The sequence below is a fragment of the Electrophorus electricus genome, chromosome 15 (assembly GCF_041902795.1).
Source record: "Electrophorus electricus isolate QZ-2024a chromosome 15, ASM4190279v1, whole genome shotgun sequence".
Lineage (NCBI taxonomy): Eukaryota > Metazoa > Chordata > Actinopteri > Gymnotiformes > Gymnotidae > Electrophorus > Electrophorus electricus.
Genome location: NC_137511.1, coordinates 16,356,887 through 16,428,537, shown reverse-complemented (window position 1 = coordinate 16,428,537; position 71,651 = coordinate 16,356,887). Strand labels below are relative to the sequence as shown.

Sequence of the window (71,651 nt, the reverse complement as noted above, 5' to 3'; positions counted from 1 at the left end):
ACATCAGCACATGTCACAGGGGTAAAACATGCAGGAAAGATAAAGGGAAGCAAACAAATTTAATGTAAGGAAAAATGGAGAGGTGTATGGAGTAGGGTGGAAAGGGGTAGTGGGCCGGGACTAGGTGGGGTAGGGGGGAAGTTCCAGGAAGTTCCTGGAAGTTCCAAGGTCTAAGTGAAACACACCCCTGAAGGTCGTGGAGAATGACTGAGCTAAGATGCTTTGGGACGTCCAGATCTAGATTGACAAAATGGTAATGCCTAACCAACCGGACGTAGTAGTGATGGACGAAGAGCAGAAGAGGTGATATATGTGGCAATCTCAAGTGATAGCAACATCAGGACCAAGAAACATGAAATGCTCAAAAAATACCAAGGGGTGAGAGAGTAGCTGGAAAAGATGTGGATGGTGAAGGCAACAGTGTTTCCTGTGGTAATCTGAGCACTAGAGGCTGTGACCCCCAAACTGGGAAAATGGCTCCAGGAGATTCCAGGAACAACATCTGAGATCTCCATCCAGAAGAGTGAAGTCCTGGGAATAGCCAAGATACTACACAGGACCCTCAAGCTCCCAGGCCTCTGGAAGAGGGGCAGAGTTTTAATTACTCTATATATAGTATTACTAAAGAGATACATACTGACTTATATGGATTATACAGCATGTATCCAGTCATCTGAATGGATTATTCATCTGAATCCATTCGTGTACTGTGGAATTGTTGTGTAAGACCTGGCTGGAACACACAATGTACTGGCCTGGTTTGTGTAATACACTGTCAGATGGGACCTGGACACATTGCAAATGTCTTGTGTTGGTTTACAGAAAAACAATATCTTCAGCAAGGAATTTTCTCAGCATTCTTACCAGTTATGTGTTTTCATCCATTCAGTCTCATAAATTAAATCAGTTCTTTATATTGTCATTATGAGAAGCAGACTCTGTAACTCTAATATCTGTCATTAACAGACAGTAACAAATGTCACATTTACCTTGGCAAACGTTATTAAAACAGGCAGGCAAAATCTAGCAGTCCTTCCTTTCAAACTAAGGAGGTCATGTTTATACTATGAGTTCACTGCTTGTGTGGTTCAACTGTACTGACAGCATTCATTTGTGTTGTGTGTGTTCACACATTTTTGTTCAAATTAATGGAGCATTCCACTTAACGTGTATTTTAACAAATGACATTTTGGAGGAGTGGAGACAAAGCACAACTGGCTCTCTGTAGACAAAAAAAGGAGTTTTTAATGCATTAGGAATAACTAGCTATCTTCTGTTAGACAAAAAAAAAGACAGAAACCTCTATACTGCATATGTGTTTGTCAGTAACACTGTGTTATGGGTACACACACACACACACACACACACACACACACACACACACACACATACAAACATTATTACAAGTCTTTCTATTCAGAGCCTCAGGCTATGGTGAATAGCAAATTCCAAGTGTCTCTTCGGTAGAATCCATATGTGAAAAACACATAGCATTTTAATAATGTTGTACTGGGTTCCAAAAGAAATATTATGGGTTATCCAACAAGTACTTGAATATTCTTGCACTATTATTAAAATGGAACAAACATTTCCAAATCAGGCCAATCAGTATAACTTATGACTGCAACATGAGACTACAGAAGAAAAGGCCAAGAAATTAGAAAGGAGGAGATGCAGACACTCTATATGCTTTCTAGTGAACAGTGTTCTATTATTTGCTTGCTGATGATGCTTAAATGAGCCATGTTGGACATTATGCTGGACCATCGAGCATCCTTTGATAGGCCATCGATGATTAGACATTAATAAGTAGCCACACACATATACACACACAACATATACACCACACCATGTAAGTATAAAGAAATCTGCTTTATTTGTGTCCCATAGAAGTACACAGAAATAAATGCTGCACATTGTACTTTTTTGAGGTTTTCTTTTTTTTGTCATAATAACATTGTGTTGAGTATCAGTATGCATAAACAGTTAATCTGTTCACTCTGCAGACATTAAGAAAATGAATGGTAATGTGGTTGCATTGTATGCAATTTCAGGAACAACAGCAAAACAAATAAATAGAACTTGTACTTGTTGTTGCTTTATTATAGGGAGGATGATTGTTGACTCATGAATTATTATTACAAAAAATGCCAATCTTGCTAAAAGTCAGGCCTGTTCCAATTCATGTTTTAAGGTCCTGCACCAAGGTCCAACTGTGTGTAGTCTATTCTAAAATTAGCTCTCCTATCTGTGTGTAATCTATACTAAAATCATTCAAAACTGAAGGCACTTTACATAGTTCCAATAAGGTGGGAACAAAAACATTGGTGACATTATGATGTAGACCTGATTCGTGTGCATGGGTTTATGTTAGCACATGCGCTGATGTGGGCACACTAATTGAATCGTAGCAGCGGTGATTGATTTTTGCCCGGAAAGCTTCGTGACTGAACTAATGGCTTCTTTTCATCTTAATCTTTCTGTGAAGTATTTTATAATAGATTTTTTTTTAAAGGAAAGAAATGACAATTTTTTTTCATGTAGTGCTGAAAGTCACACTGCTGCAGAAGGAACGCAAAAATAATGCAGTGGTGTTGATCATGGTGCTTTCATAGAAACAAAAAAAAATGGCAACTTTCTTTTATTATTACATTAAATTAATCCATGCCAGAGACCACTCTGTTTGTTCATAGGTATCAGCAGGTTTACATGTTGGGCAGTGGTTACAGTAGTTATAATGTAATAATAACTATGATAATGATGCGGGAAATTGTTGATTGAAGTCAATTCACTGATGACTGCTGCCTAATAACTAGTTTCATAGTGGCATTGTAGCCTTAAAACTATGTGAAGATGATACGTCAACTGCACTATCACGAACCATGTTCATTGTATCTTAAAATTTGTCACATAAGACTATTCCATTTTGCCCTTGTTCCTTTTCTTTGCCATTGTTCGTGTCTTTTATTTTGTGGAATGTGTTTTGAGGAGGTCCACATGATCACATGTGATCAAGGAAATAGCATTGTTCTTTACACTTTAGCTGCGTGGGAGCATTTCCAAAATCGTGGTAAGGGGTGTTCACACAACGCCTTTGAAAACTCTCTGAAGTGTGCTTCTTTATGTAATTGTCTATGGGGTAGCGAGAATAGCGACTGAAGCATATTCTTCTGGCGCAATGCGCTTCGCGTTAAAGTTAAAAATTTGGAAAGCCAAAGTAGTCAAACTGCGCATAAACTTTAGTTTTGGCTTTCCATAAAAAATGTCAACTTTAACACTGAATGGCATACATCATTCACTGTGGACCAATCGAAATCAAAAATGAAGAAGTTTAAGACATTTTTGAACACCTCAAACTGTACAACACTCAGAACAAAGTTTACCACAATCTGAATGTGAAAAACACAACCCAACCCAACCCCAAAGAAGCAAATTTCCCTTTTTCCCTTGCCTTTAAAAGGGCAAAGTGATTCCTGCATATTTACAATCACTGGTAGCAACACTAAAATTTCACTTGTTTTTCTCACCTGCCTCTCATTAATTTTTCCCAGAACCAGTGGTTGTGTGTAGATGAATATGGAAGCGAGCATGTATCAAACCAAACAAAGAGAGCATTGAAAAACTGAACTTTTCTCAACTTTATGTAAATGAGAAAAGAGTTTTGCTGGAAGGCCGCCAATTAATTTTGTCTTTTCCTCATGTTACGTCGAGCTACAAGCAGAAATTAGTAAGGTGACAAGATAGAGGATTGCCATTGCTTTGTTAGGTTTTCTTTTGCTTTGCCACACAGCTTTTGTATGAACACAGAGACTCTGTACATAGACATTTAAAAAAACATTTTTTTTTAAAGAATCATGGAAGGTATCTCAAGTTCAAGTTCAAGTTTCGTTTATTCGTTACATACATAGTCATATACAGTATAACTCGCAGTGAAATGGTGGAGAGTGCTCTGTCCAAACTGAGGAAAAGAAAACAGGGGTGCATAGAGAAATATAGATATTCTCTATATGTGAAATATATATATATGCAAAGATAAATATATATATTTTATGTATGTACAAAATATATTAACAATGTATGTACAATATATGTATATTATGATTATATACACAATGTACAATGTATATGGTTGTGTATATATGTACACAATCTACAGAATGTACGGTTCCATTTCATATAATAACATATCTACAGTTGTTGTGTAACAAGGTAATTGAATATAAATATATATATATATGCATCTGAAATATGTGGTGTGGAAAGATAAATTTGCTTGCATTTTTAATGACATGCACCCAACACACTAAGCAAGAGGCCAAACAGGGGGTTTGCTTTGCTACAATGTAACTAAAAGCAGGGCTGAATTCAAAACTCCACCTCCAGATCACTGAAATAGAGGTTACCACTGATATATTGATCATTAGTATATAAAGAAAACTTAAAGCACAAGTTACAGAAATGTGGTGTCATAAAGGCAAGGGTAAAGGAGTCTTTATTCTCCATGATTCAAAAAAGCAAGGCAGTGGTAAAAAGAGAACAGACACAAATAAGACGTAGGCTTGCACCGTTAGGAAGAGCGATAGGTAGCTCGGTAGTCTGACAATGTGCAACGCCGACGTAAGGAACATGTGGGCTTAAATAAGGACAGGGAAAATTAGGAACAGGTGAGTATAATTAATAGGCCGGTGATTAAGACCAGTGCAGGTGCTGTGAGTGGGTATGTGCAAGAGTGTACGAGTCCCTCCTGCTGGATGGTTGGCCTACCGTGAGATGGGAGAGTAGGTGAAGCAAGGTGATATCAACACCATATGTGTATGTTACATTACATGAGAGCATCTGCCAAATACTGAAAATGTAAATGATGGCCAAGACCTGGTTCCTCCCTGTCCTGCTGTGTAGTTTATCAGCAGTCTTTTCTTTGGACAGTGATTTGCATCCCACTAATACCACCCTCTATATAACTGTATTCCAGTGTAAGTAACACAAATTCTTCCTGTCACCAGACTACAACTGTATGGTTACAATCGCCTGAGGATTTACTCAGCTGGTCACCTCCTTGAAGCGTACACCCTGTCAGGTCCACATAAAAGGGCTCCTGGCACAGGGCCTGTCTTGTGTCCCAAGGACGATGTCACGATTTCCTCACTTCCGGGAATCAATGTTGTGTTGAGAACCGGGCTGTAGGAGAGAGGTGACTCATTTATTTAGTGGGCCAGGGTTTTCAGTCTGTGACATATACTATAAGCTGCTATTAATTATATTTGGAACCACAACTGTTTCTGGAGAGAGCATAGTGTGTTGAAAATATGATGAAAATATTTTCAAAAAGTAATATTTTGTTTTTTAAATATTTTAATGTGAATAATATGTGGACAGTAATTCTTCATCAGCTGAGCAAGCAAAGTGTACTACACATCAAATTTTATTACCTCTACATCTGTAACTATAGAAAATGCAGTTACTTTGTGAAATCTTCACCATATGTATTTTACTGACTTTTATTCGTATAGACAGATTAAACACACACACACACACACACACACACACACACACACACACACACACACACACACACACACACTAGACTTTGATTTTCATTATTGCTAGTGCTCAAGACATTCATCAAAAGTTCTCTCCTCCACAACAAGCACGCCTCCATTTCTCCAGGAGTAGGAGCAACATTTGTGAGTCACCGTTCTGAAGTCAAGTATAAATAAAGGATGAGGGCGATGATGTTTCTGTTTGGTGAGTCAGGCTGGGTGGGAGTCTGTTGTAACATGCACACATATACACAGGCCCAGCTATAGCTAATAGCCACCTTACTCCACTTTACCCTGCTGTCAGTGTCTAGCAATGGGCACTTCATTTATTTTTTGGCTGTGTCTGACAGCCTGCTGTTTTGCTACTGTTCCCCCCTCTTTCTTATGTAATATGCTCTGGCTTATGTATATCTTCCAATGCTTCTTATGAGCAAGAAAGAAGCAGTCTATGCTAATGCACATTAGAATTGGAACTACAACTCCCAGTGTGCCTTTCATGCCTCTTAAAGCCTCTTAAAGTGGTTCTGTTTTTCCTATTCTGAGTCTTATTCAGTTCTGTTTTCCTGAGTCTTATATCTTGAACCAGACTCTTTACTTAAAAAGTCCTGTTAGTTCAACACTACTTCTCAGCAGACTTAACTCCGGGCTCAGCAGGCCCGGAGTTATTAGTGTAATTCATACACACACAGACAAGCTGTTATGTCAGTACTCTGTAATAAACAGTGCTAAACAAATGCGTATGAGAGTGCATTGGCATGTAGCCATAACTGAAGACCTGGATTCTGGTCATGGTGTGAAGGTGAGCTTCCAAGTTCCTTGCACACTTTGCCTTGTTGTGCTACAATCCTTGTTATCACTGCCACTGCTGTCAGGAGCCGACCAAGCACAAGCACATCAGTTAAAGCATGGTTTCGCTCACAAACTCAGTTATCTTGAGCAGGAAGCGTACGCATCTGAACGCGCATGTGCAAAAAAGGGGGAAAGATGCCTGTGTCACGAAGGGCCAGAATAAATGGGGAAAATTTTCACGCTCGTGTTGCTCACGGCTGCTCCATGACACACTGCCCAAACAGGCGAGGTGAAGAGCGGTGACGCAGCAATCCCTAGACGTGAGATCGGGGCGGGGAGGGGTCGGGGATAGGAGGCAAAGATCTAAACAACTATTAAATCACTGCTGATTAAAAGGTACACGTCAAACCCACTGCAGAGGAAAATTCCTCTTTCAAGCTTTCTCTGCTTTCTCTCTCTCTCTTTCTCTCTCTCTCATTGCCTCTGTGCACATGTCCATATGCAGTGTGTGCTGGCTTGCTCAAATGCACACACAGGCACACAGACACACACACACACACACAAGCACACACACACACTTTGTACTTGAAAAAAAAAAAATCTGCCCAGTACTCAGGTGCTATTTCAGCTATTTCTCTTGACCAATCACAGTACAGACAGAACTGTAAATACGTGATTAGTGTTCCAAACATGATTTCTTTTACCTAAGCCTGAATCTCTTGAGCTCATTAGTCCTGTGGATGCTTTAGATTTAATAAGAACGGCTCTGAAATGTATTATAGTTAGTAAAATGTTCTTCTGTTGTTAGTCATTGCCTCCATTCAAACCATGACAAAAAGCAAGTGTGTAGAGGCACAGCTATGACAAAAAACAAGTGTTCTTTGCATAGATTCTGCATAAACGTTCCCGCAAGAAAAAAAATGGTCAGAAGGAAGAAATTACGAGGGCCACAGAGCAGATGCTGGTACCACCACAACAAGGTCAGCGCTGTGTTTTTCCTTTGACCCAGGGCCTTCAATTATTTATTAAACTTTAATTTAACCGGCTGCTCTAGAATTCTCATTTAGTGGAATATTCATGCCCTACAGTTCATGTCAGTTGCATCTCATTGGCTTTCCATTTAAAAAAGGATGACCTATCTTTACCATGAGTCAGGCCTAGGCAAGCTCTACTGCAGTTGTGGTAGTGATACTTAATATTTCATTCATATATTATTTTACTCATGTATTACACGTTATTTTTGTTCATAATTAATCTGTAATAAGTATTATGAAAGTCCATGCTCTGGCTATGTGTGTGTGAGAGGTCCTCCATTTCAGTCTTTGTAATGGAGTGCACCTTGGTATGGTAGAGGCCGGACCTTCACCGCACTGGAACAGAGATAATGAGTCTTCAACGTGGTCACCAGTCTCAGACCCAAAACATCCCTTCATTCCACTGTCAACCACCCCTCCTGCCTTTTCCAAAAGTCAAGGAAGGCAAGGAGGCAGTCACATATCTCTATCGACTGTTCAAATCTTCAGAGATGAACAACCTGGTTAAAGACCTGACTCAGTTCAACATGAATTAGAACAACACTGAACTGGTTAACCTGGACCATATGTTTAACCCAAAGAACATGGCCTGATTCTGTTGAAACTGTGTGGATTAAATTGTACTGAGATTAAAGGCAACTGGAATGAATTCAAATAATAGCTGGCAACCTGTGTGATGGGGCAATGGTGGATTACTTTTGTAAGTCACTCTGGATAAAAAGCATCTTCCAAATGCCATAAATGTAAAATGTAAACATGGCTCAGTGGTTAAGGTACTTGACTAGTAATCATAAAGTTGCTGTTTCAAGCCACACCACTGCCAAGTTTCCACTGTTGGGCCCCTGAGCAAGACCCTTAACCCTCAACTGGTCAAACTGTGTTCAGGACATAATTGTAATTGCTTTGTGTGTCAGCTAAATGCTGTGAATGTGGTGGCTGAGAGGTAGAGGTCTCCCCATGAATAATGGGGAATGCTTCATCTGTGACCAGTTAGGTCACTGGTCTAGAAATTGTCCAGAGCTCACACAAGGAGAATATACATCACATCAGCAGACTTCATTCATGGTCAGTAACCTGAGAAATGATCAGGAATAGGATAAGGCATTATGGAAGGTAAGACAAACTTTGCTTAGGCTTAATTTAAAATCCATGTATTGAGTTGGTTGTCACAGGGAAGAAGTTGTCATTTTTGGTTGATACTGGAGCGACATGCTCCACTATTATGCATTCCACTATTACGCTTACCTAATGTCCAATGTCTTTAGATTCCATCCTCACAGTTGGAGTTTCAGGTTTGCCAGTCATTGAATACAGTGTTACATTGGCTACCAAATTGTGTAATAGGACCTTTCAACATAGCTTTTTGATTTCAAAAACATGCCCAATTAATTTGCTGGGCTGAAATTTACTATGTCATTTTGTGATCACTCTCAAAATGTCTGAGGCTGGCTTTAAAGCTCAGTCTGTCCCCGTTGGCCTGTTTCCAGAAATGGTGAGTGCTTCTCATTATTATTTCTGCTCATGTGGCATTGTGATTTCATCTGTCTACAGAGGTTCATACCAATCCATATTATTCAAGCAGTGAATGCCCTGAGTTTTTGCACTGCACTTTTTCATTTTCAGCATGTCAACCAGATTCTCTCTTGTTTAGAGTAGCTAGTGTGTACCGCAGTCACCACGCTGTAAATGAATGTACATCAGTTCTCCACTCTTAGTAGTTAAAAAATGTAATGGTACCTGGCGTATGCTGCAAGACCTAAGTGCTGTTAACTCAGCAGTACACCAGACAGCTGCCATACTTTCAAATCCATCAACTATTTTATCGGGTATCCCACCAAATTTGTCTTGTATTTCTGTTATTGATTTGTCCAATGCATATTTTAGCATACCAGTCCACTCTGATTTGAAATACTGGTTTCGATGTACCTTCAAAGGTAAACAATACACATGGGCTGTTATGTATACAGACACTCCCTGTTTGTTTTATGTTGAACTTGGTCATAACTTAGAGACCTTTGTACTTCCATGCAGTAGCACCATAATTCTTCACATTGATGGCATATTGATAGTTTCTGAATCCTGGGAGGCATGTGAAACAGATACACTGGCACTGTTCTGTTTCCTTGCTGAAGCATTCACCTGACAAGCTGCAACTTTCAAAGTTCAGTTAAATATTTATTTAACATTTAATTCAGAACAAAGACGCTCTATTGATCAGTCACAAATTTCCTCTCCATGCTTAAACCTGTTACTAACGCACAAGTCATGACTTCATTAGGTAAATTACACTACTGTCATGCAAGGATCAAAGATTATGCTGAGATTTCACAACCCACTTCTGACATTGTGTACTGCACAATGTACAATCCAGAAACTCTGTTACCTAATGAGACTGAATGTGTGCCACATGACTTATTGTGTTGGACACAATTACAAAACTCACACCTGACCTGACTGACATATCTGACACAAATCCTGCCTGTATTTTCTTTGTTGATGGCTCATGTCTGAGGCTTTCTGATGGAACTCCCTCTATATCATAGGCAACTGTTTCTACTACTGGTCTGGTGGAATCGTTTCATTTACCAAGTTCTTTGTCTGCTCAGGCTTCTGATCATTTTGCTTTGATCGTTTTGCATTTTGGCTGAGGGCCAAGCTAATTTTTCATTTAACCATAGCAATACAAATGGATTTAAGAACTAATTGCGCTTACCACCGAAAAAGTGGGGGTGCAGTGGATAAGCTGAATAAGACAATTAAGCAGAAATTGTCCAAGGTAATGGCAGAGACAGGAATGAACCGGGTACAGGCTCTGCCAATTGTGTTAATGTATATACGTGAACGGCCTAACCGTCACACAGGTCTGAGTCCTCATGAAGTGCTGAATGAAATGCCAATGAAGATACCTGAGCTTTTTCCTTACAGGGCTCCTGAGGATGGATCCCTACAGAATGTTGTAGACAAAATTATTGCATATATATCTGAATTGTGCAAAGGTCTGTGCATTCACAGGTGAAAGCAGCATTGCTTAGAGAGGCTCCAGCGGCTAATTACAGCCTGCAGGAGGGAGATTGGGTGGTTGTTAAGAGCTACAAGAGAAAGACCTGGAAGGAACCAAGAGGGCTGGGCTCATGGCAAGTTCTCCTGACCACATAGATGGCTGTTAAAGTAGCAGAGAGAGACACATTGTTATCACACCCAGCACACCCAGGGCAGGGAACCCCACCTCCTGCAGCATCATCGGGAGGGCAGAGAACCCTGCCTCCTGCAACATCGTCGGGAGGGCAGGAAACCCCACCTCCTTCAACATCATCAGGAGGGCAGGAAACCCCGCCTCCTACATCTACCAGCGCTAACATTGCTCCATTAACTGATGTTTGGCTTCACCTGGAAATATCTTTTCGGCATTCCTAGGAACTGTAATCGCCATATGTTCATGAAAGTAGAAGAAGACTTTTTGTGAAAAAGGAACCAAATGACTCTGTGTAAGAGCGTTACTAAAAGTGTGAACTTTGGTGTGAACGTTAACTAGTGATCGTTATCTGTTAGCCAGTCTGGATCCCATATCCAGATGACTTTGATCCACCATGTTATACTGCATGACTCTTCATTTCATTAACATTACGCTTAGCTTTACTACATTTTTATGTACTTTTTGCGTGATTACTATTTTAATTGAGCACATATGTAACCCATTTTATATTGACACTTTTCTTTGTTTTTTTATGATTAATCAGTTAACCAGTTTTTTGTAGCAGCATAAATAAAGTTTTTGTTTTACTCATTTTAAGTTTTTTGTTGTTGTTGATTTCATTAGACATGTAGTTTGTTTTATGCCTGAGTGATTAATTATGATCAAAGGGGGAATGTGGTAGCGATACTTTTATACTTCATTCATATATTATTTTATTCATGTATTACACTTCATTTGTTTTCATAATTAATTGCAGTTAAATAAAGTGTATCACATTTTAAAGACATATCCCTTACAAATTAATGGTTAATTTTGGTTTATCCAAAATCAAAGTTAAATATTGGCAATATTAAATTACAAGATGGTTAGGTCTGCTATTTTAGAGGATTTAACAATATCTGACATACCCAATGTACATCTTTTAAATACCAATAGCCTGTAATTTAACAGTAACCCCAGGGTAGGCAGCGATACCCTGTAGGTTAAAAGGAATCCCATAGTAAACAACACTAGCCTGTAGGTAAAAAGTAACCTCATAGTAAACACCAATAGCCTGTAGTTTATCAGTAATCCCATCATAAACACTGACAGCCTGTAGGTTAACAATAACAATAATTATCCTGCAGTCCACCTGTTATGATGGAAGCTCCTGCTTTGTAAATTCTGAGATGGATTACTTTTCCAGGAACAATGGGGAAATGCTGCATTGTTTTCTTTCTGGGGAAAGTGTTTATTACATGCACAATTTGCACTAGATCTGGAGCTGCAAACATTGTCAGACAACAGAGTACAAAGTCTTCTGCACATCAATCATCCTACATCACTGAGTCTAAGTAGATCTAGAATATCTAGCTAATAAGACCTACGCACTAGCCAGTATAGCATGAGGATGTTGTGACTACAACTAGTAATTCAATGTATATATATATAGCATACACAGGTGAAAGGCTGGTGCAGAGCATAACAAAAGGTTAGTTAGCCTTCAATCTACAAACTTCATAATCTGAATACAGTAAATATTACGAAACATTTCTGGGAACAAAGCAATCAATCTCTAAACCTTCACTATGTAGCGGTAGTTCCATATATAGGATTCAGAAAAGGGATTTGAGGATTCTGGATATTTATTTAACAAGTATGTTTGAGTAATGGGGATCTGACTGCCAGAAGTTTTGACCAGGCAAACTCAAGATTTTTATCTTATACACATGACACACAGGACAAATATCTAAAATGAAACTGTGCTTTAAAAGCAGCTCAGTTAAGCTTTAATCCATCTGGTGGCACTGTTTCTCTTAACAAATTCTGCTTGATATCCTTATTCAAAAGTCCTTCAGAAGCGGTGTAATCTTTTTCAAAATTATGCGCCAGTGGGGAAAAGAGAGAGAAATGTTGGATACCATGTAAATGAAGTTGAAGCATATGTACTTGTATTATTAGTCAGTAGCATTTATTACCATTAACAGCTGTAATAAGACGCATGCATAACGTAAAATTATATGCTCAAATTAGTCACATTCTAGGTAATGTTATAGTTAACCTACACTAGTACTATTAAAACAATAACCCAACATGATCTCAAACCTGTTGCTTGCATGGCAAAATAAATGTATAGTGTATCTGTGTTGGTACAGGCACAAGCTTAATTGACTTACATATGCTAGTCCGCATTTAAACATTTTTTAGGCTCTTGATCATAATGCTTCATTTTTGGATATAGTTTTACATGTAGACCACTGCCATGTGGATAAACAAAGCTATAATTTCAGGTGTGGTTAGTGATGTGCACAGAGACTACGTTTAGCAGGGAATTAGTGGAATAATTAGTGGAAGAATTAATGTCTCTGTGTGTACTTATAGCTGAATGAACCGTCTGAACGTGTTACAGAAGAAGACTCACTTATTACAAGAAACTTTTTGTTGTCTGTCTTTGAGTTAACATTTACATTTATGAATCTTGCCTTGCTTCTTTCCAGAGAGCTATTCAGATAGGAAATCGAATGTATGTTCGCAAGACCTTAAAACTGACTTCAGGTGACAGGGTACAGAGTCCCTCTGAAATATCCTGTCAGACTGTCCTTAATATATGCATTGTCTATACACTGCCTCTACTATCCAGAGTATCTTCAACTGCTATTGAGTTCAGCTACGATTTAATACACATTTCCCCTTTTTTCTAACATGTTATCTCTTAAATTATGAATAATGAATAATGAATATGCTCTTATATAAATAGAAGTAAAACGGAAAGAAGCGAAATTTGTTTTCAATTAGTTTGTCTTTTGCACAGAGACACAGCTCCTCTTTGTGGGCACTATCAGAATTACATCCTCAATGGGGGTAGAAACAGCCCCGATCACTTTTCACTTCTGATGTCTTTGGTATATCTTTGAAAATAGTATCTGAATTTTTAGTCAGTCCATGCAAAGTTCTTTATTAGTCTCAGGCATATGTATTCATGTTACACAAATGCTAGTCGTCATTTTAATCTATTATATATTTTGTTACGTAGTCTTGGAATTATAAAATGTAGCTAAAAAAGGATTTCAGCTGTCAAAACACATGCATGCACGCACACACAAAACAATAAATGAACAAGAGCATAAATCACATGCAAACCGATTGCACACTTTATTAAAAACTGTAGTTATATGCTTTACTGCGCGTCTATGTCGACGTATTTTTCCTGGAGCTATGCACGCGCATCTCTAACGGGATGAGTCACGCCTCGCGGCTCAGACCAGTTGCTGCAGCTGTAAACGCGTGACAAACGGACCGCGTGGCGCTTACACCAGAACGCCAAACCACGAGCTTATCTTCAGCAGTGGCAATGGTAAGGGCAGGAGCAGTCCATGTTTCTCTAAGATATGAATAAACTAGTGTTAAAACAATGCGGGGATGGGTTTTACCGTAACTCTATCCAGGCTTAAATTGCTCTTTGTAAAATATGAATATGGCAATTGTTATCGTATTTTAATTGTTTGAACGTGTTTGACATTTTGCACTGCATCACGGACTGGTCAGTCTCCCCCGCGCAGTCATCAGTCTCTCATAAACCTGTCATCTCCCATTTTTTAACCTAAACATTCTCCATCATAATTAGTCCAGCTTAGAACATAAAAACTAATAAGCGTAGTTATTTTTAGAAGAAAAGATAAAATAAGTGTCTACTTCATAGTATTAACCAAACGTTACATCCATCTAACTTAAGATTTATAAATTTGGTAAAGGAAGGGGGGGTTACAAAAGATAACTCTGGCAATATTTATAGCATTAATTTGGCAACACATGCCTGTGGGTGTAGCATATTCTAGGCGTTTTCAGTCTAAAAGCCCCATGCAGTCTAAGAGCTCCTGAAATCTCCAGGTTCGACCAAATGGCAGAGCTAGCAGCACCATCAATGATGATTAACCACACCACCAACTAGACAAGGACATCACATGTAAAATGCTAAGAAAACCATTGACACAGGTGAAAAGCAATGCTGAATTAAACCACAGAGAAGTAGCAGCAACGCAAATTAAAAGTGAATTCAGTGTTTCAACATGTTTGAAAAGCAAATGGGGAAAAATAAATACATAAATAAAATTTAAAAAAAAAAAAAAACACTTCCGGGTAACGATAAAAGGTTTCCACCACTGTGCTATGGTTTCCTCCCAGTGGTAACATTCAGCACTGCGGCAAAAGTAAATCTTAAAAAATCTAAATAAAACAAAACAAACAAACAAAAAAATTCTTGATAAAACCTGAGGTTAGTTTCTCATTGTTAAAAAATGAAACTATAGAATGGGCATCATCAAATGAACATATCACAAATAGTGTGAAAAATGAACAGCTAAAATAATATGGACCTTACATGAAACAGACATCTTTTACATATTCCATTGTACAGTCCACAACTGTATATAAACTGACAAAAATAAACATTTTCCTACTGAGAGTGTGTTACCAGGTCTTTGTGCGTTATTGTGCGTTACCGTATTTGTGCGTTACCAGGTCTAGAGTGAAAGTACCGTGTCTAGAGCTCTAGAGTGAAAGTACCGTGTCTAGAGGTCTAGAGTGAAAGTACCGTGTCTAGAGCTCTAGAGTGAAAGGATCTTCCCCACTTTTCCCTGTGACATTACAGTGTATTTGCTAAAATCAGGCAGGTTTGAGACAGTTCATGCCAACTATAAACTCTGAATCCCAAACATATATGAAGAATAAGGATTAACTATTAATTGACTAATTAAAATGTAAGGAATATTTTCACAGGAATTGTGAGGCAGTATTAAATCTTATAACTGAGACAACTAAACATCTTCAAATAGTGGGTCTTACCTACATCACATCCCCTGTTTACCAACGTAACGTCTTGCAAGTGAACCCTCATGCTTTAAACTTGGACCTATAACACTGGTTCAGACTCTGCACACCCCTGAAGCCCCTACTGGAGTCAGCTCGCTGGTCCACAGGTAGCCGAGCTGTGGTGAGGAGGTAGTCTGTGCGAGACTGGCACAGGGGGCTCACTGGCGCTTGCTCTCCAGGGTGGCCCTCCAGTCGTCAGCCCAGGATAGCAGCCGTCTCTGGGTGGGAATGGTGGTCAGGTGCTTGTTGTGGCAGGCAGTGAAGAGGACGTGTTCCCAGCTCGGGGTCGGCTCCACACCTGGAAGGTGGTCATTACAAGACAATAGAGGAAAAACATGACGGGCTACTCATCTGAACATGTGCCGACCTGTTCCAGGTTAGTGAAGGTGAAGACGGTGGTCTTACCTAGGATGTCTGGCTTGTCGTCAATCAGGATGTCCCCGGTCACTACAGTCTTGTCTCTGGTCAGAATGATCTGCTCCAGGAAGTCAGGTCCCAGGTGCTTCTCTACCCATGCATACTAGATACGTGTACACACACACACACACACATGCAAACCAGTACTTCTAATACTGCACAGTACAGCCTTTTTTTTTTTTGCTTCTTCTCATTTTTAACTAAGAAACTCAATAGAAAGTGTAACCTACCTTTTCATATGGACAGTACTTGTAATGTTTTATTGGACTGGTGCAAATGAAGACATCTGTACTGGTTGAAAAAGATTAGTGTTAAGAGATTTAGACTACATTGTGCAATCTATACAGTAATGCCATTATTACATTTAATATATTGTATTTTTAATGAGTTAAATTATGAAGTCATTCTGTTTTGTGCTTACTTCTCCATTTTGGACATCTCTTTGACAGCCTCCAGGGCTCCTGGGACAGGCTTTAGCTCGAGAAAGAAGTTATTTGATTCCCAAATGCTTATGGCTTTCTCCTGCAGGCATCCACATACGTTTTGTGTATTTGCGTTAATTGCTGAAATTCTTGTTAGTCCTTAAATCGGTTTCATGGAAAGAATATAATATCTAACGCCAAGGTCTATTAGGTACCTAATGATTCAAATATAAAAGAAACCACTTACACAAAGGTCACTCCTTAGCTCCCCGTACTGTGTCGATACCCAAAATCCTCTTCGATCCTCTAAAGTAATGTACGGTTCATTTGGATACCTTTCTCTGTATTTCCTTAAAAATCCCTCCTCAAAATCTGCAATGACACCGTCCATATCAACAAGGACGCGTAGCCTCGTGTTGGTGGACATTTCCGCACAGCACCTGTGTTGAGAGTATACAGTCGCTCTCCCAAGCAAATGTAAAATCCTTGAGAGCTGTAAAGTCATTGCTGTCGGCAGTGAAGGTCCACTGAACCGGTCCTGTGTTGTTTTAATAATCCTGTTTTCTTTCAGTGTTTTCCGTCAAAGCTTTTGTGACCGGTAGCGTACACATTTTGTCGAGTTAGCGAGATGGCTTTTTGCATTTTCTATTCTTTTTTTCTTTACTAGGATACCCTTTGTGAAGCCATTCACCTTGCTGTTGGTTTATGGTTTTTATCCACGCCTGCCGTTTGTTTTAGTATTTTGTTAATTACAGCAAATCAAATCATTACGACGGTAGACTGTACCGGTTATGTCATTGCGGGATGGCAAAGGTGTCGAGCTCTCGCCGTTTCCCTCCCTGGAGCACTGTATTTGTAGACTTTGTTTATATTAGCGCATTCGTTCTATGCGTTATACACATTCTTACACATTGGGTAGGTGCATTTGGTCGTCACTTAAGCCTTATAGCATTTTAGAGCATTACACCTTCAAAGTTAGCTAGCCAGATTTTCAAACACCTCGCTATGCTTACTTAATTGGTTGCTAGCTAGCTAACTAGCCGAATATTGATCATCCCACCCCAAGATAATCTACCAATGGAAAGATGTTACCCTTCCGTGGGTTGTCAAGATTTTCAGTGAGACACCAGACAAAAGTACAGACACTGTACAGACACTATAAGTGAAATATGAATAAGATTACTGAACATTTCTGTCCATGAGCGTTACACATTATGCATCTTTAATGCATTTGTACATTCCTGCATAACTTAGTGTTCACCGTCTATCAAATCCCTTTTATTATGTCACTATATGGTGTGCGTGTGACTGAAAACCTATACAGCATAGTTAACACACAATATAATATCTATAATATATGGCAGATATACAAGAAATATACAAGATGTGCAAAAATACAAAAGACATTACAATAAACAGTACAGTAGATGCTACGATAAATGCTGTGTGATAGACACTGTATAATACAAAAGACAAGACATTGATCATTCCATGCAATAGACAATGTGCAATACACAGAATATACATAAAAGTGTAGTGATTATAATAATAAATAATCTAGACTGTACATAAGCAGCGTGTGAATTTGTATGGGTGCATGAGTGGATCAGTGATATTGGTGTTGGTGTCTATCTGGCAGCCTGATGGCCTGGTGGAACATACTGTCATAACATACATACTGCAGTATCTGCCCGATGGGAGCAGAGAGAAGATGGCATGGCTTGGATGACTTTCCTCTCACTCCTCAGGCAGTGCTCTGCATAGATGTCCTGGAGGGAGGGAGGCTCAACCCCTGCGATCCTTTGAGCACTGAGCACTACTCTCTGCAGCACTTTGCGATATTCGGTATTGCAGCTCCCATTCTAGGCTGTGATGCGTCTAGTCAGGTTGCTTTCAGTGACATCCTGACTGGACGCATCACAGATGTGTAATATTTTGAGGACATGGCGGGGGGGGGCTCATGCTGAAACTCTTTAGATGTCTGAGGAAATAGCTGTTGTGCTTTCCTCACTGTCTTATTTGAGTACTCTGTCTATGTGAAGTCCTCAGAGATGTGGATGCCAAAAAACCTAAAGGAACTGACCCTGTCCATGGGAGTCCCATTGATGGTGATGGGCATGTGATTTCCCTTCCACTTCCTGAAGCTCACTGACTTCCTCCCGATATGCCATTATGTCATTGGAGATGAGACCCACCACACTAACCATAGGCTATTGTGTATTGTATATCCCATGTTGGAAAATTCCTTATTCCCCACTTAGAAGAAGCCAAGCTGTGAGAATCACACAGCATTCATAGCCCACACAGCATTCAAACCCGTCTTGTTTTCCTCTTGCCTCAGTGAAGCAGACTCTTGCTTGTCTGCTATTAGATTAGCAATTACAAAGTTGTTTCCAAATATGCAGATCATATCTATTCTAGTGACAACCCCTCGTTTACCCTATCACACTCCTATTGGTGATATTAGTGTTTTAAGATAGTCATGTGGCATTACATTATTATTTCTTGTTATATGTTATGCAGCCAAGCAAGATTTAAAATGAATCTGTTAAACACTGTGAGTACAAAGAGGAGTCTATTTCAAATAGGAGGCTATTTTAGCCACAACACATAATGCTGGATTAAATTCATGAAGCGTAGGCGACACCTTTACCTGAGAATTCCCCAGACAGGAATAAGAGGATGTTTATGCTTAAGATCAATTTTATCATTACATTCTGGCCTATCATCCAAAAATTGGCCAGGTTCATTCTAAAAAGAATATGAGTGGGGTCAAGGACAGAAATAGCAGATGGAAATCTCCGGACCATAAACAATCAAGAAACAAAAATTTCGACAACACAATCTTATGCATTTTCAGACGTGTGCTGGTTTGGTTGTTGCAATATTTTAAAATAATATGTAGGGTAATATGGCACATATGCACAATGTTTTTCTCACTCCTAAATTAGTATCAAAATGCAACTCTAACCAACTCTAGTGTTACAGTGATACACAGGATTTTTGTAAGTCAAATAGCACATTATTAGGCTTATCATTTGCATTGTTTTATAGCAGTTATTAATTAAGATGCCTTTGTGCAACCAGTGCAGAGCATTGTAGCCGTGCACCTTCAGGCAACAAACAATGTAGTCTGTAGGCTATCTTCATGAGGTAAACATCTTTGCTGCAATGTGCCTTTTATACCGGAAGTGTTTGATGAAAAAAAAATCCTGTACGATTTAAGGAGTCGCAGTACCATTATGGAGAGAGTAACGGTAATGATATAGTTAATGTGAAGAGACGTACAATAATTACTTCATTTCAGGAGCAATATTTTTATTGCACCAAAGAAATGATCGAACATATATTCATAAAACTACACATAAGTAAGTTTAATCTTTTTACCCTCAAACCTTACAATTTAGTTTTTAATCCCCAAAAGGTTGGACGTATATAAACATACTTACATCGTGGTGATATAGACACAATTATAGACATCATAGAATATGACACAAAAAAATGCCTCCTTTAAATCTACCCGCAAATCTCGTGAACGAGTTGTCACGCCAAACTCTCGCGATAGTTAGGTTGCTGTTGGTGGCGGCCGAGGCCCCAAACCCTCTCTGGCCCACCTTCTCAGTTTAGCTAGTAGATACTTCTGACATTTGAATGAAAACTAGTGAGAGAGGCCTGTTCACAAACTTGCAGAATCATGGCTTCAGCATTGGAGCAATTCGTGAACAATGTGCGGCAACTATCTGCTCAAGGTATGGACACAGCTCATGATATCCAAACAATCAAGATTAGCCATGTAGCTAGTTAGCTAGCTAGCTGACTAGCTGCGCTTAAAATAAGATACCACGAAACGCTTGCTAGCTAGGTAGTTAGCTAGTTAGCTGTCTGTGAATCTGCTTAACTTGGTACATTAGTCAGTTACTGGAAATGGGCGCGCTTCAAAACTGGCATTACCTCTGAGAGATTGTGCGTTTTCATCACCAATTCATTACTTGGTTCACAAACCTAACGTTAGCAATCGCTAGCTCGCAGGCTTGCTGTCCAGCTAAGATTACTGGCCAGCTAGTGCAATTCCAAAGCGAAGCTAACGATTAGCCTTCGCTAGCTAGCCAAGGCATATTGTTACACACTTCTGAAGCTACATGATTGGATGAAGTCTGCTGAAGAATACTCGTGAACTGCCCACAGAGAAAGTCCTCATTACACTACCCAGCAACAGTGTTAACCCTAGCTAGCTAAGATATATGGGGAGCGGGCCCTGGCAGCCCCCATGACACTGTTTCTCGTGGGAGTATACCATTGAAAAACAAAAGTTGGCGTTACGTTCGTATACTGTGTAGCTATGGCAAGCATCCTTTATGCCAGAGGCCCTTTAATTCACTGCTGATTTTGCTCCACTGTTCAGATTTAAAGCAGCATGAGTTACTGCCAGGGACTCTGACATGTTTTTGACATACAAGTTCCATCTCTGAGAATTACTTTTTTCCCCTGAATGTAACATTTTCATGTTTGACTCTATTCTCTGTGCTGTGGTCTGGAATTGCAGGTCAGATGACTCAGCTATGTGAACTGATCAACAAGAGTGGGGAACTGTTGGCTAAGAACCTCTCCCACTTAGACACTGTCTTAGGAGCACTGGACATCCAAGAGCACTCCCTTGGGGTGCTGGCTGTGCTGTAAGTCACTGTCCCAGAATGAGTGTCAAACCAACCGACCTTGTTTTGGTATAAACGTGATTCAAACAAATTACCTAGATACCAAGTCATTTTAGGCATTATGCTTATTACCTGGCATGCATGTACGACCAAATGTAACTGATGCAAACAATTGATAAATGTTCAATTTGTACTGTACTGTTATACTAAAAATAATTATCTGCTGAGCTGAAGCAGGTGTGTGAGAACAGGGCTATATTCTCAGCTGTTAATGGCTGGGATTGGGGAAATACTGCTCTGTACCACTTCATACTGTGTTTTGCTGTTCTAGGTTTGTGAAGTTCTCCATGCCAAACATCCCTGACTTTGAGACATTGTTTTCCCAAGTCCAACTCTTCATCAGCACTTGCAATGGAGAGCACATTCGCTACGCGACAGACACTTGTGAGTTTACAGACTTTATAGACTTCTGCAGTCAAATCTCTATATTTAGACTAACTATTTGATTCTGAAAGCATGCACTTCCATGCTGGATTCTGTACTAAGTGAGTAAGTTCATGAGATAATTAGTAAAAGTGTCCCTGCCTTCATAATCACTGCCTTTCAGATGTCCTTGTGATCTACATTGTTGGGGATTTAGTTAGGTAAATGTAGATTGCATGCTTCTGTAAATAACTAATAATTGCACATATCTCAAATGTCCACTAGGCTCACAGCCGCTGATCTCTCGGTTTCTTTTCAGTTGCTGGGCTCTGCCATCAGCTGACTAATGCCCTCGTAGAGAGGAAGCAGGTAAGGGGGATTTCACTCACACACTGCTGAAGTTAACCAGGAACCTGATGGAGTCAGTCAGCATGTCATAGTTAGCCACATAACCAAGAGTTGACCAACGGGTTTTTCCATTCCAAAATAACCTTGTTGTTTGTCTATTTCTTTATTTAATTTTCATGAACTTATTTATTTATCTATAAATGTGTGTAATATTTTAGAACAGGGGTAGTTGGGCTTATTTTATATCTGGTGTCATGCTTGGTTAGTGCATAAACCTGTATCCTCAATGGCCCTTAGAGGAAAAGACTGCCCAGATGTAGAATGTTGTCAGTAATGCATGGTCATCCATTTTTGATTAAAATATGCATGTTTATTACTGCCAGTGCTGGAGCATGATGTGCATATAGGATGGTTTGATTTGCTGCAGTAAGTGCAGTGGGAACAAGTTTGCAGTATAATTCCACAGCTCTGCAGGGCAGAATCTTTATTCATATATTGAGGGTGGGGGGGGGGGGGGGGGGGGGTAAGGAGAAGCTGTGGAATAAAATAACAAGGTGTGCTGAAGTCTAATATCCATTTATGTCTTTTGCTCCTACAGCCCTTGCGAGGCATAAGTATACTCAAACAGGCAATAGACAAAATGCAGATTAACACAAACCAACTTACCTCAGTTCATGCTGACCTGTGTCAGGTAGGTAATGGAAAATTTTATCATGACATTCACAGGGTAGTCACACAGTTTGAGATTTTCCTAAAATGCTTGATCTCGTCTATTTTATACATTTAGGGCTGAACAATTGATTCCCTAGTGAAGTTGCAATTTAGAAAGATGCACTTTTCAAATTTTAAGAGCTACAATATTAATTACATATTATCAACAAAGTTGCCATGATTCTTGATAAAATTCTGAAAATTTGAAGCATTTTTATTGTTATATATCTTTATCTGTCATGACAAGATATAATAGTTCTGCAACATTTTATTTAAATGAAAATCAGTAGCTCCAAATAAATCCAGATTTATTTCACATTTCCTTACCAGACCAATACCACTAAAGTGATTATTCTGAAACTAACAGTCTCTAATTTGTAAGACTAATTTAAGTGCCTTATTATAGCATGTCAGGTACACCTTAATAACAATGTTATAGCTCTAATGAGAAGGATTAACATTGGGAAATGTGCACCTTGGCAGTTATGCCTGCTGGCAAAGTGCTTCAAGCCTGCGGTCCCATTCCTGGAGCTGGACATGATGGATATCTGCAAAGAAAACGGAGCCTACGACGCCAAGCACTTCCTCTGCTACTACTATTACGGCGGCATGATCTACACGGGTCTGAAGAACTTTGAACGGGCACTCTATTTTTTTGAGCAGGTCAAAGCAGTGCTTCTTTTACAGCGTCCTTCTGTGTCTCCTGTCTTTTCTAGTCGTTTCCAAGCCTTATTACGTCCACAATGATTTATTAGTTTAAAATTATTATTTTTTTAAACATTTCGCAGCACTAATGCCTTAGTGTTCTTTTCCCTACAGGCAATAACCACTCCAGCTATGGCAGTTAGTCACATCATGCTAGAGGCTTACAAGAAATACATTCTGGTCTCCCTCATCCTCCACGGGAAGGTCCAGCAACTCCCTAAATACACGTCACAGATTGTGGGCAGGTTCATAAAGGTAAAGATATGAGCTAAAGCTCCAGTGGACTCCTGGGAAATGCAGAATGCCTAATGATACTAATATTTAATAATACTACTTTTAGTACCTCTAATAACAATGCAGTGATCATTGTATTATTGTTGCTTTCTTATACATATCATTTCTGAACTCCTGTTCATTTAACTTCTGTTCATTTAATTTGGTCCCATGCTTTCTGTCCAGAGGCATTTTAGTAATCTGGTATGTGTAATATCTGTGTCCTTGTGTCTGCAGCCCCTAAGTAATATTTATCACGAGCTGGCGCAGGTGTACAGCACGAACAACCCTGCCGAACTGCGCAGCCTGGTCAACAAGCACAGCGAGACTTTTGCGCGTGACAGCAATGCGGGCCTGGTCAAGCAGTGCCTCTCCTCGCTCTATAAGAAGAACATCCAGAGGCTAACCAAGGTCTCTGATAAGCACCTCTCCGCTGAGCTGTGCGGCTTAATGGGGGGAGAGCCACAGAGCGGACAAGACGCTCCCTGCCCAAACGCGCATTTTGGTTCGCGGCACTCCTAGTGAAGCATCGCAGTTTTGGTTTTAGGTGATGATGTAATTAAGGAGTAGGGTTTTATAAAACAGGTTCTAAGTTGTGGTTTGCCTCTGTTCCACAGACCTTCCTGACGTTGTCCTTGCAAGACATGGCTAGCCGAGTACAGCTCTCCGGCCCTCAGGAGGCTGAGAAATACGTCCTGCACATGGTAAGCCAGTAGTCCCGTCACCACAGACCAGAATGTCCTATAATCAGCTGGTTTTCACAGACCAGTTCTTGAATAGTTTCAGAATCATAAACAGATTTTTTAAAAGCCAGTGACTAAAGGCAATGGCAGTATTTATTTTTTATATATTCATTTTTGGTTTCATGAACATTGTTCGCTGAACTATCCCACTCCTCCCCACAGATCGAAGATGGAGAGATTTATGCCAGTATCAACCAGAAAGACGGCATGGTCTGTTTCCATGACAACCCCGAGAAATACAACAACCCCGCAATGCTTCACAAAATTGACCAAGAGGTTTGTAATGACACTGTACTGCCAGTCTAGAGAGGATGCAAACTAGTGTATGGTAAAACTAGACTAGCACAGACTGATCCCGATACTTGTAACTATAATCAGAATAATGGATTAATATGTGCAAATTCAAGTCCAAATGAGAAACTCAGGACAGTCAGTAGGAGACCCTTGAGGTTTCATTGTCTGTCTTTCTTCAGCTTCTCCAGTGTGAGATTCAGTCGGGCACTTCGTTCTTTCAGGCATTCTGACTGGCTTTTGCCACATGACATTGAGCAACATTTTTTTCTTTAAGCTTCACTCCTTACCACTGGGGTGCATCAGTTTCATTATCAGTAAATAAGAGGATGTGGATTGGTCTAGATTAAAATTAGACATGCAATGGAAACTGATCGCTAGGGTGGCTGTGGCTGTTAGTCACATAATGCCAAAACAATAATGGCAAAACCTATTAAAGCAAAACAGCTTTTGAAGAGTGCAAGACAATTTAGAAGACCTTAAAACAAGTTGGCTGATACCACTTAGTACTTACTACTGAATATACTGTTAGTATTTGGTATCAATGTTCTTCATAAGCAATTAGGTGGAACCACAGCAAGATTCTCACACATTGTTATTTTTATGCCTCCCTTTTGTGGGAGATTTTGATTTCCCTTTCTAAGATATTAAGGTTGAGATTACACTGGTGGCTACAATCTTTCTCTTTCTCTCTCTTTACCTTTCTCACAGATGCTGAAGTGTATAGAGTTAGATGAGAAACTAAAGGCCATGGATCAGGAGATTACCGTCAATCCCCAGTTTGTGCAAAAGGTACAAAGTATTCCTGCCACATCCTATCAAAAATTATAATTCCCAACATTGCAAAAACACACACACTCTACCAACTTGTATAATACTTTAATGGGGAAATACAATATTCTTACACCAAACATGTTTTTCATGTGTTTTATATGTGTTGTGGCAGCCAGTAGGCAAAATCAATGTTATTAGTGGTTTTCGCTCAAATGACACGTTTTGTCTCTTTCCTTCTGCTGCTTTAGAGTATGGGAACACAAGAAGATGATGTTGGTAGCAAGACATCTTCCTACTCCTGAGGCCACTGCACCAAGCACAGCTTTGCCTCTTGTAAACATTGAGAAACCATCATCAGGAAGAAGGTCAATCTACTGAGTATGGACTATATTGGACAAAAACATAAACGTGTCTGAAATGATAATTTGGTTCTTTCTTTCACAGCGCACCCATAAAAACCAAACCTGTTTTGTCAGTGTTTTATTTATCAATGTTGAAGTGGAGAACCCTCTACTCCATTTATGCCCATAACAATAAAATTACAGGACTTCTTTGTTCAAAAATATTTCTCAGTACCTGCCTTTTCATTTCACTGAAAACTAAATTCTACAAAAATCACCCTTTACATCTTAAACTAATGCAGGTCTTGCACATTTCTCACCTTTACTAATAGTAGGGTGCTAAATGCAGTGTTTGTGACAGGAGTCTGCAATGGGAGGAGCTACACATCCCTTTCCACTTGTTAAGTCCTATACAAATTTGTATCTTTGCAGCACTGGAGAGTTTAGCAATTATTTCTGACTTGTGACTAAGACCAGTGTATAGGTTCAGTTGATAGTGTGTTTCTTAGCACAGTGCTAAGGCTTAACAAGGTAACTGGCTCAGCCAGCCTTGTCAGCATTGACTCGATTGTGTGCTTTTGAGCAGGTATGACATGTGGTTCGGTTCAATCTCGTGGGTAAGGTCTTGCCTTTTATCAAATGCTCAAGGGATTTAATTTGCTCCAGTCTAAATTAAATTGAAAATTTTAATCAGTTCAGTTGTAGTAAAAAGGGGATTTAAAAATAAATGTTGAAATCATACGAGCATTTGTTGCACTTGTGGGTTATGTTAATTAAGACAAGCATGTGGGGGGTGGACATTATAACCCCAAGTGTTGCCTGGGTAGCACCTTCTCCACAGATAACAGCATTCTAGATAAATACCACAGAAATTATGTAAAGCACAGCAGTTATGTACTGGGCAATGCAAACGTTCCTAGAGAGGCCTTTCACAGCACCAAAGTCATTCCAGTTCAGATACTTAAAGGATCAATTCAAAACAGCATTTTCACTATAAAAATAAAAACTTAAAAGCAAAGGAAATTGCAGTTTTATGACTGGAAGGGTTAGGGAAAATGCGACTCGTATTTCAAATGTGTAATTTAATATACATTTTTGGTTGTTTGCTGAAATAATCAGGCATATCTATCTCTGTGGAAGTAATGCCAGTCCACGCTGGTGTAGGCAGAGTTGTTTAGGCAACGTCGGAAATGACGTAACTACAGAACATAATGAAGTCAACAACAGACATAACATACAAGTATAATCATGAATGGATATCGGGGTTATCTGAATTGCAAATTTATCCTAATAAAATCAGGGAAATATGTGTATGTGAGCTAAATCAGTTTAAATATACATTGCATTTGAGTTTGTGTATCTGAGATTCTAATAAAACTAAACTTCTTGGGGGTTGGGGGGGTGGTAATGATTGACATAACTAACAAGCTGGCCTGGCATTTCTAGATATACCCAATTGCGAAGCTTTAAGCAGCGTACATGCCTTTGAACTATGACAAGCGGGCGGATGCGCCAATCATTTAATAGTTTTTATTAAAAGAGGCGGTGCTGAAAAGATAAATGACATTGACGTAGACCAATCAAACTGGTACAGGATAAGCCATCCGCCAATCAGATAACGATGCTGTAAGGATTGTCTCGCCTACGGTGTTCACTTGAATTCCATTGCCGTCCATTAAAACATCCGACTTGGAAAATACAATATTAAAGTGGCCTGAATGATATGAAGCTGTGGCTTTGAGCGTGGCATAATTACGGACGATAATTCTTGAATAAGGACATCTCTAAAGGACCGCCGTATGTGTAACACACGTATCTTCGTCAGTGCTGTGGTTGCCTGCATAGCTCGCCAAAACGGAACAATTGGTGGATAATTCTTCTTTTGACTCGGTGGGGCACGTTTCATCGTTGAAATAAAGAGCAATTCGGATGTCGTTTCTGTCATGAGTCCGGCTGGGTGCTCCCACGTAAACGTCTTTAAAGTGGATAACTGGAAACAGAATCTGCGAGTCATATACCAGTGCTTTGTGTGGAGTGGCTCGGCTGAAACCAGGAAACGCAAGGTAAATATGTGGCTGGTCTGAATGCACCAACACCAGGACGTGCCAAACCCTCCCTCCCCCGACGCATAACCGGACTGTCGAAATGAATATTTCTACACGACATGGTATTTCGTGTTTTTCTGAACCAAAGTAACGAAAGTTCCGCCTCCTCCACATCATATCCAGCCTGTGTCCACTGGACATACTGGTAAAGTCTGGTATTAGCTGGCCTGTGAGGTCTGAACAGGAGGGTTCGCCGTGTGGGGTGTGGGGTGATGTAGACGAGTCCGTTGCTAACGATGCCATTCTCCGTAGCTGGAGTGTGACCTTGTGTGTGTGTGTGTGTGTTTTACTGCACTTTACCTCGCACCTAACACACGCCCCGTGCCTTCTGGACCATTTCTGCAATGACACCGTAGTCAAACTTCGTGTCGGTACCGTCTGAAGTTGTACGTCGTGGTGCAGTTTAAAGATCACGGTCGTGTGTTGGTACGGACCGATTCCCTAACCCTTCCGTTTTCGCTATTTTATTTTGAAACACGTTGTAACAAGTCTGTAAATTTTAAGATGATAACGTGCTCTCTTTTAAACTACATTTTATACCCGTGAACACGAAATGCGATTAAAATCCAACAGTGACAATAGTTTGTTTCATCTACGGTCGGCAGAATCCAACCTCCGCGAGACAGCATAGACGAGCTCCCGCGGTCGCGGTCACTATGATGCAGGGAGAACCGCCGCGCGTGCTAAGGGGTTTTGTTCTACAAGGCATGAATGGTTTGACTATCCACGACTAATACTCACATACCAGAGCATTACTCAATCATTAGAATAGCTTACAACAATAACAGTCGTCATATGTATTATGAGAGCTTCACTTGTCATTGGCAGTATGGACCACCGTTTGTAGGTGTATGCACCAGTCGCTGGTAGATAATCTATTGATTGTCAACATTTTTGCTTTTAGTCTCCTCTTTTAGGCAAAAACTGTGATAATTTCCACCATTTTACTACAAAGTATCTCAGCACAACATTGTTAAAGTCACTCATTAGCATGTATTGAACATATAAGTCTGCAGGTTACAATAAGGTTCTGGTTAGGTGGTCATTTGAGGTATTGGGTAGCCAATAGTTCTAAATTTGAAGGATTATGTTGGCTTTTGTGTTGAAGTGGCCTGTGTCTACATCCTCCTCTTACCAGGATTTTCTTTCTTAGGAATCTCTCATCAGGCCATTGGTTGAAATGCGTGAGTGCCGCATTCTTTTCCTAAGGCAAATTTATGGCAGATTCTGCCCATAATAATGCTCCTCTCAAATAACTAGGCAGATTTAATCTTCTCAGAAGGTGGGCACATTGGTAATTTTATAAGACACCAGGGACTGCATCAACAAGGCAGCAGTTGATACAATAGCATGCCCTATGATGAAATCCAGAGATGTTGAATGCGACACTTCAGGAAATCCCTTCCAGCTGTTTTTGTTTTTATTGTCTGCTGTAATATGTGTGTTTTTGTGTGGTAGGTTTTTTTTTTTAATTGTTTTTTTTTTATTTATTTATTTTTGCCAGCATATAAAATAAACATTAATTTTCTCATTGCTTCACATTGCTGTATTGGGATGTTGGTATCTATTCAGCTTGGAGCTGCTTGGTTCTAGGGTATTTAAGAATGAATTGAGGCCTCCATCTAGCTGTCCCATATAAACCTACTGCTGTACTGCCCCAAGAGTTGAAAGCTGGATATCTTCAACCGCACCCCCCCCCCCCCACACACATACATTAGGAAGGAAATAAGTTTTATTCAGGAGTAGAACAGAGCAGTCAGGCAAGCACATGCAGTCCTGGCCTGTGCTGTCGGTTTAAACCTCCACCTCTCCAGTGCTATAGAGCAGGCTTCTACAGAGCGTGGTGGGCAGTGCCGGGCGGGGCAGGGCAGGGGGTGGAGGGTGGTGGTGATGAGCTTGCTCCTCATCTGTCGATGAGAACATGAGTGGTGACAACAGCGATGAGAGGCGCTCTGCAAACATTCAGGATGCATCTGCCTGGGCCTTTCCCCCTCCAGCCAATAACAAGGAGACTATTGAAGGCATATTATGTTCTGCGAATGCGGCTCGTGTTGCAGCTGATTGTTAATTCAGGAGTTGCTTAGAAGACTCAAGACTGCCTTTACCCAAGAGAGTGCCCAGAGAGGACTGGCTTGCCAGCGTCTTAGGGTTATTTTTTCTTTGGCATATTGTAGCACTGTGATACCTTTTTGGAAGGCACAAGTGGGTCTAAAAATCATTGTTGTGGATGAACTGGGCAGGTACATTTGGACTAAACTGCATCACATTAAGGTTCAGAATCCATGGTTACATGTCATTAGTACGTTGTTATTGACGACCTGCTGCCATGACACCCCACTGCCATGGTAACTAGCATTAAATGGACATGAAGAGAAGGAATAGCAGACACACAAAGAACAGGAGAGAAAACAAACACATTGACAGCCTCTGTTGGGAGTGCTAATGGGTCCATGACTGGCTAATTCCATTTTTAAAAACCTTTTTTAAATGTAGGTGTGAACAGAACAGAATTTGGACCTAAGTCATTCTTTAAGGCAGTTTTCATTGCAGTGCACTTGTTTCTGCACAGTATGGTTTATATTTTCTGTAAACCTGGACATAGGGGAATCACCAGAAAAAAATGTTAGCAATATAAGGTCAGCAGAAACATCCTTATGGTAAATATTATTCCAGTTTACTAGCTAGCCAAAAGATCAGTCTTTGAGACGTCAGAAAGTGGTGCACCCATTTTAGTGGAGCAAGGCTGATGCTCTTCAAATATTACATTGCTGCAGATGTTTCCATATCATCTGTCATTCATATCCATACAGTGATTCACATCTACCTATGCCATGACTTGCCACTTTATTAATGTGTCCCCTATTAATTTCTAACAGCAATTTTTATGGACTGTATGCACCATATCTATGGGACACCTTGTGTTAGGTGGTCTCCTAGCCTACCATCAATAATTCATCCCTTCTCCAGCGCCAAGCTATTTTTCATATTCCATATGTTCCCTAAGAAGCTGCCGTTAGAGTATATAGGCCAGGCTTGCTCATATTGTAAGAGTCATCCATTATGGGCCATCAAGATAAATTTATGGAGGAAGACACAGAAGAGGCCCAAGGCGGCACATAGCAGGCAGCTGAAGAGGTTCTCCAGGGGTGTGGATGACGTTTTAAATCAGCGGGACAGTGCCATGCAGTCGAGGGAGAAAGGCCAGACTCCCAGACGGCTTCATAATTCGCAGATATAAAAAAACAGTTTCATAATGTCTTGATTATGAATTAAACAGTGTTTGATTTTCAACATCGTATGGCAGTGATGGTTTGATAACAGTATGTCTGTGAGCTTAATGGAGGTAATATGTGGACTAAGATCTGCAAAACGATTTACAAAAACATCAGTGATTTGTTCTTCTACTGGTGCCATCTGTCTGTTCGATCTCATGTTCACCATACACGCTGCATTGGTGTTTATTGGCTTCATGTTTCCTTGCTAAACGGAAGGCTTTTCATTGGCCTTCTAATTTAAAACATTTCTAAAATGCACATTTTTCATGTTTACATACACCTGATCCACATTACATGCACTTTGCATGCCTTCTCATACCTATACCACCAAAGTGGTCCAAGGCTAAGAAGGGAGTCCTCCCTACCAATCACACTGCGGTACCGCATCTAGCTTTGCAGTCATCCCAGCTTCTCTTGCATTCTACCTCTCCTTTTTTCCTATGTTGTGCTCTCTCTTCCTCCATCCCTCCCTCAGTTCCTCGCTCTGTGCTTCATCTGCATGTGTTTGAACTGTCATCTCTCCTCTCTTATCAGCACTCTTTTTCCCCTTTGTTCTTCTGTGACTCTTCTTCTTCTCCTCCTCCGACTTCGTTCATCACCCACATGCCTCCTACTTCGCCCGTGACCTAGGAGACGCGGCGGCCAGCCGCTGATTGGGTGCTCGGTTGCTGCAGAAACTCGGAGGAGGAATTCGATAGGTGGCGTGACAATGGGCAGATCTCCCAGCCGTGGGCATTGACTCGTTGTGTCAATGTTGTGTGCTGTTGTATACATGGTTGACCGGCCTTCCCTTTACCTGCCTGTTTTATAATGTGCTGTTGATAAAATACCCCGGATTGCTAATATTGATAACATCTGAGCATTGTGTGTCTTTCCTCACACTAATCAGAGCAAAAACAGATCATGATGAGATATTTGGGCTTGTGATTCTTGGTGCATAATGAGCTCCATTATTTTCAAGTTAGTTCAGTCATGCAGGGTTGCTGATTGTGTAATTTTTCTCACTCGTTGGCAAGTGGCAAGTAGACCAGTTCACCCTCATTAAAAAGCCTCTTTTAGGGGTGTCTGGCACTAGCACACTTGTTCCACACTGGAGCATTTTGGGTGCCTTCAGGTTTGTGTGTTTGTGTGTGCATGCGTGTGTCTGTGCGGATGGTTTGTACCCAGTGATGCTTTATCGCCCAGTACGGTAGGCTGGATGGTCATAGCGCCAATTCTCCTTTGATGTGGCGGTTCCTTTTCCCCTGGGCCTGACCGAGGGGCCCTTCTCTCTGCATCTGCCAGGCACTGAGGTCATCTGGCCCACTGTCAGCGTACACACACTCTGTTGAGGGGGCTGGGGGACAGACCTGCTATTTTGCAGGGTAACACTGAGAACAGAACAAGCTGAAATTTTGGTATAAAATTGGTTGTTTAACAGTGATATTTTAAACTTATTCTGTGTGTGTTGACTTGCTGGCAACTTCAATCTAGATGCTAATCCATCTTGTTCTTTTTAGTGGGCCTCCTGCTCTTGGACGAGGTGCGGATCAATACGTCATCTAACAGGACATTAACAGCAGCGGCGAACTCCAGAAAAGAGCGTGGGGGGCAGGTGGCAGAACAGGCGGCGTGAGGGTTCGGATGCAAGCAGAGACAGCATGGGGGTGGGGTGGGGGGCTCGGGGGGGGGGGGGGGTGTCACAGGTTGGCAGAGCCACTCCCAGGTGCTGTGCTGCAGAGTCCCACCAGGAGAGTACGCACAGGGCACACACTACTGTTGCCAATCGCCTTGTCCACAGCCCTGCAGGGCCTGTCCTATTGAAGTGTGATAAGCTCACAAAGTGTGTGTGTCTGTGTGTCTGTGTGTCTGTGTGTCTGTGTGTGTGTGTGTGTGTATTTTGTCTTTGTATACTGTGTGTAGCATGTGTACAATGTGTGTTTACTGAGCTCACCTTATTCAAGCCTTTCTGTCCCAGAGTCTCAGATCAAATTACTCTAACAAAATAAGGATGAAAAACAATGGATCTCACTCTCTCACCTCATACCTTATGTCCACATACTGTCATCTGTTTTTTGTTTGTTTTTAATAAATTAAATGGTCCTAGGGTGTTTTCATGTTTGCATCAAGCTGGATTCATTATCTTCTTATTACAACCTGATTCTGTAATTCCTAAAATTTCTCATTGTGTTTCTACTGTTTTCTTCCATGCTTACCATATTCAGCCTGTGGTGTTTCTGTTTGTGTCACACGCTGGCTAAACCTGTTGTATTGGAAATGGATGGGCCAGAAGAATAAGGCATTCAGTTCAGACAGGGGGGCAGTCTTCCACCCTTCTTCATGTAGCCTGTCTTGTTGCAGGCCCATTGCACGTGAGCTCTGGTATCTAAAGGACGAAGCTGGCAGCTTTAAAGTTGCTGGAATCCATTTTGAATTTCTTGCTAACTTCCAACGAACCTGGCCACCGAAGTAGTGCACCACTCCTATAAACCTTCAGCCGTACAGCCAGACCTTCTCCTAAAGTCCTTCTCTCCAGAGGCATGGGGTTTGGCACGTAGCCTAACCCACTATGTCCTGCATAAAATATTTCACAGGTGGGGTTGCTGTACTGATCCCACTGACTAACGGCATATTTTTTTCTGCTATAGTCTCTTCTGAAGTTCTGATCTGTTGATTTTCTATTTTGGCAGGTATCAGTCTTGTTGAATGATGTATTGGTATAAGCAATACACTGACATCCTTATTTTTTTGTAAAAAAGTATAGAGTAAAAGCAGTAGCCTGTACCTTAATAATAATAATAATAATAATAATAATAATTTTATTTATTTATTTTAAATAAAAAATCCATCTGTTATGCCAATTCCAACTCACCAGCTAGCTAGCTCTACCACTAATTGATGACAGCTACCGCCCAAAGTGCAAGTGAGCACATGAAGCCACATCTTTTCCAGCTCTTGCCATACTGCCACACAGGGAGGAGAGCACTAACTTCCTTCACCCAAAATCGCATCACACAGACGCCTGCGATTGGCTAGCATCACTCTGATTGACAGGCGACAGAGCATTGCCATCCCTCCCACCCAGAGAGCAGCAGCCCCAGCAATGTTTGTTCTCGAGGACTCCCAGCCACATATGACTGTGGCATTGTCAGGCTTTGAACCAGTGAAACCACAACTACAGAGTGGGCTTTTTTTCCCCATCATGCTAGTTGGCAGTCGCTGTGCACCTCCTCACTGTGACAGCAGGTCTCTGAATACAGATGCATCTTTCCTCTCTCTGCCCTCTTCCAGGCCAAGTCATGCATGTGCCATATGTGCGGGGCTCACCTGAACCGGCTGCACTCGTGCCTGCACTGCGTTTTCTTCGGCTGCTTCACCAAGAAGCACATCCACGAGCACGCCAAAACCAAGAGACACAATTTGGGTAAGGCGAATGCGTGTGCACCAAGGCACCTACCAGCTCGAGACAGTTACCACCAAAAATATACACTGTACAACCAAAGACAGACGCCTACATCGACAGACGTCATTAACAAGAAATGCAAGTGGATGACTCACTACGCACACACACGCAAACATTAATGTAGCAAACATAATGCAGTCACAGAACAGTGAGACCAATATCAAGACACAGAACCTAGCCGTAATCACAAACAGCACAGATTCCAGAACCTTCTTTTGGCAGAAGTAAGAGGGCATGAAGCTGACACATGCCCAGTGAAGCACAAATCTTGGATCATCTTGTGAATTTCTACCCTTCTGCCTCTGAGATTGTAAAATCTGAGTCAGAAGGCCTACATTCAGTGTTCACTATTTACTGTTCACTAGCAGAGCATAAGGGCTTGAACCTGGAGTGCTCCTTTCTCCCCAAGCCTCGCTGAGATCAAAGGCCTGTAATTATACTCTCTCCTTTAACGAGGGGGGATGGCCCCCTCTGTCACAAAACAACAGTACACATAAACAGATGGATAAGAGGGTAATTGTAGAGTGCTGGGAAGTAATATCTGGTGGGTGTGTATATAAATTTTTATATATATATATATATAATAGTGTGTGTGTGTGAGAGAGAGAGAGAGAGATTGGATACAATGACTGCCCATTATACGGAAAGCTCTGATATGGAGCAATTACTTCAGTTTTAAAGCTCACTTTTTGAGGAGCTCAGCTAGAACTGCACTGAGCATCACTGAGGCTGAGACCATCTTGTGGTCTCATACTGGCCACCAAAAAAACAACAATTTAAGGTCAAGGCTTTCTTAAACAAACTCGTATCTCTTTCTCTTAAGTCTTAGGAGTGTGTATTTTACACAGGCATAGACACACAAACTGATTAGAGGCCCATTTGGACATACGTTATGATCATTCGTTTTATCATCATGAACGAGAATTCCCAATATGACCGGAGCACATGTAGCATTATCCTCCAGCGCCTTTAGGACTTCAGTCCCTCCAAACTTCCAAGGACCCTTCGGTGTCCACTTCCCCAACACCCACCACCCGAGTTTGATTTGACGATTAATTAGGTTAGCCATGAACAGCGGGTATCTGTGGAGTACTGCTCACAGCTCAGGAGGAAACGGGCTTAATCTCCACAGACGAAAAGGTGGTTAATTAAGTCATCTTAATCAACACACCAGAAATTAACCAGGGGTAAGAGGGGGGAAAAAAAAGACCAACCTGTCTGAATTGCAGTCTACTCTTCATAAAGAAAGCAGAGGCCTCCAATTAATTCCATTTGTAATTTTTATTTTTCGTAGTTTTCATGTTTTCACAGTGACAGGCTGTCTAATTCACATTTACTCGGCTTGGTGTTCTATTGTACGTTATCCTGCGCCGGTTTCCATGGTTACCTGAAGGCTTGCCATGCTGTTGGCTTATTCTAGTCGTGTGCACGTGCAGTGCGAGATCCTCACCTAACCCAAACTCACCTCCACGTACGCGTGCAGCATGAGCGCTCAGGCAGCTCGGAGTGCACGCGTGTCCGGCAGCTCTTCCATCGCACTTCCAGGCTTGCCGACAGCCAGCTTTAGTCTACAGCTCTGCGTGCTTGATGAAGGAAAATTTCAGTGTTTTGCTTGCACTGTTGCTCCTCCTGACAAGTGGCAGTATATTTTACAAAGCCATTCTGCAAAGTCAGCAGTATTGAGGTCAGCACCACTGGGCGATGGTTGACTTGACTGTACTGGAATCAGTCATTATTAGGCTCTATCATGAATTACCAGGTTTGACCAAAGGGAAAGTGTTTGTTGTCTGCTTTTAATATAGGTTATAGTTTTAGGGTATCGCAAATGCTCTCATAAATAAAGTGCTAGCATAAGTACACAATATACTGTTGTGTATGCATTTAAATATATAAAGTTTTGAGCCTAACTCAGCCTGTTTTTTAATTAGTTTAATTCATGAAAGAGGCCACTGTACCTTGTCTCGTTCTCTGCACAGCTGTGTCATCAGTGCATTAACTTCTGTGTACATGGAATGGATTTAACAGTATTGGTAGCCTACAGGTGTGGAGAGAGTATACATAATAAACTGGTACCTCAGTATATTCTCTCACAATAGCTCCATGGTATTTAAGGGATGAAGAACAAAGCAATATTCTTGGCTTAGCAAGTTAACTTTGCAGTCAGTTATAGTTGGGAAGATATTGGGCTTCATACAAAAACACTTTATCGTGGTGGATTTGTTTTTTGTTGTTTTGTAAGGCAGCTTGTACTGCCACGTAAGTTTCTGCAAATGCTCATAACTAGCAAATACAGCAAAACTATAGCACAATTGCCACCTGCTCTTTAAAGAGCTCTTGTACTTTAGACAAGAGACTACAACGATGAATGTTCACCTGGATAGTAGCTATCAACAGCTACAGTGTCTCCACCTGCTAAGTGACTTGAGTGATACGCTAACTGGAGTCTAATCTGTCTCTGTATATAAAGTTGCTGTGTAGTGTGGTCACATGCAACATCTTTCTTTTGGATGGTTTAGCACATCATGCATTATAGAAATGGATGAATGGCTGTTGTGACCTTGGGCTGTGCTCCTGGAAACCTTTAATTTAGGCTTGTATAGTGGAGGGGAACATGTCATTCGTATACCACTGCTAATTATATATAAAGATTAATATGCATATTCAAACTCTAAAATATATAGTATTTAAACAGAGGCAGTCCTTTTATTCTAAAACTGGGGTGTGGGAGGCATTCATTAGAGAACAGCAAAATATAAGAATGAATCTATTTATTCTTTTGTTTGTTTTCTATACAGTCATAATCTTTGGTCACATAGTCCAGTTCACATGCTTTTTAAAGGACAATTTGAATGTTTTATAGCAAAACCATCCTTGCACTATAGTTATCCCTGATAATAGTTGAATAGTTGAAAGTGAGTAGCAGTTTATTTTGAAACAAATCTGACATGTCCTGTTTTGAGGCCTTGGCTGAATGGAAGTTGTAAAAGTACATGGGGTAACGTATCTTTATGGATCTCTAGAACCCTTGACCAAGGTCAAGTTCATTTAGCTAATTGGTATCCACCTTCATGGTATCGATTGCGTCTAACTGGGAATGTATGTCCTTCAGTGACACCAGCTTTCCCCCAAGAAGGCCCGACCATGCTGAGCTTTCTTCGTGCTCAAAAACAATGGATCTCATAAGTCACCAGTATTTTACTGTTCCTTGCTTGTTTGAATTTTGTGGCTAGCAATGCTCTCAGGTAGTGAGTCTCTCAGCCATGAGAACATGGATAACTAAAACTAGTCTTTTCAGAAAGCTACCTTGTTACTAGTTAATAGGTAAATTAATGTTTGCTGCTGAAAACGGTCAATAAATGTGAAGTGTTTTTTTGGCACACACATAGCTGAACTGACTTTGCCATGCACGGCCATTTTGAATCTGAATGCATTACTGTGCCTGTCAGGAAATGTTTTTTGTTTGTTTTGTTTGTTTGTTTGTTTGTTTTTAGTATTTGCATTTTTTTTAAAAAACTAGATTTTAAAATGACAAACATGCAAATACTTTTCTTGAGATGGTCATTGGAAATTTCCTTCCTTTTTCCGTGGTCTCTTACCCATCATTTGAGACACATGCCCAGGGTATGCAAGGATATCAGACAGCAGATGGCACGTCCCTCACCAGCCAGGAGAGTCATTTAACAGCACCTCACACAGCGCTTTTAATACATATAATGGTCACTGAAGATTTATGAGTCTGTATTTGACTTATGAGACTTTCTCACTTTTAAGTGAACACTAAATCGCAGAATTCCAGAGGGTTGTCTTCTGTTTTGATTAGAAGCCTTTGTGTTTAGTTGAGGTCTATTGATACATATAGGTCTGTATGTTAACAACTAGCCCCTTTAGAATGCTCTGTGTGTGTCAAGACAGAAATCAGATGAGTCATTTAATGACCCTGTCTACTTTAAGATATAAAATCCAATGCCTTTATAAAATGTGTGTATGTGTGTGTATGTATGTGTATATATATATATATATGTATGTATGTATATATGTGTATATATATATGTATATATGTATATATATATATATATATATATATATATATATTAATTACATATACACACACGCATGCATACATACATACATTTTATATAAAAAAAAACATATATATATATATATATGTAATATATTTATTTATATAAATATATGTATGTATGTATGTGTATATACATATATAACACACACACATACATATATGTGTGTGTAATATATATGTATATACGCATACATACATATATTTATATAAATAAATATATTTTATATATATATTACACACACATACACACATACATACATACATACATACACACACTTTATTTATATATATATTTATATAAAATGTATGTGTGTGTGTGTGTATGTATATATATATATATATATATATATATATATATATATATATATATATATATATATACATTTTATATAAATATATATATAAATAAAATATATTTATTTATATAAATATATGTATGTATGTGTATATACATATATAACACACACACATATATGTACGTGTGTGTAATATATATTACACACACGTACATATATGTGTGTGTGTTATATATGTATATACGCATACATATATATGTGTGTGTGTGTGTATATATATTACACATGTATGTGTGTATTTGTGTGTGTGTTTATTTATTTTATTTTTTTCCATTCGTCGTAATTCATGGTAGTATTTTTTGTGGGGGGTGAAATGTTCCTTGCTTTTGAACATGCACCTGCCCGGGTGTTCTGCTGATGCTAGCATTCGCGTGATAGCCTGAGGCGACTACAGTCCCTGCCGGTCAGCCTCACCTGGAAATGTTTAGCGCGTCTGTGTGAAACAACAGGCCTTCGTCGTGTTGCCATGGGAGCAAAGCACATCGATCGGCAGTGCCGGGATCTGATTGGTGGAGGCGCGTTTTAGCCAAATTATGTCAGTTTTGCTACACAGGCGCTTAAGGAGGATTTCACTGATATCAGATCAGCTGTTGACTGGAACTAATGTATTTTGCCCATGAATATAGCATATCTGTCATGAGCTTCCAACATAATACTAGTGTTCATTAAGCAAACATGACCTTTCATGGATGTGTTGAAAACCTATTTATTCCTTGAGAATGTCGACTCACAGCTAGCGGAGGCAGGCTGTATTACCAGGCTTCTCAGCAGTGTTTATTCTTGGTGACATTTATCTACTGTTATCTTTCTTGCTGTTAATGAAGCCTGTTGCACTGAGTATTGTATACACTATTTCTCACCAGTGCATTCTTTACAGGGCACTGGTACACATCTGTAGTATGGAGAAACCCAACAATGCAAACCTGCCTTGTTTCTTAACACTTTTTAAATTCTTTTCTCCATCCATCTGTCTGTCATGCTCTTGCACAGCTATAGACCTTTTGTATGGAGGAATATACTGCTTTGTGTGCCAAGACTACATATACGACAAGGACATGGAACAGATTGCCAAAGAAGAACAAAGGAAAGCGTGGAAACTGCAAGGTAATGGCTTGTGCAAATCCCTTCTACTGGCCCATGGAGTTCATACTGTAGCTGGGTGGCAGAAGCTACTGAGGGAATAGACGAACACAGCTGGGTATATGGGCAAGAGAACAGAATGCCCACCCAGAATAGAAGGAGTTAGGCGCATTAGTTTCACACTTACATTTACTCACGTATGCTGCCTGAGAGCAACATGAAGCTGAGAGTTAAAATAATGCAGAACATATTTATAGATTGAAACAAAATTTTACCAAATGCCTTTTTCTGATGTGTGGAATCATATTGTCTGTTGTTCAATTTTAGGTATTGGAGAGAAATATTCAACATGGGAACCTACCAAGCGAGAACTGGAGCTGCTTCGACATAACCCCAAGCGGCGGAAAATAACTGCAAACTGCACCATAGGTTGGAACTCCATTTCCTATCAACCCCTATGCCCACAGAGACTGAACTGTTCTCTACATGGAATTAGCATGCTAGTTCACTCTGCAGAATGCTTTAGTGGTGTTTAGTTCAATGCAGTTTAATCTCTCCAAATGTATTTGTGCTCATGCAAGAGGGTTGCAGATGGCAGAGGTCAACCAATGTCACCTGCTACCCTGCTCATTCAAGGTGTGTGTGTGTGTGTGTGTGTGTGTGACACATTTCGTTCACACACACCCTGTCTCACTCCCTGTCTTTTAGAAACATACAGTACTAATATCACAGCCCAAGACACACTGTAAAACATGAACACAATGTCCACTCTAGGTAATGTGTATTACAGTGAGGAAGCGGAAGCACCCACACCCCTGTCTGGTGCTGCCCTGTTGAATGCAGGTCCGTGTTGGCTATAGTTGACTACAATTGAAACGCAAAGAACTTTTCGGTGTATTACCTTGAATTCGGGGCATTACCAAATATGAAAAATTCTGATAGCTTTCTAATGTATATTGTAACTAGGTGTCATTGTCATAGTGTTCACCATAAGCATCTTTTAGTATGCCTAATTTGGTTTACTCCGATTTGTGGTCTGGTCTGATGTTGCTGTGAGTTAGGGGCTAGTGGGTTAACTGCTCTCAGGACCAGGTGGGCAGTGGTGAGCAGGGTAGCATGACCCAGGCTTCAGTGCACACCGCCTTCACAAAGTATCAGGCTTGCCGTTGGATCTGTGTACAACGGGCCCCCTCTCTCTCCATTTACCCCATAGTCTAGGTGCTTACAGCAGGGCTGCTTGTTTTCTTCCCTCTGTCTTCTTCCCTCTCCCCTTCCTCCTTTTAACTAAACGCGATCCCGAATCAGAGCAGATGTCTGGGAGATGTAGGTTTGGAGAAGAGCCAGGCAACACCGTTTAGCTTCTCTGCAAGAGCCTGGCCTTCTGTCTCCCTAAAGTGTATCCATGCCCCAAACCCTACAGGAGTCCCTATCGCCTAGTCACCTAGTTAGGGAAGAACGGATGTAGTGTACTCATCCTATGAGTAGATGACAAAGCACTTTTGAAAGTCGATTGGATAAGAGTGTCTGCTAAATGCCAAAGATGTACATGTAGTAGGGACCAAGAATTCACATCGGTGTGGAGCATGGTTCAATACTCTCTTTTTTCTCTCTCTCTCTCTCTCTCTCTCTCTCTCTCTCTGCTACACGCTCCCTCTCATATTCCTCTGTCTGCTTCTCTCTCCCTCTCCAGGTTTGAGGGGTTTGATAAACCTGGGCAATACGTGCTTTATGAACTGCATAGTGCAGGCTCTGACCCACACCCCACTGCTGAGGGACTTCTTCCTGTCTGACAGACACAAGTGTGAAATGCAGGCCAACTCCTGCCTCGTTTGTGAGATGTCCCAGCTCTTTCAAGAGGTAAAAACGCACGCACACAGTCCCTGGTCTCTAATAAGAAGACCTTGTATCTCCAAAAAGGAACATTTATAGGGCATGCAAAAAAATTTAGACCTACATGATTTTATTCCACTAGATGGCCAAAAATGTGTGGGTACCTTTCCTTATTGATATTAAATCACATATTAACACATATTAAATCAAGCACACAGTCATCCATAGACAAACAGTGTAGAAAGAGTCATACTGTAGAGCTCAGTGACAGTAACTGTCACAGAATGGCACCATAGGATGCCACCTTTGCCAATGCTCATTTTATGAAATTGTCCCACTGAGCACCTTTAATTGCAATTAATTGGAATGTAGAATATGTGATGGTCTGATCTGACAAATACTCTTTTGAATCTGCACATTTTCCCACAGACAGTACTCCAGATTCATACAGAAAGACTTCCAATAAGTGTGGATGTTATAGGAACAAAGTGAGAACTTGTATTCCATATTAATCACCTTGGTCTTGGAGGATTATAGGCAGAACAGCTGACATCACTCCACAATTAAAGCCCTCCATCCAGCTGATTATTAATCGTGCCATTTAGCAGAATACCTTCTAGATTCTGCACGACATCTTATCGTAGATGATGCTCGCTGTAGCCATTTCTATCTTCTCCTTAAAATTCATATGGAAAAAAAAAATCCTGATCGTCTTGTATCTACCCAAATTAAGTTCTCCAAATTCCTAGATGTTTTTTTTAACTATTGTTCAATACTTACCCATGTGTTAAAGACTCTTTATGCTTTCTACAAATCCTTAAGTACTAGAATGAACAAACACTCCCTGACAACTTCTTACTATTTTTCAATGGATATTAAAATTATATATACAGTAATTGCTAACAAACATGATTTAAGAGCTTAAAGCATTTTCTTGATGCCAAACCTCAGAGCTATTCTCTTAGGTCTGTCACAGATTGTTAATTTTGACATCCTTAACCGAATAAAACTGCTTCACTTTTGACTCAAAGTACTACTCGCAAATAAGAGGTGTTACTTTGGATACTAAAATGGGACCATTCTATGCAAACCTTGATTTGGTAAGAAACATTTTTGAACAAAATACTAGCCAGTGCCTACAATATTTCTGAGATGCATTTATGACATTTTTGATATTTCTCCAGGCAACGCACACCAGCTCTCCAACTTCTTCTTTTTTCCTTCTCCAAATTACACCCAACTCTGGAATATACATGGTTTATAGCACAAATTGGCATGAGGGTAACAATTTTAGATGTTTCGGTTAAGTCTGAAAATGCTGGTTTAATTACCACCATCTATGATAAACCTACAAACTCTCATTATTTTCATTAACTCCCATTCCAAGGTCTACAATAGCTCTATTACAGCTTGAATACATTTGCAGTGAGAATAAAGACTTCAACCAGAAAAGTATGAAAATGTGTAAATATTTTCACAACTAGTTTTACTAAGGAAATCATAGATGACCTTTGATGTCTTATTAGTCTACTGTTAAGGCAACAAGGATTCATTTGGTTGAAAATCAAAACCCTCCAGGAAGATGCAAACTGCAAGCCTTTTTTTTTTTTTTAAACGATCCTCCATTAATCTGCAGATGACACAAAAGATGCTTGTCAGAGAGAAAAATGACCAGTCAAGTAACAACCGTGGTACTGTAGCCTGCAACTGCACTAATGTGATACATATACTTTTTTTTTTTTTTTTTTTTGGAACACAGCCACTAACTAAGGCAAATGGATGTTATCAACCACTCCTCCTCACGCATTCCTGCAGCACTTGTCTGGTGCATAGCTTGCAAGACATGTAATCAGTGGTACCTGGGTTTGTTGTTCGGTGTGTTGAGCACCTTCAGACCATCAGAATTAAGTGTCTGTTTCAGTGGAAAAGCATTTTCATGCTGATACACTTTGCATTGTTGATGTATCTGTTTGCATTGCTAGTTGTTGCTGTGGCAACAATGACGAAATAGAAATGTTTTCTACACTCTCAGAACTTTAGGACCCCATAGAATTATCATGATTTAAACATCTACTGTTTTGAACATGAATTGGTTTCACCTTATAGCACTTCAGAAGTGCTTTGCTTCTGCAAAAATTAAGATTTCCAAAGAAGCAGGACTTTACAACTGAGATCCTTAACTGTATGAGCTTCTGAATTTCTTGCTAGAACAAATGTATCTGAAGTTCTAGGTGGTGTGTGATGGATCTAAATCATATAGTAAGAGTTTCAAATTTTACTTTAACATTTTCCTTTGCTGGGTCTATAGCCAGGCCTGTAGCAGGAATCTCCTCTATTGCCATCCACTGCCAGACCAGCCCATACCCAAACAATTCCCTCTTGTTTTCAAATAACTGGTATTACACAGTTATAGATGTTGAAAGTGTCTACATGCTTGCAGGAGAGCCCAGAGCACACGCCTCTGTCCCGCTGGGGGAAAGATGGCTTTAAAAATAAAACATTGTCTGTGCACTTTTGAGTTTTACTTACTGATGATGCCTTTGATGCGATCAGTGAGACACTATGAAGCCTCATGCGAGGCTCAGCGTGGGCCGCAGAAGCCCACTCCGAATGGGCCTCAAATCAGCATGAGGCTGGGGCCTGAGGCCCCCTGGTGCCCTGTAACAGCTTTCTTGCCCTCCGTCTCCCAGTTCTACTCGGGCCACCGCTCCCCCCACATTCCCTTTCGGCTGCTGCACTTGGTGTGGACGCACGCGCGCCACCTGGCCGGCTACGAGCAGCAGGATGCGCACGAGTTCCTTATTGCTGCCCTGGACGTGCTGCACCGCCACTGTAAAGGTACACACATACACACGAACACGCCCACATATGCATGAGTGCGCACACGTGCACATGCATGAGCACACACAGACACACACAAACACACGTGCACGCATGCATGAGCTTAAGCATGAGCACACACATGCAAGAGCATTCGCATACACACACACACGCAAACATGTGCATGAGCGTACACACACACACAGGACAGATGCTTACCCACCATTGGCTTTGGCCTGTGCAGTTTCTAATCCCTTGCTCTGCACTTTCTTTAGCTCTTGATTGATTGACGGGTTGATATAGATGCTGACAGACTGGGTCCTAATTCTGGGGTCTGGGCAGAAGTGCTCCCTGGATCGTTGATTGTGTGTCCATTGCTAGCCTGAGCCTGTACTAATGAGAGGGAGAATGGGAGCTGTGGCTCCTTTCCGCTGGCAAGTCTTGGAGTAGGATGGAAGGCTAGTCAGACTTAAGGAGAAATGGGTAGAAAAGTGGAAGTAGACATGAAAGTTTAGAGATGAGAAGAGTCCAGATGGAAGGTCAGAGCAATGAAATGGTAGTGCCCCCTTCCCCCAGCCTGTGAAATGAAATGGTTTGCCCCCCTCTCCCCAGGCCCTGCAGTGAAGTGGTAGTGCCCCCTCCCCCCAGCCTGTGCACTGAAGTGGTAGTGCCCCCTCCCTCCCCAGCCTGTGCAGTGGAAGTTGGGTGGGGTTCTGCAGCAGTTCCACACTTGGGTTTTAATTACAATTTTGTGTGTGTGTGTGTGTGTGTGTGTGTGTGTGTGTGTGTGTGTGTGTGTGTGTGCTGATGTCTGCCAAGGAGATGACAATGGCAAGAAGGCCAACAACCCAAACCACTGCAACTGTATCATCGACCAAATCTTCACCGGGGGCCTGCAGTCTGACGTCACCTGTCAAGTCTGCCAGTAAGAATGATGTGTGTGTGAGTGAGAGTGAGAGAGAGAACGCACTTAATTTATTTCATGTTTTTGAGACATTTGTCCTTCATTCTGCGTGCACAAACATGTAAGATTTGCTTTTTGGTAAGAGAACTGAAATAGAAGTGCAAATCAATAATGGTTAAATATTCAGTGTGCCATATCTAACTCAGGCTGCTGCTAGATATGTAACATAATACTGTATTTTAGTCACCTCCCTAAGCATGGCTCCAGGTAGTATAGTGATCTTTTCAGTTTACCCTCTGATGCCATCTGGTGTTCAAAATTGGATGGTCCAGTGACACATTTCATTGTGCAAATTTCATACATATAATGAACAAATATTATGACATTTAAAAATGCAAAACTCACAGTTATTAAAGTTTGTTAGTTTGACTGTTTGTTGTCTTCTCCATCTCAGCGGTGTATCCACGACGATAGACCCATTCTGGGACATCAGCCTGGACCTTCCTGGGTCATCCTCTCCATTCTGGCCGCTGAGTCCCGGTTCTGACGGCGGTGTGGTGAACGGAGAGAGCCACCCTCCTGGGGCTACCACACTCACCGACTGCCTACGCAGGTACATACCAACGCACACACTTATTAGTACTACAGCAGAGGAAGAATATTAGCTTTTATATGTGAATATTAGACATGAATGATACCACATCTGCAGCTGTAATCACTGCTGAGATGTGACACCAAGCTCTGATGCAGGTACACACCTACTCTGTATCTAATGGTCCTGCTCTCTCACACCTGCACACAGACTTGTACACACCCACACACACTCGCCATCTCCTGCGTACATCCACGCACACACAGTCTCAGTGCTCACACATACACCCACTGCAGTGCTGACTCTTGTTTTGCCACTGCAGATTTACTCGGCCTGAGCACTTGGGTAGCAGTGCCAAGATCAAGTGCAGCGGTTGCCATAGTTACCAGGAGTCCACCAAGCAGCTGACAATGAAAAGACTCCCCATCGTGGCATGTTTCCACCTCAAAGTGAGTGAGTGTGTGTGAGTGTGTGTGAGTGCCTGCCTGCCTGCCTGCGACTCTCTAGCCTTTGTTTGCGTGCTGGTGAACAGTTCTTTCCTCTGTCTTTCCAGCGGTTCGAGCATTCTGCGAAGCTGCGCAGGAAGATTAGCACCTATGTGTCCTTCCCCCTGGAGCTGGACATGACTCCCTTCATGGCATCCAGGTGAGGGCTGCGCTTCAAATTGGTGCACAGTTCAAATGGCTTTTTTTTTTGGTCAACGCAGGTGGTAGAAAGTGGGAATGTCGGTGTCGAGCTGGAGCGGTTTGGCTCAGGCTGCCACGCCTTCGCCTGCTCGCTTCTCTACTCCACCACTCCGCTCCTCTGTTCCTCTGGAATTGGTTATAAAAGTGGGAGTGGCGCAGGCAGCACAGGCCACCAGATACCTGCTGTGGCAAGCTATCAACACCCAGATGGGTCAGGATCCCTGGAATGACAATCGCTTTCTCCCTCTTTCTCTCTCTCTCACTCTCACTCTTTCTCAAACATGCACACACACTGGCACTGGAATGCAGAGATTTGAGTAAATCTTTATCAAATTAAGCTGCGATCTCTATCATAATCACCAGAACATGCCAGGTGCTGAGAGGAATTAGTAGCGTGGATACTCATCTGACTAAGAACTGTCTGTCTGTGTCTGTCTGTGTCTGTCTGTGTCTGTCTGTGTGTGTTCATTCACAGTAAAGAGAGTCGGATGAACGGGCAGTACCAGCAGCCAGTAGACTCGTTAAACAATGATAACAAGTAAGTGGGAGCTCATGAAATTAGCTACAACATCATTGACTGTACATTGGAAATATGGCCCAGCTGGATTTATGTAATATTTTATAATGTACTGTTTTTGTCATCTACATCTATAACTTTACCCTCCCCCCACCACAGGTATTCTCTGTTTGCTGTAGTGAATCACCAGGGCACGCTGGAGAGTGGTCATTACACCACCTTCATCCGCCAGCACAAGGACCAGTGGTTTAAGTGTGATGACGCTATCATCACCAAAGCCAGCATTAAGGACGTGCTGGACAGTGAGGGGTCAGTTACAGTGACCACGACAACCCCCCCCACACACACACAACCTGCATGACTCCAGATGAGAGGGCACTAGTGATCAGCACTCGCAGTCATTAGTAGTCCCACTCACGGTCTGGTGTCGTCTTCCTTTTACAAAAATAGCGTCTGAAGTAATGGGTTTGAAGGAGTTTTTAACTTCGAACCAGATTACAGTGTTGCATTTATATGGTAACACAGTCATTTTATTACATTAGGTGATAATAGTTGTCAGTATGCCTGTGTTTTTCCCCCACTAGGTACCTACTGTTTTATCATAAACAGTTCCTGGAGTACGAGTGACCTTCTGTGGCTGCTGTCTGACCGCCAGCAGAGCAGGCGTGGTGGAGAGCAAGAGGGCGCAGCGCTGCTTGGGTGGAGGTCTAGAGACTCGCACGGTGCCCAGCTGGCCATGGGCATGTACAGCCCACACAATAAACCATCAAAAATTAACAACTTTAAAAAAATTTAAAAAAAGGATGAAGAAAAAAAAAACAGCGCTAACTAGCTAGCTAAGTCAGTGTGCACTGAGCTACCAGAATCTACTTGACAAAGTGAGACGTGAGGAAAGTCCAGGGAGAAGGATGGAGAGCAGCATCCTTCCTCTGCTCCTTTTCTCTCTCTCTCTCTCTCTCTCTCTCTCTCTCTCTCTCTCTCCTACATCTCTCACAGTCTTTCTCTCGCTGTCTGTCTCCCCCTGCTGTCTCTCTCTCACTTACTGTTCTTGCTGCCTCACTGATTTTCATTTGCATGCTCGCTCGCTCGCGCTCTCTCTCTCTCTCTCTCTCTCTCTCTCTCTCTCCCCCATTTCCAGGCAGAGGGGACACAGGGCCAGTGACTGCTGCCAGCACCGCCCCTTCCCATCAACCCCTGCGTTCACTTTGCTGTCCAGTCTTTAGTCCATCACAAAATGACCAAGCAATTTGAAAGTCACAAACAAGGAGGGAAGGTGTTCCTTTTCTATGTCTTCTTTTAATGCATCATTATTCTGAATGCAAATGAGAGAAAATATGGTATTACAGGTTTCGTGGTAAGACATTCTTGATAGTTTTTATCATCTGTGAATTGAGTTTTCAGATATCTGTATAACTGTTATTCCACCCCCACCCTCAAACCCATAAACACACACACACACACACACACACACACACACACACACACACACACACCCCACACCCCTTCTTCTGTGTGGATGTGTGGAGCAACTGTGTGGGAAGGAAGAGAGCATGAAAGACCCGACGCTTCTGACTCTCTTCTCGCTCCTGTCATCTTTTTTCCTCTAATCTTTTTCTTCTTTTGGTTGAGGGCAGGGAAATATATCATGTGTGTATATATACATATATTTTTATAAGTCATTGAATTATTGTTTACAATACCTGCCCCACCCTCCCATCCTTGTCTTCTTTGTCTTCTCATGTTTTGTGTAGTTGTTTTTTTCTTTATATTGTCACCTTTTTTGTGTTTGTTTTTTCTCCCCTAATCTGAGAAGTGAGTCTGTGACAGTGAAGTGTTGTTCATTTTGGTCGCCAAGGCGCCCCGTCATCTTCCAACACGCCGGGGATGACGGACGGTGTTGTGCCGCGCGTACCAACATGGCTCGATCTAGTAGTGTTGCTCTAACTAGTGCGTGCGCGAGCGTGCCTGTGTCCGTCCGTGCGCCTGTCTACGTGTGCTCGACGAGTATGTGCGCATGCTTGAGTATGCCGTGTTCCTGTGTGTGGGGTTGCATCATTGTAAGCGTATGTGTTTGTGTGTGCGTGTACTGAATCAGTACTTCAACTTTGGCATGCTGTCTAAACTGGATTCTAAAAGACTTTGGGGGAGGAGTGATATTATTATTTTTATTTTTTTTTTTTAATATATATATATATATATATATATATATATATATATATATATATATATATATATATATATAAATGTTAATCATGTATGTATGTATAGTATGTACGTATGTATCATATGTATGTATGTAAAACAAATCAATGAAAAAATGAGAAAAAACTTCTGCTATGTTTTATTTTAGAATTCTACCATTACTAGTAATGGAAGTCTCACTCTCACTCACATACTGTTCTTGCTGCCTCACTGATTTTCATTTGCATTCTCTCTCTCTCGTTCAGTATGCTTTACTGGGATGACCATATGCAGAAACAGTTTTGCCAAAGCAGTATTACAATAAACAACATGAATGAACCTTTCTAATTAAGGAAATTACAATTTTTCTTTTTATAATGATGACCTTGAAAAGAACGAATTAGTATGACATAATAATTGGAAGAAGTAAAGGCGAGAGGTAAATAAGTGAAAAGAAAGGAAAATAAATGATAAGCATCAAATGATTACATAAATACATAAAGTTAATAGATAAATACATAAACTGGGCAATATAGTGTGTGTTTGGGTGGGCTACTTTTATTGTTATGACAGGTACACATACGCTATATTGCCAAAAGTATTCGCTCGTCTGCCTTCACACGCATATGAACTTGAGGGACATCTCAATCTTAATCCATAGAGTTTAATATGATGTCGGCCCACCTTTTGCAACTATAACAGCTTCCACGCTTATAGGAAGGCTTTCCAAAAGGTTTAGGAGTGTGTTTTGGGAATGTTTGACCATTCTTCCAGAAGCGCATTTGTGAGGTCAGACATTGATGTTGGACGAGAAGGCCTGGCTCGCAGTCTCTGCTCCAATTCATCCCAAAGGTGTTCTATCAAGTTGAGGTCAGGACTCTGTGCAGGCCTGTGAAGTTCTTCCACACCAAACTCACTCATCCATGTCTTTATGGACCTTGCTTTGTGCCCTGGTGCATAGTCAGGTTGGAACAGGAAAGGGCCACAAACTGTTGCCACAAAGTTGGAGCATGAAATCGTCCAAAATCTCTTGGTTCCTCTTACTGGAACTAAGCCCCTGAAAAACAATCGCTCACCATAATCCCCCCTCCACCAAATTTTACACTTGGCACAATGCGGTCAGACAAGTACCATTCTCCTGGCAAACCCAGACTTGTCCATTGGATTGCCAGATGGAGAAGCATGATTCATCACTCCAGAGAACACGTCTCCACTGTACTAGAGTCCAGTGGTGGCGTGCTTTACACAACTGCATCCGACACTTTGCATTGCGCTTAGTGATGTAAGGCTTGGATGCAGCTGCTCAGGCATGGAAACCCATTCCATGAAGCTCTCTATGCACCTGTTCTTGAGCTAATCTGAAGACCACATGAAGTTTGGAGGTCTGGAGTGATTGACTATGCAGAAAGTTGGCGACCTCTGCACACTATGCGCCTCAGCATCCGCTGACCCTGTTCTGTCATTTTACATGGCCTACCACTTTGTGGTTGAGTTGCTGTCATTCACAATAACTTCCACTTTGTTATAATACCACTGACAGTTGACTGTGGAATATTTAGTAGCGAGGAAATTTCACAACTGGATTTGTGCACAGTTGGCATCCTATCACGGTGGAATTCACTGAGCTCCTGAGGGTGACCCGTTTGTAGAAGCAGTCTGCATGCCTCGGTGCTTGGTTTTATACACCTGTGGCCATGGAAGTGATTGGAAAACCTGAATTCAATGATTTGGATGGATGAATGAATACTTTTGGCAATATAGTGTATATCGCCTAGCTAAAACGTTGCATTCTTTTCTCCTAATGAGTGGTTTGTCCGTGTTAGAGACTTAAAGTTGTGGAGTTTCATCTTTGTAAAGTAAATTTTACATATTCAGTTGAATGTTTCACATTCAGTGAGAGTGCAGCTCTGTCTCTATAGTGTCTGTTGCAGAGTCTCTGCTCTCTGGACAGAGATGAGGTCTTATATCGGCCAGTCTGGATGAGTCTGTACTTTGTCAGTGTGGTTCTGTGTTTAATATCAGTCACTGTGAACAGATAGTCTGCTACAGTGTACTGTTGTTTTAGGGCCAGATAGCATTGCATTTTACTTTGTGCTTGTGTTTGTGTTCTAGCGGGTGCTGTAGCTTTGTTTTTGAAATGTTATTATTTGGTTTGGTCTAATTGGTTGTATTTCAGACTGGTCCTGGTGAATAACAATGGTAGTGTTTGTTAATGAACTCAGTGTCAGTACCAGCTGTGTGAGGGGACTCTCTTCTCAGCTCTAGGCATTGCAGGGCTTTGTAGCAGTAGGAATGGGGGTCACTGTTTTTGAAATGTAGCCAGTATTTAATAATTATTTTTTTAATTTTGAGTAATAATGGAAATTGGCCTAATTCAGCCTAATTCAGCATTATTTGTTGTTTTCCTGTGCACATTCAGGATATTTTATATTTAAAATTTTATTGTTTTAGAGTTTATAGTGCATAATTTCAGCTGAGTGTTCCATTGTTCAAAATTGTGATTTGCGAGTGGCCCCCACACTTCACAACCATACAGCAGAATTGGTTCTGTGATAGGCTGGAATATTTTGAATTTGAATTGGTATTTGAATGTACATTTGATGTTTGATTGCATAGAATGCCATGCATGCTTTCTCTCTCAGTTCACTGACTGCTGGTTGAAGTTTCCAGTTGAATTAATCTTCATCCTAATTGATTTCAATTTGTAAAGGTTTTTACTGTTTTGTGTCCCTAATGTGAAGCGTTTTGTTTCCATAACATGGGTATCTATCTATCTATCTATCTATCTATCTATCTATCTATCTATCTATCTATCTATCTATCTATCTATCTATCTATCTATCTATCTATCTATCTATCTATCTATCTATCTATCTATCTATCTCCTTTACTTCCACCTGGTTTGGTGTTTTTTTTCAGTGTCTAATGCCACTGAGTGTGTTTCTGAGACAACTCCATTTTACCAATGAATTGTTTATTCAACCTTGAAACTATTGCATAGAATATTAAAATATATACAGGTTTGCACTAGTGATTATAATTTTCTATAAGAACAGGCCTCTTTGTAAGACCATCCATTTCTCCTGTGGGTACAGTCATATTCATTAGGATATGAAATGAATGTCCATTAGGAAATAAAGGGAAATGCCTGATCCTGGAACAGCAGAGTTAGGGCCCATGTCCCCAGTAGGGCATTAAGTCGGAGAGAGCTGAGGACCTGCTGTTGAGATCACACCTCAGGGGTCGCCACTTCCTTGTAAACATGTTTTTTTAAAGTTCATCCTTTGTTCCATCTTTTATTTTCACATGTATCCTTATTTGTACATGCGTGTGCTCAGACTGCACTTAGCCAAACTCCGCGTGCATTCAACAGGTGCACGTGAATCAGCTGCCCCTCACATGCTTGTCTGTGTCGGTGAGCATATGATCCTCAACGCGTCGCCTCGCTCTTTTACCTCCCCGGTGGCATGGTTGCGGAACAGCCCGTTGACGTGGTGATGCTGATGTTGGGGCTGTGGCATGGCCTGCTGATAGAGCGTGCAGGACGCCTCCATCTGTTCAGCAAAGCAGTGCACACAGGTTTCTGTAGCCCTGGGTCTGTCCGGGACCATGCCAGCCTCCTGGGTTAGGGCCTCGGCCATCAGCCAGTCTGTACCAAGTGGCAAATAATATACATGCATGTATGAAGAGCACATACACTTAAGCACATATTGTAAAAACCCTTTATCATAAGAGAAGATCTGATAAAATTTAAAGGTTTCTTTTAAGTGTGTGTGTGTGTGTGTGTGTGTGTGTGTATATATATATATATATATATATATATATATATATATATATATATGTATATATATATGTGTGTATATATATATATGTGTGTGTGTGTGTGTGTGTGTGTGTGTGTGTGTGTATATATATATATATATATATATATATATATATATATATATATATATATATATATATATATATATATATATATATACATACACCAATCTTTAGTCTAAAGGGATAAGTATAAAAAATTATGTATACTCTTTCCTGGAAAGTGCTCAGCCCTCGGGGGAAATGAGCAAATCCAGAGACCTCAGCAGCGCACCTTTAGACGGCTGCCTGCGTCCGTCTGTTTGGCCGTGCTTCTCTCCACGCTCCCTGTGATCCCTGGCTCTCCGCAGCAGAGCCAGCAGAGCCACCAGCACAGTGCTGAGCAGGATGGCGAAGGCCAGGCCCAGCAGAGCGTACACCAGCACCTCTGTGTAAGGCACGTGACGGGTCACAGTGCTCTTACTAGTGGCCAAAGGCTGCAGCGCAGTCACAGCCACAGGCTTCGTCGTTGTTGCCACCGCCAAGCGAGCTATATCCATGTAAAAAAAAACAAAAAAACGGCGTCAAAACGGCGAAACTTGTTCTAAACAAGGATATGCTTTCCCCACAAACAAGGGGTCTGCATGGCTGTAATGCCAGAATGATTTTTAGAGTTAAAAGAGTTGAGTCAAATTAGATTTGAAACGGATTTTTCCCCATTAAACAAGCTACAAAGCACATTTTCAAACTTGACTACGATGCTACCCCCATATCTCCAATATTTTTTTATATTACTCATGTTTTTTCCCCCCATCAGCTCTGTGCTGAATCATAAATGCCTCCACGTCTGACAACAGGGCATTCTATCGGCTGAGATTGCATGTGACAAACTACTATATTTATCACACAAGGTGTCCTGGTGCATTTTGGATGCAGCCCCTCCCCCACCAACTTACTCGGGCACACTGGCGAGCATTCAAGCGGGTGGTGGCCGCAAAGATCTGAACACTTGAAGCACTTCTTCAGGAGCCTGTCGTAGAACTGGCCTGGCACAGCCTTACAATCGTAGGCCACTGCAGAAACAGCGCAAAGTTGCTATGATGACCGGACGCACAATCGCTTTTCGATTTAATATATCTAACGCAAATGTGCAACTACATGTCTAGACAAAGATCGACACCTTCGGTTACAGATTACAGACATAAGTTAGTCTTGGAATAACTTGTTTTACTAAAAACCAGCATAAGATATATGGACTATAGGTCACACAGTGCTTAGTGTCTATACCCAGCATGACTTGAGGCTTTATTCAAGGACAATATGGAGCACTTGCATTTGGCTATATGGACAGAACTGAACTGGAGTAATGTGGTCTGGCAGTGGGTGAACGAGGACCCCATCCACAGTCCCTCCCAGAGAGAACATACAGTAGTAATGTGTGTTCTTGAAGATAGACAGGCATGTGGAACATCTGGGATTGTTTCCTGATGGCTAAATAATACTTTTATTGGTTGGGTCCATGACATATCTGAATAATTGTGGATAACATTTACTTTACTAAGGAACATTTACTGTCTGTAGAAGCTTGACATATTCTGTTTGGACTTAGTATGTCCTGATTCTTACTGATATACATTATATGGCCAAAAGTATATGGACACCCAACCATTACACCTATATGAGCTTGTTGCACAGCCATTTCCAAAACCTATGACAGCTTCCATTCTCCTGGAAAGGCTTTCTGTAAGATTTTGGAGGGTGTCCGTGGGAATTTGTGCCCATTCAGTCAAAAGAGCATTTGTGAGGTGCCAATTTAATCCTAAAGGTGTTCATTGGGGTCAGAGGCTTTGTGTAGACCACTGTGGTTCCTCCACACCCAGCTCATCAAACCAGGTCTTTCATGTACCTCATTTTGACCCTGGGATACAGTCATGCCAGAACAGGAAAAGGCTTTCCCCAAACTGTTCCCACAAAGTTGGAAAATGTCTTTGTATGTTGTAGCATTACCATTAGACTTCACTGGATCTACAGGGCCTGGCTCAAATCCTGAAAACCAGCCCCAGACTATAATTTCCACTATAATTTCCACCATTACTCTTAGTACTATTCCTGTATGTAGCGTACTACCACCAACCCCAGATGAATCCCTTAGGCTGTTGAATATTGAAGTGTGACTCTTAGTGATCTCAGGCATGTGTGTGGCTGCTTGGTCATAGACACCATCCCATAATGCTCCTAACACACAGTTTACAATGCTGAAGATGCTTCCAGGAGCGGTTTGGAACACTCTAGTAAGTGTTTCAACAGACATGCTATTTTGCATGCCCCTAGCATGGAAAACAGAATTTCCCTTACTTTACTGAAATAAAGAATTTTGAAGTAATATGTAAATATTGTTTTAAAACAAACTGTTCTTTCCCCAAGTCCATACAGTCCACATGGAATCTAAGATGCAAAACAGCCTGTTTTGAAATCGCTGTTTACCTGATGTCATGAGAACAAACTCATTTACACATCTCCACCCAGTCAGCCTACAAGATTTTAATCCTGCCTGCCTACATTGCAGTTCTCAGTCAAATTTCAGCTCTGAGTGTTCTTTGATTAAGGCAAAACACAGGGCAGCCAATGAGAACAGTGCTGCTGTAGCTTGCATTTTCCTTAAAGGTGCATTAACAGAAATAGCATGTTTAATTCCAAGGGATAAAGAGAGGCTGGAAAGTGGTTGTGTAAATATGAACTAGGAATGTTTCTGAAATATAAAGCTACACAAATGTTAAGTGGACATCAGTGAAAAAAAACAAAACAAAATAAAATAAAAACATAGGATATGGACCCTTTACATTTACATTTACTGCATTTAGCAGACACTCATCCAAAGCAGCTTACAAAAGTGCTTTGTCATTTACTCATAGAATCCATCTTAGCCAGTAGAGTAGGTCAGAGTCAAATATACCAATTATTTAGAATACCGTAGAAATACAGGGATCAATGCTGATGCCTAGAAGTACAAAACACATATACGCTCTATCTTAGACAATGATAAGTGCAATAAACAATAAGTACTAGAGTTTGTTAGACAACATCAGTATAATAAATAATACTCTACAATAAGTGCTAGTTTCAGTTAGTCAATATAGGAGCAGGGTCAGTGGTCATTTAAATATTTGACGAATAGATGGGTCTTCAGTTTGCGTTTGAGGATTGCAAGGGACTCTGCTGTCCGGACAGCAAGTGGAAGTTCATTCCACTATCTGGGAGCCAGGACAGAGAATAGTTTTGATGCTTGTCTTGAGGCATGATATTTGAAGTTGAACTTTGCTTGAGGTTTGAAATACTCGAGGTATGGATCGGGCTTTGACCGTTGACCTCATGTATGAACAGACTGGTCCATTTTTGGCTTTGTAGGCAAGGATCAAGGTTTTGAATCTGATGCGTGCAGCTACTGGAAGCCAGTGAAGGGAGTGCAGCAGTGGAGTTACGCATGAATTTTGGAAGACTGAACCCCATTCGTGCTGCTAGGAACTTGGTCACCCAGTTCTGTGAATTTGCATGGTCTACCACATCATAGCTATGCTTAAGCCCTTCTATTTCAGCATAATGGCACAATTGACTCATTTATGGAGAAGGTGGTGTCCTATGACAGTGTCAAGTTTAACGTCACTACCACCAGTCCTACTGCCAATGTTTGTTGATGGAGACTACCTGACTTTGTATTAGACTTTATAGACTTGTTAGCCAGGATGGGGCTGAAACCCTTGAACTCAATAAGTGGGAGAGCTGTTGTCATACTTTTGGCCATATAGTGTAGCTATATATGAACACACAACCCCATCTGTAAGTGTCGCTGAGGAACTCACCACAGAAGTCCAAGCAGCGAAGGTGAGGATCAGTTTTGCCACAGACTATATGACAGGACATGCACTGTCTAACCAGTCCATCCCAGTACTGGCTCCCAGTGCAGCCTCGAGCCATTGCTCCTTACCACTCTCAAAGCTGTACACACACACACACACACACACACACATGCATGCACCGAGAGAGATCATTTACTGCAAAAAAAAAAAAAAAAGTCTCACAATAATGACATTTTATTTTATGCCTCGAAACAGTAACACAAAAGGCGTTTTCTGTGTTAATGTTCAATAAGTGTTTTTTATTATTATTTTTCTCCTTTTTTCTAACTTTTTTCTAACTCTAATGAATTCACACGGACTCTTATTTTAGGTCTTCAGTTGCTTGGAAACTCAACAGCTACTTTTTAATCAGTCTTATACAACTCCTAATGTTCTCATATATTGAATATACTACTAGTTACACAGTACATCCAAAATAGCCTAAAAAAATGTTTCTTCTTTGATTCCTCCACATAGACCTCATCCTGCTTGTACATTGTACATTTGTACATTGCAGCAATTAATAAAAACCTTACTAAAGCATATGTATCTCTTTAAATACCTTTGAAGATAATATATATATATATATATATATATATATATATATATATATATATATATATATATATATAGTTATACAGCTATACAGCTGTGTGCATTATGGACAGAGTTTGTAAAGACTGCACGCTTACCTTAAAAAGACATCAGGAATCTGGTGAGATTGCAAGCCAATGCATTTTGAGCAGCTTGTTCATTTAAATAAAGCCGCACAGTAGCTCTAGGGACTTTACCTTTGCATTTGGCAACTCACGATATAGGTAGGCAGTCTATGATGCCTAACACTGTTAGTTCTTAGTCATTAGTTGAAAGATTAATGTATCTGATTAGTCACTTTGCTGTCATCTTCCTATGCAGAAGGAGGCTGGTAAATCTCTGAACCTTGAGGGCTGTGATTTAAATAATTATAACATCTATTAAACATCAGTGATTAAAAAAATCCTGGACAGGGTTTTGGGTTCCAGATCGAGTACCAAAATACCTCTATGAACTGCTATTTGCATAAACACATAGAAATTAACTGAATCCAACTGTACCTAATTTGTTGCTGTAATATTCAATGCAAAGACAGGAGGGGCCGGTAATTATAGCTACAGTGAAGGGAAAGTTTGTATTGTTTAAGAAAAAAGTTTTCATTATATTAAACTAGTATTCTGCTTCAAAACCAACATCTGGCAATATAGGAAGCACATAGCTTATAGAGTTAAAAGTAGCTAAATGGTTCATTTGTGATTAGATTTATTAATTAATTACTTATGGGCTACATATATGTGTCAGTGATCTCTTGCGCCTCTGATCATTATTTCTAATTTATGGGCTACTGATCATGTAATCTCAGTTTCAAAGTCCCAATGCAGTTATTTCAGAAAATCTAATTATTTTTTTGGTGAGGTACAGATGTAAAGGTTTTGTATTCAAATGTTTGAATGTTTAATATTTCATACCTAGCACTGAAAACTTTGTTCTTTGAACATCTCCACAAAACCTGTAGATAAATGCTGATTTCACTGAAAGTTCACCCTTATAGCTTAATATAGTTGTTTCTTGTGCATCAACAGCAAGAGCGCAGTGGAACAAAATGATACGATTTGTAATAAATTTACTTAGACATGAAACTGAAGTGCACACTAATTTACACATGGTTCCACATCTGCAGCTTGACTGAAGTAGCTATAATGTGTCAGTGGCCCCAAGTTTCAGTCTGTCTACAGAAACCTACTAACACCGAGAATAGAGACAACAGGAAATAGTAAAATCAGCACATGAGAAGATGACTGTGTGCTGACTACAGTCTTCAGGTGAAGGATTTTGGTTACAAGAAGCAGTAAAGCTGAACTGATCAGACAGATGGTTCTCTGCAGCAGGAAGCTCTAGCTAAAAAAAAAAAGATGTACCATCTTCTGAAATGTGTCTTCCCATCTACCATAAACTGCTAATCTGCAACAACCATTATTTTTATTTGATGATAGTCAGGTTCACTTTAATTGATCTCAGGGGTATGTTACCTTTGATTATGATTTGAATGTCATTGTGGGTTTTCTTGTTTGTTTATGTTTTGTTCTGATTTTAAAAAATTTTCCTTAGAATAATCTATTAATCTATTAGCAGGCTGGCTCAGATGTGGCATTTTCACTGACTTATGGACTGACTGCATCCCATTGTTTAAATGTGCATTTACCAGAGTTCTCAGTGCATCTGTTCAACAACTAGCTAAGTATCTAGCTACTACTGCTACTACTACTACTACTACTACCACTACTACTACTACTACTACTATTGTCACTAGTGCTACTACTACTACCACCACTACTATTACACTACTACCACTACTATTACTACTACTATTGTCACTAGTGCTACTACTACTACCACCATTACTACTACACTATTACCAATACTACTACTACTACTATTACTACTACTATTGTCACTAGTGCTACTACTACAACTACTACTACTACTACTACTACTAATAATAATAATAATTATTATTATTAATTCTATTAATTTTATTCTATTATATATAACTTTTAAAACAAAGTTTATGAAATGGCTGTTTCCAAAATGATGCAGTAGAAAAAATTGAAAAAAAACCAACCAAACAAACTAAGAAAAAAACAATAGAACTCAAAATATAAAATATAAAATACAATATAAAACAAAGAACAACAGAAAAATTCATAAGGATAAAAATAAAATAAAATATTAGGAATTGAAGTGAAGAAGTCTAAGAATAAAGTAGAAACTGAACTGGTAGGTTTTGACACTTGCAGGAACATATTTAATAATCAGTTAAATGATAGACAGTGTGGTGAGACCATGGAGATATTTGAAGATTTAAGAAATTCTAGAAAACTATTCTGAATGACACAGGTAGCCAGTTTATCCATCTGAGAATTAGTGATATATGCTCTTGCCGCACTCTCTGCAACCTAGAGACTGACCTTGTTGGTACGCCAGAAAGAAGAGCAATAATGACTTGTTGAAAAATTTCGGTGAAGCTTCAAATTTCAGACAAACAGCAGTGAAGACTGCAATAAAAACCTTGTTGCCTGTGAAGAGTGATTGTTGTGGAGAACTACTTCCTAATCATGAGTGTGTGAGTGAGTAGGTCAATTACATTGCAGTTCCATGAGGTGCTTTTGCATCTAAAAATGACTTCTCAGGACTTCCAAACACATCATTAGCAAGGCAAAAATGTCTGATGTGATTTATCTTGACTTCTGGCTTTACATCACAAAAAAAGCTGCAGTTGCAATAAGGTTATATAGACTTTTATATTCATTGAATATTTAACTTGAATGTGAGTCTCCTCAGTCACAAGATTTGAATGTTCTGCAATCCCTGTGGGATGGGACAGAATGAAGGATTTGCACAATCAATGTGCAGCTAACAAACCTGCAGCAATTAGTCCAAAAAACGTCAAAGGAATCCAAAAAGTAGAGTACACCAAGCATTAGTTCACATTAAGCTTTATTTAATGATATAATAAAAAAGCATTTCATTTTTGCATTGCATTTTTTTTTTGTAATTTTAACAACACTGAAAAATTGAATTACTCGATAACAAGGCCTGCACAAAAGCTGATATTTAAGGTAATACCAATAATAAACACACTTCATCACATAAACAGAATTCACACTTACTGAAAACTTCAAATTATTATATTATATTATATTATATTATATTATATTATATTATATTATATTATATTATAAAACAGAACAGTATAGTATAGTATAGTATAGTATAGTATAGTATAGTATAGTATAGTATGGTTGCTTTTTTGAGGATTGTTGATAAAAGTTCCCCAAACCAGACAACAGAGGGAGACATTTAGCTACAAATAATTTGCACTTCATATTCATGGATTAAACAATCTCCAACAATTTTCCTTTTCTTTTACTTTAACAGTCCAAAATAAAGTTCTGATTTAGTGTGTTTGTATTAATTGTGGTACTGGAAACATAAGAAAATGTAAGTATTTTAAAAACAAAGATGGATATTCTCCCAATCTGAAAATATTTAAAGAGGACAAATATTTTAGTATCTTCATTGCCTTGCTAGCCATGTAATTATTTAACAGTTTAAACTCTCCCCAAAAACAAATTTAATAGGCTTTCTCATTGTTATCGCTCATGGCTCACAGTTGCACACTCTTCCCTCTAAGGAAAACCTTCCTGGGTCACTTCATAGCTGCGGTCAGCTGCTGAACAGCATATCTCTGAGCCTCAGTTCCGTCAGTAAAGCTATATACACAGCATCAAATTCATCTTGTAATTCAGTCCTGTTCTCACATTTCAGATGCTACATCCTGCCCCAACTCTTTGCACAATTCAAATCAGTTTCAATAGTAATGATTCTCATGTAATGAACATGGGGTTGTAAATAAATACCAATGTACAATATGTGTTGCATTTCCACTTTCCCTAATGTGAAGTATTTTTTTGAACTGCCAATGAATTTTCACTGAAAACGTAGCTTAATACTCAAGACTAATACAATAGACTAATAGAGGGCTAGATTTACAACCCCCCTGTGCATTTTTTAAAGTTTAATGTGTACATGGTCTCAGCTGATGAATCATGTAATTAAAGCAGGAATTCTGGTTGATTAATGACACTATTTTTACTTTGCTCTGCTGTTCCAAATGTAATATCACACGTGTAATAATCTATGGACTGCCTTTTTAAATTAAGGGATGACATGAATGCATTATACATCAGTATAGATCTGTAAAAGTATACATCTGTATCAGAATACATCTGTAAAAGTATACATCTATATCACAATACATCTGTATCAGTATACATCTGTAAAAGTATACATATGTATGACAATATATCTGTATCAGTATACATCTGTAAAAGTATACATATGTATCAGAATACATCTGTATCAGTATACATCTGTAAAAGCTGTATACAATATAGCTGCAGGATATGGCGTTTGCAACACAGAAATCAAAGAATAAAGTCTGAACATTTGTTTTAGCCCTTCGCAAATTCAGAAATTCATTAACTCCATACACATTTTTTACTTATCAACATTATATCAGTCATCTTATATTTTCAAGGTGCAAAAATACACATTTCCTAAAGCAATTACATATAAAACAAAACAATGGAATTCAATATTCATTACTCTGAAATAACAAAGTGTCAGACAGTGAGACAGTGTCTTGATTGGCATCCAACTGTGTGCAGGTGAAATGTTTTATAGGATTTCAGAATAAATGCACCTGTGTCTTGGAGCTTCTCTGGTTAGAGAGCACATTTCCAAGAACACACTCCACATCATGAACAGCAAGAAATATTCCAATCCAGGCAAAGTTCCTGAAAAACACTAGTCATGGCTAAACAACAAAGCACAACTAAGTCTATCATTATAAACTGGATAAAACATGGAACAACAAAACTGCCCATCCTTTAAAACTGACAGTTAAGGGGGAAAAAGCCAAAGTATTCTAATCCATGAGGCCAACAGAAACTATTTAGTAACAAGGTCCAAGAAGCCTTTTGTAACCTAAAGAGATTGCAGTCTTCCATGACATAACCAAAGTATGAGTATTTGCTTTTGTTGAAAAGAACTGATATCAGATCAGTTTTCTCCAAAAGCACGTGAGGGAAATACTCTCTTGGGTCTTTATGCTAAGTGCATGGTAGTCTTTGCATCAGGCAATATATATATATATATATATATATATATATATATATATATATATATATATATATATATATATATATATATATATATAGCCTGATTTTTTTAACGATGATTTAAAACAATAAATATCATTTTTCTCATAAATATTACAATATAAAAACAATATTTTTATATTGTAATATTTATGAGATTTCTTTTTATCTCACTTTGTAGTTATAGTTCTGTTTTCTTAAATACATCTTGGCCCCATGTAAAAAACAAAAACAAAATGGTGAATATACATATATATATATATATATATATATATATATATATATATATATATATATATATATATATATATATATATATATATATAAAGTATATAAGTATAAAGTATACTTTTTATATCTACTGCATATATGCACTACTAATAAAGGACCTCTGTCTGAAACATCTTATTTCCTTGATAACCTGCACTTTTTACTGACAGGGCAGTTACGAACAAACCGTGATTTTTTCTCTGTGAAGGTATATAAGACTCTTATTTCTTCTCTGTAATGGTATATAAGACCTGCATTCACTTTAAGGCACTTATCCCACCTTCAGTTTGCACATATTCGTCAGAATTCTTGTATAATAAACTTTAAATACAGAAATGGTTTAGTTCCCTTAATATGATTGCATCTCTAAATGATTACACACCAGGTATGACACAGCCTGTAATGACCCATAATGACATCTAATAGGACTAAAAGCAGAACACCATATTTTAGTAATAAAACTTTCTCTCAGATTTCAATTATAAGAAGAGAGATTGTGTGTGTTCTTTGCCTGTATGTACTGACCATTCCCTCTGTTTCACTCCTTTGGACTAACATGGCTGAGGGAAGGTGGACATCTACAGGAGTAACAGAGCATGTGTTTGGATGGTCTTATACCTGCTATTAGGTAGTTAGGCTTAATATGGCATGATTTGCTAAGTGAAAACAATTTATAAATCATGGAGAGGTTTTTTTCTCGAGGCCATTACTTATCTGTATTACTCTCTTCCACTCTTGTAGTCATTTGTTTGTGTTGGCCACCACTGCCCCGGTAACTATCACAGGGGGCGCCAACACAAATGACTGTGTAGGAGACATTTTAAAGGCAATTTTTATTATCTATTTTTTTTTTACATATTATTTAATGTCGTAACCAGACAGGGCCAGAAATAATTATTACCTATGTTATTTATAGATGGAAGATCAGTTGGAGAAAGCAGAGTAATTATATTTTCCCTAAGGCTGTTACTGCACTGAAGTTATTCAGAGAATGATTTAATTTGCCACTGGACTTCCTGATACATTGGTTTATATTTTAGATTTAGATTAATTCTTAGGTTTGGACTATTTATTTTACAAAGATTAGGGGTCATTTGTGGTTTGTTAGGACTCTTAATCTTGATGGTACTTTGATTTGTCTAATTTGTAATGATTAATGGACACACAAACAAACAATGAAGCATGGATGGCAGAAAAGACTTCTTTTCAGGCAACATTCTGACATTTCAGAGAGCAAATTTCTGTTTACCTTATGAGGACAATGACCTCTTCAACATCAGTGGACATGGATGAAAAGTAATAATTTTTACAGCTGCAGACAAATACACCAAGCAAAAAACTGGTTATGTACAGCAGTCAAATCACATTCTCAGTGGCTTTTTGAACTTTGTGAACTTTAAATCATATTTAAACATCTTGCTTAAATATCTCTTGGAGAAAAGCAAATAGATACTCAAAAAAGCTCCCAACTTAATGTGATAATTTGTCTGAGGCTTATCTTGACTATCTAGGGCAGTCAGGTGTAAGACTGATGAAATCTGCCCACCAAAACGAGAGTAGTCTTCATCAGAGTTAATAAAGGAGGTCATCAAGCATGGGTGGATTTTGGAAATGAAATAATTTCTCCATTACATCATCCAGATTTAAACATATTCTTGTTGCTCATGTATGAGAAGTTCTAAGTAGTTTTTTCCATGCCTTTTATTGGACCTGTCAATTCTCCTCTAACTGGAAAGATGAAGAAATTTAAGAGGATTTCTGCTGTGACCTTCTGTTGGGACATCCCTTAGTCATAAGCACAGATCTGCAGATCAGTGATCTAAACCGTGCCTAGATGCTGGTTTGCAGACCAGCACTGTGAGCGTCCGTGATGATGTCATTGACCATACGTGCCCTGTCCTGGTGGCTATCGCTTCGCTCTATCTCATCCAGGCCACTCACACGCTTGATGCACAGAACATTCTGGAAGCTCTTCTTGAAGTTGTCAGACAGGAATGCATAGAGAAAGGGGTTGGCACAGCTGTTGGCATATCCCAGCACTACAACAAAGTCGAAGGTGCTCTTCAGCACTGGCGTAGCTGTGAGTGAACCAGTCACCGATGCCACGTTGAACATGTAGAAAGGCAGCCAGCAGAGTACGAAAACCACCACCACAATGGACACCATGCGTGTCACCTTACGCTCTGAGCGCTTGCGCTTGCTGGAACCCACCCGCATGCCCGAGGACCTTACCTTGATCACAATGAACAGGTAGCACAAACAAATGACTACCAGCGGCAGAAAGAATCCCACAAAGAACATGTAGAAGATGAAGGCAGTGTAGTAGGTGTTCCTTGGCTCTGGCCACAGAATGGTGCAGGTTCGGGCCTCATTTTTATTGGTGTTCAGACCACTGTAGATCATGATTGGCAAATTGACTAGCAGAGACACACCCCACATGGCCAGGCTGATTGTCTTGGCCACCAGGGGCTTGCGCCACTTGGTGGACTTGATGGGGTGCACCACAGCAAGGTACCGGTCGATGCTCATCACAGTCAGGAAGAAGATGCTGGTGAACTGGTTCAGTGAATCCAAGGTTAGGACAATGCGGCAGATAGCACCACCAAAAGGCCAGTGGAGCAGTGCTAGCTGAATTGCAATGAAGGGGAGACTGAGCATACACAGAACATCGGCCACAGCCAGGTTAAGGATGTAGATGTTGGTGACGGTCTTCATCTTGGCATATCGAAGGATTACATACATAACCAGGGCATTGCCGCAGAGTCCGACAGCGCATACCACAAAGTACATGAAGGTGATGACCACAGAGCTGGTCTGGTCGAAGGAAGGGGTGATGACACGGTCGTCTTCCAGGCCGAAATCAGACTCGTTCCCTGGGATGAAGTTGTTGGAGAAAAGAGTCTCAGGGAGGGAAATGTTAGGGTGAGCAGGGAGTAATGGCCATGCTTCCATTTTGTCTGTGTGCCTGTTCAGAACAGTTTTTTCTTTGTTTTTCTTTCTTTCTTGATTGCTTTCTTCTTCTTTTTTTTATAACACTGGTATCCACACCATCATGTTAGATCTGCATGCAAGGGTGGAGAAAAAACATTAGTGGAAAATAAGGTTGCCTTCTCATGTTAACTTTTATGTTTCTTTAGCTAAAGGTGTGTCAGCAGGAAACTACCACAATGAGCATAATATCTCTACTTAGCCAGTTCTAAAGATGTGGAACACAAATCAGTCAAACCTGGGTTGATAGGATTAGGTTACACCAAGAACAATTGTTCTAGATGGAGATTACATTTTATCCTGACTAGACATTTTTACCAAGAGCAAGAAATTTTTACCAAGTAACTAACTGACAATATATTCAGAAAACAACTCAGCAAATTGCAACTACTAAGCAAATAGTTCAGAATTCAGACAACATAGCTAGTATCATCACAAAATGATGATGAAGAAAATCAATTTTCCATAACTATGCAACCTTTCTATTCTGTTTTCTGATGTAGATTGATACTTTGGACATGCAGGACTTTACCCAGTCTGCCTCATCTTTTAGCCATGCGGTAGTGCTGAAATGTTGGTTTAATTGATTTGCGTTGAGCAAACGCTCGTATTGCCCTCTGAGATGCTTTAGAATGTTTGTAAAAATGTTCAGGAGTAGTGTTTTACATCGATATTACTGATGTCGCTATGCCTTTTTAAAATTTCTGTTACACAGGCACGCTACAAGTAACATTTGTAGTTACAAAATTGGGAAGACGCTCATTGCAGATAATAAAAGCACCGTCTAAAAGAGAGAGACTATACCCTCATATCGTATATCTTGAAGATAATCATTCCAAACTGGTTACAGTCCTGACAGCTGTTGCTGCGTTTCGTGTCAGAACTACCGTGCGCGTAACTCTCCTAGATACAATCTGAGCATCCTGGCAACGTTTGGTTTTACGCTCAGCTGAGACCCCTCAGCTGACACTGATTCCGTGTCGTACTTATATTAGTACGTATATTAGTTTGGGGAGTGATAAATAATATACCTCGTCAAAAGTATCCATTAAGAAATACATAAAATGCGCTTGCGTTTTTGTAACCGTAGGTTATATACTCCTGACATGAGTCCACAGATACGCTTGACTGCACGTTTCATTTGATATTATATCGTTTACTACACGAAGCTTAGAAACATTGGTAATTCATACGTTTTACATTTTAGGGAACCCAACGACACCATCATTGTGTGTCATTAAGTAGGGGTTTTAATATATTTATTGGTATTTTAAATGTATAATTCCTTTACAACTTGCATTATCCAGTACAATCAACAGAAAGAATGAAACTGACCTTTGCGTATTTTGCAAAATTATAGCCTAATGCCTAAGTTTCATTTTGATGAACTGAATTAGATCTAAACTAAATTATTAAAATCTCGTATTAATGTCTTTAAAATTAATTTGGGAGATTGCGGAGAGTAGAAGACTTTACCTTGTGTCATGGAACACCACAAAATCCATCTGAGCTGTGTAACATTTGTAGAATCCCATTCAGCTGACAATTTATTAATTATATAAATGGACAACAAATCCACTGAAAGAGGTCTCGCCGGCTCCTCGTGCACTTTGTTCACCTGCTTTACTTCTCGCTTGTGATTAATCCTGATTGCAGGATTACCGATGGTTTATCACTATTAGATACCTTTTCCTTCATCAAATAGTTAAATATTGCATAAAAAGTTTAGATTGTTCTGGTGAATAGCCAACCAAGTATTTCAGTGATATTTCAAAAGATGAAACTGAATTCCTGGGCTATTGGAAGCGAAGAAACGTTCAGTCTGTACCTCGAGAGTGCCGCGAGCGCACTGCCCCATGAAATATGTACAGTCTAGTGCGCGTTGCAGCGTTCGGTTCCACGTACAGATGGAGCTACCGACTCACCAAGCAACTTCTTTCTCATTTTCAGTGATGACCACTCGCTGCAGTGCGACAGCATCCGAACTGGTGCAGGTTAATAAATTCTCCGTTGCAGAGAAAAACAATATAGGTTACCGTATGTAAATTCCGAATACGGGCTAATTTGAGGTAGCCTGTTTATGCTGTGTGTCCTTGTGACAGCGATAAGGGGGTAATGACAGGGGTCAGAATAATTCGTCAAGTGAATCCCAACAGAGCCCTTGAATCTGGGATTAAAATAAACGCACGCGGGAAGATTAAATCACTAACTCTTGGCACGATTTGCCAACACAGGCCAGTCCTTGGCCATCGATAGATCTATCCGAATTACACGCACGGAGTTACACACGCTAGAACAAGTCGTGGTAACAGAACCAAAATATGCATTTACACATAATTAGTGAAAGCTCGAGTAGGCTGGGGTTAGTAATCATTATTTAAGAACCGTCTTATCTATTGGGAGCGGCAGTGTGGTAGGTTTATTCTAATTTAAACATCCTCAGATGAAAAGGGAAATACGTAGTTTCTTTAAATCTAGTTTAAAAGATGACTCACCAGACCTGTTTAGACCTATCACTGCCAGGTCTGACTGCTGCTTAAAACACCAGAATTTTCTTTAGCCTGACATGCCACGTGTTGATTTAGGTGGTGTTTGCAATGCACTGATATTTCGCATAAAAATAAATATAACATAAAAGAAATAGAATACAACGTTAAATAATGAAATAATTACATTAGCAACCACTGACGTTATTAATATTAAACATTTAACAAAAGTTAAACAACATTTAATAACAATAATACAGTTGAAAACTAGAACTTTAGTAACTTTAAAGCGTATGGAAGCTTACTGTGCCCAAGTAGCCCTGATACTGCATGGATTGGAAATACAATTAAAGTTGTTTCTTTGTCTATGTCTTGTAAACAAAGAAAGACGTAGGCGTAGTTAAAGATGAAAACTGTAAATTACCTACGAATAAATTCATACGTTTGAACCTGCGATTTAGCCTCCAACCGAGGAGCGCATTTATTTAATCTCTATCTACACGGGATGTACACATGATTATTTATTTATTTATTTATTTTAAAGAAACGATTTTTTTAGGTTATTGAATCTGGAGTGAAATTGAGGTAGGCAAGGTTGACATGCTGATTTGGTAGTAGTACTCTTATTTTCCTGTTCGTTAAGGACGCTATGAGTCCCGCTGCTTCTGCATAACTGAGTGTGCTGTACTCGAACCATTAATTACGAAGGTTTTGATTAACAGTCGTAAGTATTGTGTTAATTTAACGAGCCATCTTATCATGTAGTCTTCGTAGTACGTCCTTGATCGTGAAATGCACCCTTGGTTAAACATCAAAATATCAATTTCTATTACTTTTCAATTACTCAGCCTTCACTCTTTCGTTTGTGTTGTTTTTGAACCCCTCTCCCCTCTACTCATTAGATTAGTTCAGCTGAATAGATGTTATGTACAGCATTGCCATAGGCCTATATATACAATATTTGTACTAAAGCAAAGAGACATGGTTAACACCCAGTTCTTTACCTTCAACTGTGGTCAATTAGTCAGCCAGAGCAAAACAGAACCTGAGGGTTTATGGAGTTAAAGGGCAGTGGTTGATAAGCTTGAATAACCTTGAATGACCTTGATGCATAGTAAAGCATAAACATGCAAAACCACTCTAAAGTTGGAGTGTGTATGTTGAAATATACTTGAAGTAGATGTGTCCATATTTGTATATTTAAACTTAGTTATAATTATTTATTATTTACTTTTATGAATGGAAGTATTTTTTTTTCCAACAAAAATGGAAATGTTAGTGAAATTGACAGTATATTCAGAAAATCAACAAGCAAATTGCAACTACTGAACAAATACATTCAGAATTCAGGCAACATATCTTAAGTAAAAAGAGTAAAAAAAACCCAAAATGGTGATATGGAAAATGATGGCCATGAATGCAAGCCGATATGAGTTATTTAAAAGTGTAGAAGTGCTGGGGATCTCCTGCTAAAACATGAAAGCAAATGTATCAGGTCAGAAGCTGTTTAGACCAAGGCTGGCTGGATGATAGTTAGTAATGTTTTGTTTCGTACATTGTAACTTTTTTTTTTTAATGTAATCTTTTTTTGTAACTTAAATCACTGTGTGTTTGTGTGTGTATGTGTCCATGCGTGTGTTAGTTGACATCTCTGATTGCTACAGCAGTACTCTGTGTATATCATTGTGTGCCATAAATAGAATCATTGATTGGTATGACTGCCCCTAGTAATTTTGGAGTGTGATCCTTTGTATAACAATATAAGATGATTTTCAGGCACTGAAGCAGAACTATGGCGCATTTGTGAATTGAGATTTTTCATATGATCATGAGATATTAAATATATTAGCCTCTTCAAGATACAACCAAGGCAATCATAAAGCCTGGACTAAAATGAATACTATTACTGAATCAATGATTTTAACAATACTCTGCATTTAGGGAACAGGGTTGCCCAGGATAGGCATTGGTAGCTCAGTGGTTTAGGTACCTTGCTAGTAGCCAGCAGGTTGCCAGTTCAAGCCTTACTACTGCCAAATTACCACTGTTGGGTCCTGAAACAAGGCACTTATTGCTCAAGTTGTATGTGTTTTTAATCCAGACATCTAGATTTTTTTTAAATCATTGATGCTTGTTTAAAATCTGAATGCTTCTTACAAATGATCTTACAATGGACATACAGCAACAGTACTTCAGAGGAAAGGCAGTCTTAACTCATTGTTTATGTTTTTCCCAATTCTCCATGAGCTATATCAACATCAGCATCACAGTGCTTTTTGATTGATGACTTCTGAGCAAATGAAATGATTTCTGTTTCAGGAGAGCAGATGCATAGCTACACAGAAAGGTTTCCTTAGAAAGTGAATGAGAGCTAATGTTACAAGCCTTATGCTTAGGAGAAATGTGAATGGCTTTTGAATGACAAGAGCACTGTAAGAAAACTCTTTATTCACATGTACATTTCTCTTGTGGAGAATTTTGAGTGCAAGAAACATTTTTTTCTTTTTTTCTTTTTTCTTTTTTTTTTGCAAAAAAACAAATTCAGTGACTCAGTACATTGTATGTTTGAAAAATCATCCAAAAGGACGATAGTCTACAATGACTAACCCTGTAAATCCTATCTTTAAATGACACCTAATGCAGAGTTAGGGAGACCGCCAGTGTTTCTGACAAACAAATAAACCGCTGCTATGTTTATCCTAAAGCTTCCTGTCTGTTTGGCTGACTCAGAAAGCAAAATTTATTTATTTATTTTTTTATTTGCTGGAAAGAATGGGCCATCATCTCACTGCTCTCTCATGAGAAATACATGGCCTCCCAGTGACAGGGAGGCTTCAGCTACGTTCTCATGAGTCGATGGTTTAAAATGCTTCACAAGAAGTCTTCTGATAAAGTATAAGCGTGAGAGTGACTCTTAAGAGTATTCTTTCTGGACAGATTTGTGATTATTTTGAGCTTAGCATTTCTGCTTTATGCTTTTATGTAAAGATTTGTTATGCTGTCAGTACATATACGGAAGGAACAAGCACACTTGCTGGGAACAGTGACATTTCCTGACTATTTCAAGTATTAAGGTTACAGGAA

At 39.9% G+C, this 71,651-nt stretch overlaps 5 protein-coding genes across 17 annotated transcripts; 2 read left to right on the top strand and 3 right to left on the bottom strand.

The window, feature by feature from the left end:
- Positions 1-13,475: 13,475 nt before the first annotated feature.
- Positions 13,476-17,279, bottom strand: nt5m (5',3'-nucleotidase, mitochondrial). The gene is made up of 5 exons (XM_027005085.3): positions 16,491-17,279; positions 16,243-16,343; positions 16,052-16,112; positions 15,810-15,924; positions 13,476-15,702 (listed from the first exon to the last, which is right to left on the bottom strand). The coding sequence occupies exons 1-5, from the start codon at positions 16,746-16,748 to the stop codon at positions 15,563-15,565; spliced, it is 675 nt and encodes a 224-aa protein (XP_026860886.1). The 5' UTR covers positions 16,749-17,279; the 3' UTR covers positions 13,476-15,562.
- Positions 17,280-19,804: 2,525 nt separating this feature from the next.
- On the top strand, positions 19,805-25,728 carry cops3 (COP9 signalosome subunit 3). Its single transcript, XM_027005071.3, has 12 exons — positions 19,805-19,992; positions 20,787-20,916; positions 21,227-21,339; positions 21,638-21,687; positions 22,265-22,357; positions 22,861-23,040; positions 23,197-23,337; positions 23,593-23,766; positions 23,973-24,059; positions 24,261-24,374; positions 25,101-25,181; positions 25,412-25,728. Exons 1-12 carry the CDS (start codon positions 19,938-19,940, stop codon positions 25,463-25,465), a joined length of 1,272 nt encoding a protein of 423 aa, XP_026860872.1. The 5' UTR covers positions 19,805-19,937; the 3' UTR covers positions 25,466-25,728.
- Positions 25,729-27,141: 1,413 nt separating this feature from the next.
- usp22 (ubiquitin specific peptidase 22) lies at positions 27,142-48,630 on the top strand. 8 transcript variants are annotated; one of them, XM_081697569.1, is made up of 13 exons: positions 27,143-27,567; positions 34,155-34,287; positions 39,754-39,867; positions 40,171-40,272; positions 41,534-41,700; positions 44,364-44,511; positions 45,313-45,418; positions 45,822-46,010; positions 46,312-46,438; positions 46,543-46,634; positions 47,151-47,213; positions 47,352-47,501; positions 47,777-48,630. In XM_081697569.1, the coding sequence occupies exons 1-13, from the start codon at positions 27,448-27,450 to the stop codon at positions 47,817-47,819; spliced, it is 1,554 nt and encodes a 517-aa protein (XP_081553695.1). In that variant the 5' UTR covers positions 27,143-27,447; the 3' UTR covers positions 47,820-48,630. The 8 variants fall into 8 exon arrangements, with proteins under 8 accessions (XP_081553694.1, XP_081553698.1, XP_081553695.1 ...); XM_027005070.3 differs by having other exon boundaries at positions 27,144-27,567; positions 45,316-45,418; positions 45,852-46,010; XM_027005069.3 differs by having other exon boundaries at positions 27,145-27,567; positions 45,852-46,010.
- Positions 48,631-49,112: 482 nt separating this feature from the next.
- Positions 49,113-57,251, bottom strand: tnfrsf13b (TNF receptor superfamily member 13B). Its single transcript, XM_027005083.3, has 4 exons — positions 57,032-57,251; positions 54,131-54,247; positions 53,470-53,724; positions 49,113-53,022 (listed from the first exon to the last, which is right to left on the bottom strand). The coding sequence occupies exons 1-4, from the start codon at positions 57,144-57,146 to the stop codon at positions 52,769-52,771; spliced, it is 741 nt and encodes a 246-aa protein (XP_026860884.2). The 5' UTR covers positions 57,147-57,251; the 3' UTR covers positions 49,113-52,768.
- Positions 57,252-60,609: 3,358 nt separating this feature from the next.
- On the bottom strand, positions 60,610-67,918 carry sstr2a (somatostatin receptor 2a). Of its 6 annotated transcripts, none has more exons than XR_014117275.1 (4): positions 67,558-67,918; positions 64,640-66,154; positions 64,343-64,405; positions 60,610-62,480 (listed from the first exon to the last, which is right to left on the bottom strand). XR_014117275.1 is itself a non-coding variant. In XM_027005072.3 (2 exons), the coding sequence occupies exon 2, from the start codon at positions 66,043-66,045 to the stop codon at positions 64,924-64,926; it is 1,122 nt and encodes a 373-aa protein (XP_026860873.1). In that variant the 5' UTR covers positions 66,046-66,154; positions 67,558-67,918; the 3' UTR covers positions 62,811-64,923. The 6 variants fall into 6 exon arrangements, 1 of the variants encoding a protein (XP_026860873.1); XR_014117276.1 differs by having other exon boundaries at positions 60,610-62,460; XR_014117273.1 differs by having other exon boundaries at positions 64,343-66,154.
- Positions 67,919-71,651: the final 3,733 nt, after the last annotated feature.

Excerpts from the sequence above, each read along its gene's own strand:
- nt5m (XM_027005085.3), bottom strand. The coding sequence starts at position 16,748 with ATGACTTTACAGCTCTCAAGGATTTTACATTTGCTTGGGAGAGCGACT. Across the intron at positions 16,113-16,242 it reads GAGATGTCCAAAATGGAGAA|TACAGATGTCTTCATTTGCA; the intron begins GTAAGCACAAAA and ends TTTTTCAACCAG. Across the intron at positions 15,703-15,809 it reads CGACAAGCCAGACATCCTAG|GTGTGGAGCCGACCCCGAGC; the intron begins GTAAGACCACCG and ends ACCACCTTCCAG.
- cops3 (XM_027005071.3), top strand. The coding sequence starts at position 19,938 with ATGGCTTCAGCATTGGAGCAATTCGTGAACAATGTGCGGCAACTATCT. Across the intron at positions 23,338-23,592 it reads TTGTGGGCAGGTTCATAAAG|CCCCTAAGTAATATTTATCA; the intron begins GTAAAGATATGA and ends TTGTGTCTGCAG. Across the intron at positions 24,375-25,100 it reads TTCACAAAATTGACCAAGAG|ATGCTGAAGTGTATAGAGTT; the intron begins GTTTGTAATGAC and ends CCTTTCTCACAG.
- usp22 (XM_081697567.1), top strand. The coding sequence starts at position 27,448 with ATGAGTCCGGCTGGGTGCTCCCACGTAAACGTCTTTAAAGTGGATAAC. Across the intron at positions 27,568-34,154 it reads CTGAAACCAGGAAACGCAAG|GCCAAGTCATGCATGTGCCA; the intron begins GTAAATATGTGG and ends GCCCTCTTCCAG. Across the intron at positions 34,288-39,753 it reads AACCAAGAGACACAATTTGG|CTATAGACCTTTTGTATGGA; the intron begins GTAAGGCGAATG and ends GCTCTTGCACAG.
- tnfrsf13b (XM_027005083.3), bottom strand. The coding sequence starts at position 57,146 with ATGGCTCGAGGCTGCACTGGGAGCCAGTACTGGGATGGACTGGTTAGA. Across the intron at positions 53,725-54,130 it reads ATGCTCGCCAGTGTGCCCGA|CTCGCTTGGCGGTGGCAACA; the intron begins GTAAGTTGGTGG and ends ACATGGATATAG. Across the intron at positions 53,023-53,469 it reads ACGCAGGCAGCCGTCTAAAG|ACTGGCTGATGGCCGAGGCC; the intron begins GTGCGCTGCTGA and ends CACTTGGTACAG.
- sstr2a (XM_027005072.3), bottom strand. The coding sequence starts at position 66,045 with ATGGAAGCATGGCCATTACTCCCTGCTCACCCTAACATTTCCCTCCCT.